The sequence below is a fragment of the Chanos chanos genome, chromosome 6, assembly GCF_902362185.1.
Source record: "Chanos chanos chromosome 6, fChaCha1.1, whole genome shotgun sequence".
In the NCBI taxonomy this organism is placed as follows: domain Eukaryota; kingdom Metazoa; phylum Chordata; class Actinopteri; order Gonorynchiformes; family Chanidae; genus Chanos; species Chanos chanos.
Window position 1 is genome coordinate 14,459,552 of NC_044500.1, and position 72,089 is coordinate 14,531,640.

The following is a 72,089-nucleotide window of genomic DNA, read 5'->3' on the forward strand; positions in this document are numbered from 1 at the left end:
ACCACAGTCTTGGTAGTGTTGGATGGATTTTTTAAATCCTGTCGATTAATTCCGTTTGTTTCTTTCCCCTCCTCTCTCCAGATCGTGGATGCCCTTTTCACCCATGTTTTTCGCTATTTTGGCCTTCTGGAGGACATTTTATCTGACTGTGACTCTCAATCTTTCCGTAATTGCTTTCCAGACTTGCGATGTAAATTGGGAGCCACGGTAAGCCTCATGTCCGGATATCACCTGGAATCGAACGGCTAGGAAGAGCGGACCGTTCAGGACCTGGGGAGGTTTCTTAGGAACTACTGTCATCAGCGACAACATGACTGGGTGTTCATTATTACCTCGGGCTGAGTATGCACAAAACTCATTCATCAACTTGGTTAACTCCCTCTCAGTGTGCTTGGGTACCAGCCTTCCCTGTGCCCTTGGACCCTGAGTCAGATCGAGGCACCTGCTGTGGACGATTGGTTTCATCAAGCGGAGAGGGTTTGGCAGATGGCTAATGTTCACCTCCAGAGAGCCGTTCGCTGACAGAGTATGGCTATCCACTCGGGATCTCAAACTCTGTCTGCCTTGCTGAAAAGTCAGTCCTTGGTTTGCTTCAAAGTCCTCTGGAGGGTCAGTCCAGTTACATACACCCTACAGTTACCTTACAACTATGGAATTTTACCATCTTTTCATGTTTCCCTGCTCAGGCTGGTGATTCCTGGTCCATTGGCTGATGTGGTGCCTTGGGATGCGCCACCTACAGTGCTAGAAATTGACGGCGCTCCTGCTTACTTAGTGCACACTCTCCACGATATCCAGACGTTGCCAGGGCAGCATTCAGTACCTAGTGGACTGGGTGGGGTACAGTCCCGAGGAGTGATGCTGGGTCCCTTCCTCAGACATCTTGGATTCCATTGGAATCACCCAGATCGTCCCACGCCTCGCCCTTGGCGTCGTCCCTGTGGCTTGTGACGCTCCATGGTTGGATTCCAAAATTTTTTACATGGTACTGTTGTGGCAGGTGACTTAGTTGGCTAACCAGCTAACCTACAGGTGATTCAAAGGATCATATTAGGATTTGTGTTATTGGTGTAGAAAAAATTAGTGGCTGTTAAAAAAAAAATTACACTAACATATTATTAATGCGTTATTAATGCGTTAACTTTGACATCCCTAGCTACAAATCTTTGTCAGAGATATCTTGAGATCATGCCGGACTTTAGATTTGCTTAGCATTATGGAATGGAGATAAAGGGTATGAGGATATCTATTCATTAAACGTCTAACTAAAAATTTCACTGTCTGTTCAATAACAGGAATACTAAAAACAGGAGTCTAGCTCAGAATACATCTGGGCCTTGTTGAAAGGGTTTTAGGTGTGTAAACACACAATGTGTGATCTGACTCTTTATGTGATTGTAACATAATCCTTCATTGCTATAACAGTATCTCAATTGTTTGTTGGTTTATTTATGTTACTTCAACACTCCTGTTTTCACATGCATATAAATGGCTCACAGCTAGCTAGGTAGTTAGTAGGCTATTTTCATGTGTAGTTACTGGGCAGGTTATAAATATAATGCATAAAACATACAGATACTGACTAGGGCTGGGTGGTATGGCCTAAAATTGATATCACGGTACAAGTTAAAACGTGGACGGTAACAGTATATATCACGGTATGTTCATTTTTCTTAAAATTTCAATATAAGTGCTAATGAAAGGGGTAAAGCTTAGCTATGGGAACTGCATGACAGCTATTACTGTACTCTTAACTGTATTAGTAAAACATATTTCACATGGTACAGAAGTATTTTAAGAACACAGAAGTACACAGTGATGGCAGGTGTTATGTTGGTCCACTGCTGACTTTGGAAAATGCCTTGAATAATCGATAGATTAATCAACAGAAAAATTGTTGTTAATTGTATCCCTAGCAGCAATTACGTAGTGATACTTAAGAAATACCTTTGTTATAACGGATTGAAATGTTTTAGAAATCAAAGAGGTAAATTCATAAAAATAAAACAATGATGTGTTGGTTTAAAATATTGATGTCAATGCAGTTTCAACTGTGACGTGATCGATTACGTCAACTAATTGCAGCAGCCCAACTGTCTAGGCTTCCACATAGTGAAACACCTCACGAATTTCACCCTACCACTTTTCGCTGTGGGGGCGTGGTTGTGAAGACAGCAATCAAGTTGTTTGGCTATCCTGTTAGTAGCAGTTAAGTTTGAATGCTTAAATGAAGGTCTACAGTGGTCTATTTGGTCCGACCAGAGCCACTGAGAGAATTTTTTCTACTGCTCTGGCCCCGACTATGTTCACGTGACATGTAAACAACCCATGTTGATGTAGACACAAATGATACATACATTACATTAAACGAGTGCAAGCTTAAATATAAAAAACACTTTGGATACGGCACAGCAGATTTAATTCCTTACAGTAATATCAGCATGGTTATAATGGTTATAGGAGTGTGATTAATTCGCTTCACACAGGTCAGACTGAAAATTGCACAGCCTAGATTGATGAACTTGCAAAAACTTGATCTACTAAGAAATAAGAACTTAACTTTACATGCTACAGTTAATTTGTTTAGATAGATGTTGAAAAATCTGGAATAGACTGAGATGAAGACATTTGAAACAATCATGACTCATTTTAAAAAATGACTGTATAAAGGCTTATGGAATTTTCATAATAAAAGCACAAAGGTCCAGAACTGATTATTTATTGAATAAAGCTGCTACAGGAATTAGCACAATATATATGAGGATATGTAGCAAGGCAAGTAGGAAGCTGAACGAATCTCATTTGACTCCAGTAACAGTGGTTCAAAAGAGCTAAATGGGGGCTTTTTTGTGGAGTTGATATGTCAGGGGCAAAACTATTATTGAAAACGACAAAAAAGGCAAACATTTTCACTTCCACCACAAATCCCTTTGAAGATAATGTCCTTAATATTGTCTGCTTGAGAAATGTCTATATCTTTATATTCAATTTTTATGAGGTAAAATAGGCTACTCCCCATTGAAATAGGCCTGTTAGGAATCAGTGTGTAATCGTCTAGTCTTGTTACACTGTCTGGCATCAAACACAGCTGAAACCACCTTTGGAAGACCAAACAAGGTATGATGTTTTAAAACAAGGAAAAACTTTTCATCTCTCAGTCCATAAATGAGTGGACTGAGACAGCGTGGAACAATAATAAAGACAACAAAATTGGCATATCTTACATCAACAAACAGCATAAAATCAATCTGCAAAACTGCTAATTCCACATATGGGCTTAAAAGCTGAACTAAACAGAGGAAGAGCTGAAAGGCATGAAGAGCCACTGTTCTGAGACTCTTGTATGTTGATTTCTTATTGTCTGAAGAGGCAGCTCTTGCAGCCATCATAATTTTAATATAGGTGAACACAATGATGACAAACATGAAGAAAAAATACATCTGTAGAAGAACTGCTCTTAACTGAGCCTGCCAGGCAAATGTTAGGAGCACCTCTACACTGCACAGTACATAAGACAGTAGTATGTGAGATGGGTTAACAGCTAGAAATCCAAAAATGCCTATAAGCGACGTCATAGAACTGACAGTCCAGATGACCAGAAGACCAATTTTTCTGTTTCTGGAGTTGGAGATGTCAGCATGTCTCAGTGGCATGCAGATGGCTACATAGCGCTCTAGGCACATGGCCACCAGTGTCAAAGGAGTGCAATCATTAAGCCAGTTCATAAGCGTGCAAAGTATACAACATGGAATCATTGGAATAGGGTACTCATAATAAATCCCAAGTAAAGCCAAGTCACTTATCACCAAAAGGCCAGAATCACTGAAAAGTGTCTGTGCAAACAAAATATATCGAGTATCCTCTCTGAAAATTTCCTTTTTTAAGAAGGTAAAAATCATCAGAGAATTCACATACAGGAAAATCCCAACCAATATTTGCACAAACAGCACTCTATCACCATAAGGTCTGATGTAAAATCCAGAATCAGTGCTCACATTGCTATTATTAACTGTGTTCATCATTTTCTTTTTAAGTTATATTTTTTACATTTCAAAGCAAAAAACTAAACTAGAAAATGTACTGTCATGAATACAAACCTTAGAAGACAAAAATTGTTATTTTGTTGATAATTTAAATTCATTAGGTTGTAAGAAAATTCATTAATTTAAACGTGACATAAATTTGACAGCAGAACAGACCTTGAGATAAAATGAACCACGTTTAACAAAGCAAAGTCAGGATATGCATACTCCTACCCTGAGTTATTCTGCTGCGACTTCTGTAAGACGGTGCTCATTTATTTATACTGTTTTGAAAGATTTTAATGTGGGTGGACTTAAATTTTAGTGTTGTTGTTCCCATGTAGCAACAGTTGCTATCATCTGGCCTGCTAAAAAAAAAGCGAGACTGTGCCTATGTTGGTAAAGGGGAATTGACAATTGCTCATAAATGACACTCCCTTTGTTAATTATGATGTGATTCAGAAATAAAAACATGCTGTTTGTGAACTTGCTGCTTCATTAATAGCCTTCTTAGTGCACAATGTGAACAAAAGACATACGTTGTATAGGTTGCATATATAATTTGTACAGGTTGGTGTTCTTCCTACTAGCCTCTAGGCCTGCTGCACCTCCGGTGTCCACTTTGTTAGCCACAGGGTCATCAGCTGGGGACCACTGCTAATAGATATTTTGCCCCTTGTACTGGAACATGTCCTGGTGGTGGTGTAATGAACAGGGATGTCTCCCTGACACCCCCTGCAGATAACCTTCTTCAGGAGTTGCTTGCTCCACATGCCTTGTCCTGTCTTCTCAACTAGAGCCAAAAGCTTGTCTTCTTCACCTCCTCTGATACTTCCCTGGTTGTCGTGTGCAGTCAGGCTCCCTGTAGCTCCAGGTTCTTGGGCAGATGTGTGAATGAGTCTCCAACAAAGCCTCTAGCACCCACCTCCACAGGGTAGAGCCTCACGCTCCATCCACAAGCCCTGCAGTCCACGACCAGGTCAATATATTTTGCCCTCTTCCTTTCGTGGGCTGCCTCCAACCCCTCTTCCCATGGCACTGTCACTTCAACCAGCAGTGCTGATTTTCGAGCTGTGGTCCACAGCACCATGTCTGCCTGCAGTGTGGTGCTGCAGATTTCCCTAGGAAAATGGTGCTGCCTGCCCAGGTCCACCTCCATTCTCCACCGCACCCCTGGGGTCAGGAGCTTAGGTGCTGGTCTCCTGTTGTTGTTAGCTGCAGGCTCCCCCTGCCTGAGAAAGTTGGTCCCTGCTGCGACTCTCATTGTTTGTCCCTTGCCTTCTTTTCTCCGCCACCTCTGCCAGCTTCCTGAGCACTAGGTCATGTCAGCATCTACACCGACCCTGTGTCAGTGCTGATTTGCAAACTGACAGAGCGTGCTGGAGAGAGGCATTATTGGTCTGGCAGAAGTCACAGGTTTGCTCTGTCCCTAACCACTGATAGAGATTGCTAGGGCAGGGCAGGGTGTCGTTGTTTGCCCTGATGAGAAAGCTGAGTCAAGCCTGTGACAGTCTCTGGAAGTCTTCCCAATTGATTGCTCGACTCGTGACACCCTCCCACGCCCCTGCTGCCCCTGTGCCACAGCCTTCACTCTGTACTCCTCCTGCTCCATCCTGGTAACCTCAGAGATGACAAGGTCCTTCCTCTCCTTCTTGCTTTATCTGGACCATAGACTGGGTGGGTCCCCCCATCCGAGGCCTGCCCATCCTGTCTGGACCCTGCCAACCATCTGCTGATGTTGCAGTCCACTCACCACCTTCTGCACTCCTTTCCCAGCCCTCTATTTCCTTCCAGTCACTGCTTGGGCGTACATATCCTTCATGGCCTTGTCGGAGGAGTCCCTTAACTCCATCACCAGCCTGGCCTTCCCTTGCCTGTACCCGAGGGCGATAGATTTCAGGGGTAGATGGAGTGAATTCCACCCGTACAGGCTTGCTGCTGAAAAGCACTGTGGGAGCCCTAGCCATTTGCGCATGAAGGAGTTGGCTTTTAAATAAAAACATCGAATAGGATATACGCCTGAACAGTTGCTCAGATTAGCCTGTATGAAGATGAACTTGTTAAAAATGAATGTTCGTGTCAGCATTGCTGTCACTCAGGTATGTTCAGAATTTAGACATGTTCAAAATCATCAGTATCATTATAGCTTAGGTGAGGTCAGCGCAAGTTTTCCCCGATGTGTTAAACAGTTTGTTCTGATACTGACTGAAACGATAAACTCACACAAGCACCTTTTGAGCTGTATTAACACTGATACGTCCCTATATGAGAAATACAGAAATACGTCTATCATTTTTCTGTATTGCGAGCAATCTCCGAAAAATGGTCGAGTAGTTTCCAGTGAACATCGAATAATAATTTTGCTGCACAGCGCTCCATAGCACTTCTAATGGCGAACAATATGCAGGGTCCAAAATTAGTACCCGCCACTTGCGAAATGCGAGTAAAATTCCTGGTTGACGAATAAAATAAATGAGGTAAGTCACCATTGGTGGGTTGTTGAAATAGGCCTACTTCGCTTCAAACTTTCACCACTACAACACATATGCCACCGTCACTATAGCTCGACGCAAGAGATGTTGAAATTGCAGTCGGAGTAGGTTATGTATGATATGCAGCACTGCCAGCACACGACCATAAGAGGCCCTGTCCACACTAACCTGTGTAGGGCCTACCCTGTCCGTAGCCTAATACCCACAATTCTTTGCAACACTTCACGAACTGTCTCCACCCAGCTCCTCACCTTTCAGAGTAACGGTATTGGACACAGTAGAGCTGTAAAAACTATGACGCCCTTAAAACCCAGGCCGAGAATGAAATTCTTTCTCTCTGGTGGTGGATAACACTGGTTAAAGAGATACCGTTACTTTGCAAAGACAATCCAAGAACAACCACGTGAGCCATCGGTGTAAACTTCTGGCCAAAGTTGAAACGTACCCTTTTCAGGTAGTTGTTATAATCAGATTTAAACCGGTAACAAAAACTGCAGCCCACGCAGTTTATCAGAAAGGAAAGGCGACCGGATCCCTTTTCGTTCTTCAAGACGTCAACAAGCAACCTTTTCTAAATCCTCGGACGACCAGCAGGCTTCGAAGATTTTCAGCTGACGAGCTGGGATAAAAGGACTGTTTTCCCTGGACCTGTGCTACGCGCTGTTCACCGGATAACAGGAGACGCACCTCCGATCGCCAAGCAAGAGCGATCCCAAGTAAGGCTGGCATCTGGGCAGTGTTAGTTCTATTTGTGTTTAGAGAAGTGAAGAAAGTGTTTTTATTTGAATTCATTTGTGGTTTAAATATCTGCATTGTGATTCACTTTGATTCGGTCTTAGACCGTATGTTGTAGCTGTTCTATTGTGTAGTATCCTTATTAGATAGACCGTGCATGCGTTCTTTCTCTTTCATATCTCTAACTCTCTTCGCTGCACCACACACACCTCAACATTGGGATTTCAGGCATAGCTTAGGTTTGAACTGTGGTTTGGGTTTAGGGCCTAGTCAAGACTAAATCTTGATCCTTTGTCCCTCTCCCGTGCACATGCTCTTGTTACCCATCCCCCCTCTTCGTTGGGGCCTAGCACAAACGCTCACACACGACACTCCTCCACCACGCCTATTTCTAGCTGTGCGCCTGCGCGCAGTTTCTCTCCCTTGCTCCTCCTTCCCTTCCTGTGCGCCCGCGTACAACTCTCCCTTTTTCTCCTCCCTCCTTTTCTGTGCGCCTGCATGCAGACTCTCTCTCTCGCTCCTCCTTGGTCTGTAGTGTGCAGCTGCACACTTACTCACACACATCCCCACTCTCACGCACGTTTTCCCACACACACACACACCTTTGTCCCTTTCCCAACATTGTCTACTCATACATTCACCCAGTTCCACACAGTAAACCTGCACATAGTCTTACCATTTACTATGCGTTTGAACCTTGATGGTTATTCTGCTGCTGATTGTTGATTGTATCCATTCGGTGTTTAGTGGTTAAATAGTGCAGATTACTCTAATAAATTGTATCTTGTCAGTAAACTGTGCCTTGTTTGTTTTGTCACAACGACCATTGAATGCCAACCTCTGACAACCAAGAATTCCTATTGCCTTCAACAATTTGGTTATTTCATGTGTGTCATTTGTTTAGTAGTAATTGTAGTATATTTATATTGCAATACTTGCTAGTGTTGTGACATAGTGTTATAACTATTGTATTCCATTAAGATTAATATTTAATTAATAGATTAAATACCAACTGTAAATGATAAATTTTATGAGACTGATTTATTAAACCTATTGTACCTACACCTGAGTAAATTTAAAGACACATTATTATTTCTCCGTTTAGCCTGTCCGAAACAGCTGACACCAAAAACGACACTTTTTGAAAACGCTCTCTGAGGCGCATAAATTTGTAATGTGGACAGGGAAAATGGAGAGTTTCAGAAACGCTCTGCTCTGTCTATCAAATTTGCAAACACTAAGGCATTTCAGAGTTTTGGTGTGGCCGTAGAACATTTGGAAAATGGCAAAAAAAAAAAGATTTTTACATAAAATCTGCGTTTTCAGATTTACCTGGCTTAATGTGGACATAGCCTAATTGTCAGGGTTGCTGCATGAACTATTTTCTGTTGCGCCCCTGCTGGTCATGTCTGGTGTTAGCTGTCATTTGTTTTTGGTTTTGTCATGTGCTTTTGTTTATTTTGGTTTTCCATGTGCTCTGGCCCCGCCCCTCACTTATTGTGTCATTGTGCTCACCTGTCTCTTGTTGAAGTTGTAATTAGTCTGTCTATTTAAACCCTGCCTGTTCTACCCTTTGTTTGTCAGTTCGTACTGCTTTCCCCAGTGTGTCGTACCAGCCTTTTCATATTCTGATTGCCTTCTGTGTTTGACCTCTGCCTGTTTTTTTTTTTTTTTTTTTTTTTTTTTTTTTTTTTTTTTTTAACTATTTTTGCCTGCCTGCCTTGCCCTGTACCTGTTTTTGAACCTTTTGCCTGTCTCTGGATTTTGCCTTTGTCTGCCGTTTTGGATTGTTTGCCTCCCTCTGACTGCTCTTTGGTACGACCTCTGCTTGTTTTTTGGATTCTGCTTTCTGCCAAGTGTATTGAAAGACTTCTGCCTGGCACAATAAACATCTTATTCATTCATCAGCAAGTCTGCAACTGAGTCCCCTGTTTTCCCTGACACTAATTTTGAGCATTTTGAGTATATGGAGATGCTGGTGCCACTTCATGTGGCTGTGGAGGCCAATGCATGAGCCACACACTGGCCCACAGTTCGGGGCAAGGGAGTTTGGACATTTGGGTGATGCCGGCTACCCGCTGGTGTCGTTCGGCATGCTTTTTGAATGCCACAGGTTCAAGATGGGGTGGGCTTAATGTTGCAGTGCTTCAGGAAGTCTTTGGTATAGTCCTTATAGCGCCTCTTTTGTCCGCCAGCAGCCCGTTTTGCATCGTCGAGTTGCCCATAGAGGGCTTGGTGGGAAGGCAGTGGTCAGGCATGCGGATAGTATGCCCTATTCAGCGAAGATGTTGTTTAGCCACTGCTGCTTCCGTGCAGATGGAGTTGGTAATGGAGGAGGATCTCAGCTATAGGGGATTCGATCTTCCTAAGATAGGCCAAGGATTTTTTGAAGGCATCAAATGTAGAAGGCCTCAAAATTTGTGATATTCTGTCTGTATGGGGTCCATGTTTCTGCTCCACAGAGTGCAGTGGAGGCACATGCCACATTGTGTATGGCAACCTTGGTACTGACCTTCAGGTTTTTGTTTCCAAAAACCCTTCTGCGGCGTTGACCAAAGGCTGACGCTTCGTTAATGTGGCTGTTTATTTCAGTGTCAAGGGAGCAGTCTGAGGAGAGAGTGTGGAGCCAAGATAGGTGAACTGGTGAACTACTTTGAGTAGGACACCATTGATTTGGAAGCTGGGGGTGAAGGAGGTTGGATAGTAAATTGAGCCATGACTTCAGTTTTTTTGACTGTTGATCTGGAGACCAAAGGACTGGTATACTGGAGAGGGCTCAGCGGACAGCCTTGCCTAGTCCCTCTATGTACAGGGAAATAATGAGAAATAATCTTATTGGTACGTAACAGGACCTGGGGTGTATCATATAAGACCCTTATCTATGAACGAAAGTGGGTTCAAAAGTGAACCTCTCCAAAGTTGTAAAGAGATATTCATACTCAATCCAGTCGAATGCCCTGTGTGCATCTAAGGAGAGCAGAACCTCTGCTGTGGGTGGAGTTTCAGGAGAATAGAGAACATTGAACAGCCTGCTTAAGTTACTAATCTGCCGCCCTGTAACGAAACCAGTCTGATCTGGGTGTATCACTGTATGCATAATCGACTCCAGTCTACTAGCTAGAACCTTGGTTAAGATCTTACAGTCGCAGCAGAGCAAACTAACCAGCTGATATGACTCATACTTCAGAGGGTCTTTTCCTTTTTCGAGAAGGACTGAAATCATGAGTCATTGTGGGGGGGAGTGACTCCCGCCCCAGTGCTTCAACATACATGTCCTTTAGAAGAGGGGTTAGTTTACTTGAGAATTTTTCAAAAAAACTTAATAGGGAAGCCATCTGGCCCTAGGTCTTTACTGCTTTTCATCTTTTTAATCGCCTGGTCAATTTCAGCTATTGAGATACTGCTGTCAAGATCTGTCTTATCTTGTGGGCCTAGGGTTGGCATCTCAAGACCATCAAATAACTGAGCCATCTGTGCGCCATTGCAATTTTCAGAGGTATAGAGGTCCTCATAAACTTTCCTGAATTGATTATTAATGCCTTTTTGATCAGTAATTATGCCATCTGGAGTGTGGATCTCAGCTATGAATCCAATCTCTGCAGATTGTCTTAACTGGTGGCATAGTAATTTACTGGCTTGTTCCCCATGCTCAGAGAATTCTTGACGAGATTTGAGATGAAGCTCAGCTTCCCTAGTCAAAAGGGTGCCAAATTCCGTCGCCAAAGCCATTCTCTCCCTATATAGGTCAGCAGAAGGAGCTGCTGAGTGCCTGTGATCAACATCATTAATCAAAGAGGTCAGTTCATTAAGGCGTGCTAACTGCCTTTTGTTCATACTGGCATTATAGGATATTATCTGTCCACGCAAGTATGCTTTCATCGCTTCCCAGAGGTTACTATGGCTCGTATCTGGCGACTGGTTCATTTATAGAAAGAAATCAGTTTGAGTAGATAGGAAGCTAACATCATCCGACCGAAGACGTGGATTAAGTTGCTAGATGTGTTTTGGAGGCTCATTATTTGGAAAGCAAAGTGCCAATGTCACTGGGCTATGGTCAGACAGGATGATGCCCTCATATTCACTAGGCCTCAGCAAGGGGTTGAGTTTCTTATCCAGCAGAAAATAGTCTATCCTGGAATATGATTGTTGTGCTGCAGAAACAAAAGAATACTGTCTAGACACTGGATTTCTATAGTCTCCGCTGATTTGCTTTGTGTTCTGGAGTGATCCAGAGTGGGGTTTAGAACACAGTTTAAGTCTCCCCCAAGAATCAGTTGGTGACTATTCAACTCTGGAAGTAGAGAAAAAAAATTGCTGAAAAATTTTGTATTATCCCAGCTGGGGGCATAAACGCATGCAAGTACCACTGTTAAATTATACAGATGTCCTTGAACAATGATAAAATGACCATCTTTATCAGAAATTACCTTTGACTGCACAAATTGCACATCCCTATGAATGAGAATGGCTGTGCCCCAGCACTTAGCATTAAGTCTTGAATGAAAAATCTGGGAAAAGCCCCCCCTACTAAGTCTAGTGGGGTCCTTATTAAGCAAGTGGGTTTCAGTTAAGAATGCTATGTCTGTTTGCAGCTTTAATAAGTGTGAGAACACCTGTTTACGTTTTACTGGATGGTTAAGCCCCTTGATATTCCAGTTAGCAAATTTAGTATTTGCCTGTCCTGATCTAGTAGTATTAGGAGCCGCCATAATCTGGGATATATGATGACATAATAACAGCCTGACAAGAAATGGCATGGTCATGAAGGAGGAACACTTCTCTGTAATATTGTGAAGTTAAAGTCAGTGTTGGTAGACATGAAGAAAACATACAATTCACAAAACTCCATTGCATGCCCCTCCCCATTTGAGAGGCTGCATAACCCCCCAGTCGCACGCTGTTGCATAACATATCAAAGCTTACCTTTTGAGACTGAGCCTCACTAGAACTATATGAACTTCAAAACAAAAAGGTTGCAGCTAAACTCAACCGTAATCAAACATAACGCACTCTTTAAATTTCCAAACTAGGGCCTAAGTTATGTCCCACTTCATGTAGGCAACATCAGCCACAATATACAGGTAATTACCGTGGACACTATTAGCATCAGACAGGAGGATAGCCATCCTGCCAGGAAATTAGTAAACCTACCAACTATGTGTTAACTGAGCACTACCAACCCAAGATGAAAAATTAAATATATTTACCATTCTGCTGGCAGTCACTGAGAAAAGTCTGGCCTATCTGAGATGACGAAGGTGGCAGTCCAAATAACTTTAGACCAATACCGCCGTATCTCAATGTGGAACATCACAGAAAGCATGTAGTCATGCTTTGGGTTTCAGGTTCTTTATAATGAAGTGCTTGGCCTGTTTGGGATTCTTAAAGTGTGTAAACTCACCATCCGGTATAGTTATCCTCAGCTCCACTTAGTACCACAGGCCATAACGAACCCCCTTGCAGGTCCTCAGCAAGCCCCGCACCTCGTTGAACTCAGCCCTCCGCTTGGCGACGGCCTGAGTGTAATGTGGTTGGATGCGGATCTTATTGCTGCTTCCAGTTGTCAGCTGTTTCATTTGCCTGGCTTTTCTTAGAATTGCCTCCTTCATTATCGTCTGGCCTTTCGCGCAGCAGTGTTTACCAAGTAAAAGGAGCTTATCGGGACCGAGTGTTTCCTTCAGGCACTGAGATATAAAGTCAGTCAACTGCTTTCCGTCCTCTCGCCCCTCTTTTATCTCGGTAATGCGTAGGTTGCAATGGCGCGACTGTGCCTCCAAATCCGCGTTTCATGCCTTCAGAGTGGTGAGTTCCCTCTGCACGTTAGCCATGTCCCATTCCAGAGCCGCGGTCAAATCAGAGTGGCTGTCGGCTGCTGATTCGAGGGCAACCACCCGTTTATCCAGAGTCTTGCTTTTTGCGTTTGCGTTATCATTAGCAAGTTTAATTTCTGCTCGGAGCTGGTTGACCTGGTTCCAAATTTCGGCAGATTGTACCTCCGCTTTAGTGAGTAGTTCAGTCCTCAGCTTGGCAATAGCACAGAGGATAGCATCCTGCCCGGGTCTCAGGTCAGGTGCAGCATTAGCATCTGGGTTAGCCCTGGAGTTAGCACGAGTGTCAGGCATTGTTCAAGAATTTTTCGATATTTCTCATCGGCGTAAAATCAAAATTTCAAGCCTAGTGCACAGTCCTAACGTCGCTGATGAGTGTTGCAAATAATTATAACATTAAGTAACTGTTTCCATACAAAATGACAGTTTTAGTGCGGAGCTCAGTAAAAATGTGTCCTCACATGGCACCGCTCTCCTCACCCCTCTCTCAATCCTACCTATTAAGATGAACAAATCTTAATGGTCATACAAGTTAATAGTATGGTCAATTTAAGCCCTAAGCCAGACATTGTGAAATGTCTGTCATAATAATCCAAAGACTCTTTACCCTCCATAGTGCCTCAAATGACCGTTAATATTTCTTTCCATTTATCAAAATAATGGGTCTTCTCATTCTGGCACCTTGCCATCTCTAAACAAAATATGTACTGTTAATCTGTCCATCTTTTTTCCTAGAGACAGATTTACTATGACCTGCATGCTTCGACCTATAATTGTCCTGTGTCCTCTACATCATGGATTCCCAACCAGTGGGTCATAGCCAGATAGTGGGTCGCGGATCATTCTACAGGGGGTCGCGAGACTTTCTCTGTAAAAAGCACAAATTGCCCATTGCTCCAGAAGTAAAGAACTGGGTATTGCTGGTGCAGTGCATAAGTGTACTTCACAAAAAGCTCATTGCAATATTTGGGCAACACAGTGACCTCTATTGTCAAATCGTATTTTCGAATGTTGTATATTTAATCATTAGGCCTATTGCCGTAACTTTGTAACGCCATTTTTAGCTGTCCTATCGCAATAATTTATCACTGCCATGAGCGGCTCTTATTGGACAAGGTCCTACTTTCTTTTCGTAATGTTACAAACATACACACTAGCCCTGCTTGCTATGCCAGACATATCTTACCTTACTGTACGCAGCCATGGTTAGCTTGAGAAAATGCATCTGTCTTTTAAAAGAAATATGCAGAAGATTCGGTGAACTCCTTCCACTTCAAAGGCAGCAAAATGTAAACAACGCAAGTGCAACCTGGACTATATTAATTATGGATTTACTATGTCGGACAAAAAACCACAGTGTGTTGAGTGTGGTGAGGTCTTAGCAAAGGAGTCCATGAGGCCATCCAAACTTGAACGTCACCTACATCCAATGTGTGTCTGTGGATTACTTTGTAAGAAAGTGAGACCTACCGTAATTTCCGGACTATAAGCCGCTACTTTTTTCCCACGCTTTGAACCTCGCGGCTTAAACAATGAAGCGGCTAATTTATGGATTTTTCCCGGTTTCACAAGCTTCATGCCGCCAAAAAAACTGGAGCTCACGTAACATTAGACCAATGAAATTCCCGAACGGGTTATGGTGAACCAATGAAACTCTTTACATTAAATCGATAGTGCGCTCCCACTGAATCATTCTGATTAAGGTAGTCATTTTTGTCATGTACACGCCCTTATCATGGGAAAGACACGGACAAAATGCATATGATGCAGCTTTCAAGTTGAAAGCGATCGATCTGGCTGCTGGAAAAGGAAATGGAGCTGCTGCGCGGGAGTTTGGCCTTAATGAGTCGATGATAAGACGTTGGAAACAGCAGCGTGAGGAACTGACTCAGTGCAAAAAGACAACAAAAGCTTTCAGAGGGAAGAAAAGCAGATGGCACGAACTAGAAAAATGAGCTCGAAGACTGGGTCAACGCACAGAGAGCAGACGGCCGAGGTGTTTCAACTGTGCAGATCCGACTGAAAACCAAAACAATCACCACCGCAATGAAGTTTTAGGATTTTAGAGGTGGACCATCGTGGTGTCTCAGATGTATGAGACGTAAAGGCCTGTCCATCAGGGCACGGACGACTCTGTGTCAGCAGCTCCCTCCCGACTACGAGGAAAAAGTTTAAAACTTCTGCAAATTCACTCATGCAAACATAGCGGAGCTTTCCATCGGCCCGCACGACATCATAAATATTCTTGGTAGGCTACTGTTTTGTTACGAGCCGTGTTACAGGCACGGTCTTTCGTTAAAGCCTGTGTAAAGTTCATTTGTTTCAATGTAGGCACCTGCGGCTTATAGACATGTGCGGCGTATTTATGTTCAAAATAAATATTTTTTTAAAATTCAGTGGGTGCGGCTTATATTTAGGTGCGCTTAATAGTCCGGAAATTACGGTACTTAAAAAACAGCAAAGTAGTGTTGTGTTGCTCATGACAGCTTCCAAAAGCACCCTGAAGGTAAGTTATTTGGCAGCTGGCCACATCACCCATGCTAAGAATAGTTTAATATTGCTGAAGAGCTAGTTATCCCATGTGCAGTTGACATGTGCCATGAGGTACTCGGGGAAAGTGCAGTGAGAAAAATAAAAGAAGTCCCACTCTCCAACGACACTGTCTCCAGACGGATTATAGACATGAGTGAGAACATTGAAAAACAACTTTTGGATAGGGTGTGTGCAAGCAACACATGAGGATCTACTGATGTGCAATGAGCTCCCAACATGGACGACAGCAGATGAGTGTTTCCATTGACTCTGTGGCTATTCCACACAGAATGGGCTGGACTAGAAGAATTGCGTAGACATTTGCACAGATGACGTGGCTTCAATTACTGGTAAATATTGTAGAGTTGTGGGGAAAATTTTGGACAGAGCGTCCAAGGCCAGTGGCAACTCTAGCAGACGCCAGGCTTCCTAAGAATTAAATGACTTGAGACATGAAAATCTCTATAACAACACGTGAAATAAATTTTAATGAAACTTTTCATGTGACTATGCTCCAATTTTGATTATGTAACCCACCTTATATTTTTACGGTAACTACGGTCACAGGAAAGCTTTTTAATGTTATATCTTTGTACGTTTCTCGCTTTACAGTAGGCCTAGGTGTACATTTCATGCCACCGAGGGGAAGCCAGGCTTGGTCGATGCCCACTTGGCTTCCTTTCACATTTTTTTTGGAGAAAAATTAGCCAATCACGGTTGAGTGTTGTACTGCTCTGACTGGACTGTGAAAGAGAAAAAGTGCCCAGTGGGTGTGTAGAGACCCACAAATGTTTGGTTTCCATGAAAGCATTCAGTAAATTGTCAGTGGTGGGCGAGGGAATCCAACCTGCTGCTGTCTTCCACACAATCAGATCAGAAATGCAAATGTCTGACATAAGCAGCTAATAAACTGAATTTCACCAGAGAGTCAGTGGTAGTGAGGGGAAGTTTGGATCTTTTTACTGACTCGGATCTTTGAATCTCATTCAGTAAAATGAACAAATCTTTATTCAAGTCACTTGTTCATTTTGCTCATTGGAAAAAGTGTGGCGATGTAGCTGTCATCTAAGTGATGACAGAAAGAGCACAGTTCTCAAACACTAAGAGCAACATGGTTTGCTTAACTTGGTAAAGTATAATACGCAAGTTCACTTTTGTTATTCAGTTGAAATGACTCTCACTCGCTCACTCACTCATCATCTAAGCCGCTTAACCTAATTAGGGTCGCGGGGGTGCTGGAGCCTATCCTAGCGCTCATAGGGCGAAAGGCAGGGAAACACCCTGGACAGGTCGCCAGTCCATCACAGGGCAAGTTGAAATGACTACCTTAATTCAAATGTCAAATTAAATCAAAGTGTTTGTTGTCATATGCACAGTAAAAACAAGCTTTCCTGTACATTGAAATTCTTAGTTTGCCTTCCACTTTGAACGCTATTTATCAAATAAACGCTTATCAATAAAAAATATGATTCTATTCATTCTATGATAGCTGCTCACTTTATCCTACCTGGTCATTGAGGACCCATAGTGTATAAAGTCGTTCCAACAGAAAGGCAAATTAAACATCCATTCAGGATCTACATTACACACAGCTAGCTAGCTATGGAAATGTTCTGGTTTATCAGCTAACATTAGCAAGCTCTCCTCACCAGTAATAACAGCACTGGTCATGTTACTGCTGTAACCACATGAATAAAGAATGAGACACTCACTCACCCGAAGACCTGTAGTTATGAGTCATGAATGAATCAGTCGTTCCTACACTGAGAATATGCAGCGGTCATGTGACAAGTGACTGAGAGACTCGCTGACCCGAAGACCCGTAGTTATGAATCGTGAACAAATCAGTTGTTACTACACTGAGAATGCGTGGCGGTTATGTAATAAGTGAATGAGAGATTCAGACCTGAAGACCCATAGTTATAAGTTGAACGAATCAGTTGTTCCTACACTGAGAATATGCTGCGGTCATGTGACAAGTGAACGGAAGGACCTGGAAGACCTGTTTATGAACAGACCTGAGCCTGTAGTGACAAACCAGATAAAAGAGATGAATGGCACATATGCTTGGCCCTGGGAAAAATGAGTCATTCACTGAGAGGACTCGTTACTCCCGAGTCACACAAAAGATTAGTTCAAAATGAACGAATCGTTCATGAGCGACACATCACTAGTGAGTAGTTGGTCAGAGATCATCATAGTACTATGACATGGATGTTGTCTTGAATTTTTTGTTGCAATACAATTTGTGAAGTTGCCATTTGAGCAATAAGTATTAAAGAGAAAGCAGGCTGATGGCACACATATTGCAGTCGTGCTAAAAAACAGCGATAAAGTAAGAACTTTTTCTACCCAACACTATGCTAACACGACATGGTTAACTGCTAGCACGACACTCACTGTGAAATGTATCACTGTAGCCTAATATTTACACCACACTATTGATTGGTGCATGTCGTTACCATGGCAAGTATTGTTGGGCTTCCTCTATCTAAATCCCCACATGCCACTACTGCCTGAAGCGACATGGATTCACTGCTTTTTACACCATGAAAGCCTCGCAGCTAAAGAAATGTCAGTGCCCTTAAGTGAGGTGATGGATGTTGCAGTCTCGTAGCTAAAGAAATGTCAGTGCCCTTAAGTGAGGTGATGGATGTTGCAGTCTCGTAGCTAAAGAAATGTCAGTGCCCTTAAGTGAGGTGATGGACGTTGCAGTCTCACAGCTAAAGAAAGATCAGTGCCCTTAAGTGAGGTGATGGATGTTGCAGTCTCGTAGCTAAAGAAAGGTTAGTGCCCTTAAGTGAGGTGATGGACGTTGCTGTTAAAGCAATTAATCTAGTAAAGAACAGTGCTCTCAATTCCCGCTTGTTTTCAATTTTGTGTGACCAACTGGAGTCAGACCACTGCCAGTTGTTAAATCATAGTGAAATTAGTTGGCTGTCACGAGGAAAAGCTCTTAATCATCTTTTCGAAATGGATGAGCAGGTGCACACATTTCTGGAGGAGAAACGGTCTCCCCAGCAAAGCATTATAAAGATGCTGAATTTCTTGTGAAACTGGCATACATGTCAGATATCTTTGACCAGCTAAACCAGCTAAAATGTATCCTTTCAGGGGAGAAACAGCTGTGCTTTCTTGAAGCCTGACAAAATTGAAGCATTCAAATGGAACTTGGTATTGTGGAAGAAGAGAGTGCAGGACAACATTTTTGCCACAATTCCTAACCTCAGAGATGCTCTGCAGGAATTCCCTCACATCAGCACCGACATACAGAGAATTGTCTGGGAGCACCTGACCAGATTAGCACAGAAATTCTCGGATTATTTTCCCAACAACTGAAGGGCTGGGTATGCGTGGATTCACGAGCTCCCTCTCTGGATTCAAGCCAGACACGAATATCCAGAACTCGCAGATCGTGCAACAAAGTTTCTCTTGCCATTTAGCACCACCTATCTTTGTGAGTCCGGATTTTCAATATTGACTGCAACGAAGATGCAGAGCAGGAATAGACTGACAACAGCAGGCTTATGTGCGACACTATGAGTCGCCCTTTCCCCAATTCCACCACGTCTGGATATCATCATTTCAGAGTGGTGGTCTCAAGTATCACATTAACATGAATAAAAAAAAAAAAAAACTGTTTGCCTCATAGTAGGCCTAATGATTGAAAATGTTTGTGCGTTTTCGTTAATTAATTATAATAAGTATATACTGTAGCCTAGGTTTAGAGAGGCATTTCAGTTGTTTATTTCTTTATTTCCCCACTTAGTGGGTCGTGGATGACTGGCATACAAAAAAAGTGGGTCGCAGAAGATAAAAGGTTGAGAAACCCTGCTCTACATGGTTAGAAGCACTTTTACTGGTTCTACCCACTTGGGTCTTAAACATTTTGTGTCTTTCTTTTTTGCTTGGGTCTTTAACTTAAGAGTTTTGTCACCTATTTCTTCAATCTGTCGACTGGTTGTTTTTGTGTTTTTGCAATAAATGTGTCTAAAACTCTCAAATAAGCCATCGTATACCACCGCCCCCTATGCCCATTGGTGGTGAATCCCATCGAGGCAAATGCATGGCTCATATAGCCATCTAGATTTTTCAAGACTTTGGAGCTGTGTGTCCTATCTGGGAAATTTCTCAGCTGTGAATATTGCTTCCATCCATCTGGTAAACAGGTTCACAATGACTAAAATGTGAGTATATCCTGAACTAGCAATTGGTCCTGTGACATTGATTTTAAGATGGGCCCATGATTCCCAAGGATGCAGTGCATGTTCACAAGGGATCTTAAACCCCCACATGACTTGTCCACATTCTCCATCAAGTTGATAGAATACTACAGAGTAAAGGCAAGACCTCTGAGGGTAGTGAAGAGCAGAGTACAGTAGAGTGGTGGAGTAGAAATTACACCCACCTTTCCATCTCTTTTTGTTAAAAAGTTTTGTATTATACTTGAAAAATGCAAAGAAGGTATGGTTAGATGGCCAAACCTCCCACTCTCCATAGTTGGTGAAATTAATTTCGTTAAAATGATTGTGTCCCTATCCTGATTAGAAAATCATTTTTTTAATCTCTGGATGAAAGCATGACAACTTTTATTTGGAACGGTAAGCAACATAGAATTAAAAGAAAAGCCCTTCTAAGACACAGAAAGCTTGCTGGCCTTGCCATACCCAATTTTATTTATTATTACTGGGTCTGTAACTTTCAGAATGTTGCTCTGGATTGAAGAATGCCCACCTGGCAGGTGTGAGGCATGGGTGCAAATGGAGTACACGTATAGCCCATTCCACCTAGGTCCTGTATTATGTGCCTTACCCTGTAGTTCTTATTTCAGTCAGAATCTGGTCACAATTAAGAAGGCATTTCAGCTAGCATACAACATCAGTTCATTCCCCTATTAAGGACAATGACGATTTCCCACTTTCTCTCTTGGATTCAACCTTTGGGATTTGGCTCACAATAGGTATTAAATCTATCTCCAATTTATATCTTGATGGTAAGTTTAGATCATTTGCACATCTTTGAGAAGTTTGACCTGCCAAAATCTCTCTCTCTCAAAATATCTCCAAATTATACATTTTTTGCAAAAAAAAAAGAAAAAAAAAAAAGACTGCTTCCCTACCAAACCTGCCTACAAACAATATAATTGATAATCTGCTCTCCCTATCTCCACATCGCAGAGGCTTAATCTTAGTTCTCTATAGCAATATATACAACGTCTCCCCTCCCTCATTGCAAGATGTTAGGAAGCTTTGAGATGATGACCTTGGAGAGGAAATGACAGAGGATCAATGGGAAGCAGTGCTTGATTTGGCACACACTTCATCCCCTTGTGGCAGGCATACCTTGATTCAGCTCAAAAGTCTTCCGAGAGCACATTTGACCAGGTCAAGGCTGGCAAAGATTTTTCTCAAGGTTCATGCCCTCATTGTAAAGTCAAGCAGCAGATTACATACACATGTTTTGGTTCTTTCCTCCTCTTAAAACATCTTGGGCAGACATTTTTCATGCCTATACCAAGATGTTTAAAAAAGACATCCCCCCAATCATATATGTGCCATATTTGGTTTCACTCAAGAAACACATTCTTTTAAAGGCAGGGCCGATGTTCCCGTGATATTCACCTCTTTACTTGCTAGACACCTTATTCTCCTCTTCTGGAAGGAACAAAAACTACCTACCTTCACTAGATGGAGTAGAGACACTGTGCTTTTTCTGAAATTTGAGAAAACAAGATATACCCTTAAAGGTTCCATACAAAACCTCAGGAGAACATGGGCTCCTATGAGAGCTTACAAATCTCACTAAATGAAGTGGACTAGAATGACGAAGTCATAAGACAGCAGAGCACCACCCACACACTTTTTTTCTTTTCTTTTTTCCCCTCTTTTTTTCTCCTTTGTGTTTAGGCTATGTAATCGTATTATACTATTGTACTGCATTGTAATAATTGTAAAATTATATAATTGTATTATACTACATTGTATGCATTACTGTTTAGACAAGTTGGGGTGGTTGTAAGGGCTGGACTTGGTGGGATGCAGGACAAGGGGCTGAGGGAGGGGATAGAGAGAGATGGGAAGTAGGGCGAGTGGTTGGGCTATGTTCTACTTGTAACTGTTTCAATAATTTTGTATTTTCATACAACTGTGCCTGAAATTTTTCCTGTGAACAAATGTCTTGGGTTTTCCAAAAAATCAATAAAAATTGTTAAATGTAGAAAGGCATCATCAAGGCCATGACTTATTATATAGCTCAAAAAGTCTCAATAATGCCTTCTGCATTAGTAGATCCAAGTTCCACCAAGTCTAAAGAAAAATAGTTGGCTCAGAATTATTAACTGAGCACCTTAGGTACACAACCAGGCAAGACTTCTTGCTGAAAGCAGTGCTCTCATCAATGAGAATGGTGAGTTTTGGCCTTGAAGACTTCACGTGATATCTGCACATGTGAGTGCGGTACTCTGCCAACGTTGAGACCATTTGACTTTTGCAAGTCAAGAGGTTCTGGATGGCCTATTATGTTTTGCAATATAATAAGCTGCTCTGAATATGGATTTTTTTGAGGTTAACTCCTCTTGTGCCTTAAGTAAACTTGAATCTAACTCATTGCCTCATCTCTTTTCAAGTATTGCAACTACCTGTCTGTGACTCTAAGGACTTGTGTTAATGTAACTTCTATTGAGGCTGTATTTGTAATTCATGTCATTGCTGATTGTTCATGAGGGGGGTGCATAAATGAGTGGACTTAAACAACGTGGGGCGATAATAAACACAACAAAACTGGCATATCTTACATCAAGAAACAGCCTAATCTGCAAAACTGCTAATTCCACATATGGGCTTAAAAGCTGAACCAAACAGAGGAAGAGCTGAAAGGCATGAAGAGCCACTGTTCTGAGACTCTTGTATGCTGATTTCTTATTGTCCAAAGAAGCAGCTCTTGCAGCCATCATAATTTTAATATAAGTGAACACAATAATGGCAAACAAACAGATGAAATATAATTGTGGAAGAACTGCTCTTAACTGAGCCTGCCAGGTAAATGTGAGGAGCACCTCTACACTGCACACTACATAAGACAACATAATATGAGATGGGTTAACAGCTAGAAATCCAAACAGATTAACAAATGATATCACAGAACTGATAGTCCACTAGTGTCAAAGGAGTACAGTCGTTAAGCCAGTTCATAAGCATGCAAAGTATACAACATGGAATCATTGGAATAAGAATATTGTAATAAATCCCAAGTAAAGCCAAGTCAGTTATCACCATGAGGACAGAATCACTGAAAAGTGTCTCTGCAAACAAAACATACCGAGTATCTTCCCTGAAAATTTCTTTTTTTAGGAAGGTAAAAATCATGAGAGAATTCACATACAGGAAAATCCCAACAAGTATCTGAACAAGCAGTACTTTCTGGCTGAAGGGTTGGAATAAATAAAAGACAACATTAATGCTCATAATGCTCGTATTAACTGTGCTCTGCATTTTAAAGCAAAAAAAAAAAAAAGATTAGAAGAACAAAAAAACTGTATAGAGCTTTGCATTTCGCAGTGTCATGACAGAAAAAGGTGGGTTGATAGCAAAATGTAAGCTATTCCCTCTCATTCATTTACACAGAGCATAAAATAAAATGAATTGTGTTTAATAAGGCAAAGGCAGCATGTGCACAGGCTGACACACAGTTATTCCATAGTGACGTTTGTAATAAGACTGTTGTCTATTTATACTGTTTTGAAAGATCATAAGGTGGGTGGAGTTTTTTTGCCCTGTGTTGCAACAGTTGCCATCAACTGGTATGGTAAGCAAAATGAGAATGGGCCTACGCTTGTAAAGTAGAGTTCTCAATGTTCATAAATGATGAATCTTTGGCCACTACAGTGTGATCAAAAAACAAGATAGTGGCACTGTTACAAGACCATTTATACTTTCGATAAGCTTCTTGCCTCATCACTGGCCTTCAGAGTGCACGGATTTTGCCAGAGGAATGGGGCATAATGGTTAAGTAAAATGTTCTCATGCTTGTTAGAAATGTTTGGGTGCCACTGTCATAGTAGAGATATGTGTCCTACATCTGTTTTTGACCAGTTCTTCTTCCTCTCTCACCCAGTAAAAGTCACTGAAGGTCAAGCACTTGTGTAGTTTTAGGTAGAGTTACATTTCACCCTTCCTGACGATGCTATGCAGCTTGTAGTGTGAAGTACATGCTTTGGACGGTCTGAAGTACACACATACTGGAAACCTATTATATATTCCAATTTATGTTCTTTTATATTTGCTTGTACGCACTCTTATGTATGTACTCTTATTCTCTCTCTCTCTCTCTTTGTGCAGAGCAAACCTCTGTGCAGTGTAATTCTACCATCAGTGCTGTTTCTGTCTCCATAAGTTCTGTTCATGCCAATATTTGTATAAAGCTGTGTCACACATTGTAGTATTGGAGAGAGCTTTATCCCTTGTTTTCTACTGACTTTGCACTTTGTATACACCAGGGGTGGAGCCGAATCCGAATATGGTGTATGGCAAAGCACAAATAGTGCGTTTTTACGAATATTTATTTCGTATGAATATTTTGAAAATTATCTGCTTTTGGGAAGATAAAAGAAAACATGTCAATTAGCTGGTGTTCCTCATTACGATGGAGTATTACGGCCACAGTGTGGATTAGGAATTCAATGTTAATCACTTTAAAACTTTTTTTTCAGTGATTTATGATTATACATGTTTATTGCTGGGTGTCAGGATTTTAACCACAGAGCTGGGGGGGGGGGGGGGGGGCGGGGGGGGGGGGGGGGGGGGGGGGGTTGGAGGCACACCTGAAAGGAGAGCATACAAGGCACTTATGCTCGAGCATGTGAGACACACGCAGAAGATGAGGGAGGAAAAGGAGAACATTAGTGGAGCACCAGAACTTAACAAAATAAATCAAGAATATAGTGTGTAGGTGCATTAACGTAGCAACATGAGTGACTGTGGAGGTCGCAGGAGGAGAAAGGCCACACAGGGCAAGCAGGGCCAGGGACAGCAGGGCACAGAGACAAAGTCAGGCCGCAGACCTAGGGATGGAGCCACATCCATGCAGCCAGGCACAGACATCAACCACTCACACAAACAGAGGAGAACGGGTTAGTTACAGAAAGCAACATGGTCAAGACAAAAAGCAGAGGGGAGGGAGAAGAAGAGAGAACTGTGAGAGGCATCGAAGCTGGCAGAGACTAAACTAAACTATGTCAGGAGAGCCTACGGCAGAGACTGAGCCTCCCTCAATAATAAATTGGGCACATGTCACACCGCTACTCATTGACCTCCACTGGCTACGGGTGGCCACCCAAATCAAATTCAATTCACAAATGCTTGCTTACAGAGCAACTTTCGGGTCTGCACCCATCTACCTGCACTCGCTAATACAGGCTTATGCTCCTTCTCGTCCACTGCGTTCCTCCAGGGAACATCGTCTGGCATTGCCATCCCTACACACAAGGCGATTTCAGTCCAGACTGTTTCCGTTTATGGTTCCCAAATAGTAGAACAAGCTACCAAATGTTATCAGAGCAGGGGCGTCCCTTTCTGTCTTCAAGAACCTCATGAAGAGCAACTCCCCTCCTAACACCTAACACCTGTAATACCCTAACATGCCTTACTTGCACCTACTGTGTTCTTCTCTACCTACTCTCCTGCCTCTGTCTTGAAAGAAAACTCATACTTATTGCTTGCACTTTTAAACAATTGTAATACTTAGTGCTTACTCATAGGTCTCTCACTGTACTAGAGCTTGAGCTGTTTCCCCACATGTAAGTCACTGTGGATAAAAGCATCAGCTAAATAAATGTAATGTAATGTAATGTAACCAAGCAAAGTGTAGAACAAGGAATCACTGGGATAGGGTGACTGTAGTAATCGCAAACTACAGCTAAATCAGTCAAAACCACGAGAAGAGAATCACTGAAAAGTGTCAGCTCAAACAAAATAGAGTGTCCTGCCTGAAAACTTCCTTTTTTAGGAAGGTAGAAATCATTAGAAAATTCACATACGGGCAAATCCCAACCAGTATCTGTACAATCAACAATTTCTCATTTAAAGGTCTTGAAGTAAAATCCTGAGTTAATGTTAATATTGCTGTTATTAATTATACTCTGCATTTTTGAAAAATGTCTTTAATGTACACATTTTACAGATTTACACATTTCAAAAATGAAACAGCACAATATTGTGCATTTAAAAATGAGTAGAAAAAGTGTTGTTTACTCCTATTATTGTAAACAAAACCTGAAACAGGAATTGCATTCAACAAAGGAAAGAGACTGACTGATTTACTCTGCAGTACCATTTGGAATAAGGTACTCATATATTTATACTATGTCGAAGGACTGAAATCTGTGGGGTTTTTTTGACTTATGCAGCAACAGTTGCCATCAAACAGTGAAGTTAACAAAAAAAAGAATGTGTAGTCATACTATATTCTGTACTGAAAAACAATAAGAGCAGCTCTGCTTGATCAGCCTGTTGCCTTATTAGGCAATTCTTTTAATGTGCATATTCTGAGAGCATCCTGTTCCATCTTATGTATAAGATACTCTAGCATGTTGATAGCTGCAAACTGTGGAACACATGCAAGTGAACTAAACTCACTGTCATGTCCTTGAAACCAGATTGTTTCAATTTGATATAAAAATCATTCTCTTTAGTGAAAAAAAAGAAGACTAAAACTCTGAATGTATGAGGGAAAGTCCCCTATCTGGAAGAGAGTTGCTAAGTTTCCGAAGAATCAACCAATTTAGACTTTATAAATCAGTCTTTATTTCATGTGGCATGGGAGAAGCACACCTCAATGGAGCACAGTTCTCACTGAAGTTGAGAAATGCAGGGCTTCTCATACAGTAAGACAAACAAGTCCAAGGACATGTGTTGGAGTTTACAAGATAACTTTCCTCATGGAGCACAGGATACTTGGTGTTCACTCCCCAGGTGTTACAGAGACACAGTTCACTCAGAGGTCTTGTCTTCCACGTAATAAATTCTCATTGTTCTAACACACAGATACATATCGCAGCATATAGTAATTTAGCAAGCACAGGTCCCTATAGTAATACTTCATCATGAAAATAAGACAGAAGGCACAGGTTCTTTCCAAAAGTTAGAATCATAATGCAAAACAATATTTTTCCCACAAACGTTTGATCAGAGAATTGTTGGAGGCATCCATCAGCTTCAATGAGACCATGTGTCTCAAGGGACATTTCTCCTTAAAAGATAAAATTAATTTTATAAGAGTGAAAAATAAGTTGAGTGAGGGACATATTTTCTTGCTTCATTGAATAATAGGCTGATATGCCTTTAAACCCACGGATGGATGAATATATGCATATCTGTGGAATATGAAAAGTCCAGGACTTAAGCTCTACCTTTGAGCACTGATCAAATCGGTCACAGAACAACGTAGATTCAAAAACTGAAAAGATACTGCACAATTCATTTATTGAGAATCTTTTATTTTTCTTTCATCATGATTGAGCATAAAATTTGAAGGCATGACAAAAGGAAGAATAAAATATGCTTGAATCAGGAGGTGTATACAGACAGTGCTTAATGAGAGGTTGCAGGTTAGGAACAAAGGATAAAGAACACTGCAGACAGACATTAATGAAGGCCAGATCCATCACATATTCCTTTGAGGAAAATTTGGTGATTAACATTTGTTAAAGAAAATACTTTTTTCCGTTATGTTAGTGTTTGGAACATTACCATATTCCATAACACGTTTTAAGTATGTAACATTTGCAGTGGCCTTGTTTTGATACATTTCAGTCTACGCTGGCTGACATGAAACGCACCTGAAATAATCTTTGGAAGACCAAACAAGGCATGGTCTTTTAAAACAAGGAAAAACTTTTCATCTCTAATTCCATAAATTAGTGGACTTAGGCAGCGTGGGGCAATAACAAACATTATGAAATTAGAGTATCTTACATTGATAAACAACATAAAATCAATTTGCATAACTGTCATTTCTATATACGGGGTTAGAAATTGAACCAAACATAGGAAGAGTTGACAGGCATGAAGAAGTACTGTTCTGAGACTCTTGTATGTAGATTTCTTATTGTCTGAAGAAGCAGCTCTTGCAGCCATCATAATTTTAATATAGGTGAACACAATGATGACAAACATGCAGATGAAGTATAACTGTGAAAGAACAGCTCTTAACTGACTCTGCCAGGTAAATGTTAGCATTATCTCTTCACTGCAAACTACAGAAGACTGCATAGTGCTTGATGGGTTGACAGCTATGAACCCAAGAAGAATAAGCAAGGGTTTTACAGAACCGATAATCCAGATGATCAGAAGTCCAATTTTTCTGTTTCTGGAGTTGGAGATGTCAGCATGTCTCAGTGGCATGCAGATGGCCACATAGCGCTCTAGACACATGGCCACCAGTGTCAAAGGAGTGCAGTCGTTAAGCCAGTTCATGAGTGTGCAAAATATGCAACATGTAATCATTGGGATAGGGTAACCGTAGTAACTCCAAACTACAGCTAAATCAGTCAAAACCATAAGAAGAGAGTCACTGAAGAGAGTTTGTGCAAACAAAATATACCGAGTATCCTCTCTGAAAACCTCCTTCTTTAGGAAGGTAAAAATCATTATGAAGTTCACATATAGAAAGATCCCAACTAGTACCTGTACAAGCAATATTTTCTCATTTAAAGGTCTTGAGAAGTAAAGTCCTGAATTAATGCTCACATTGCTGTTTTTAGTTGTGCTCTGCATTTTTGTCCTTAACAGATTTTCACATTTCAAAAACTAAAAAGCATAATGCATGTAGTTAAAAAAAGAGAAGATAAAGATGAGAACAATAAAACATTATTTGTTTACTCCCAATGATGTGAACAGAACTTGAAATATAACAAATTATATTCAGCAAAGGAAAGAGCATGTGCACACACTAAGACTGTTCTACTCTGCAGTGACATCTGTAATAAGGTGCTTATTTATTTATACTATGTCAAATGACTTAAGTGTGGGTGGTGTTTTTTTTTTTTGGCCTCTGCCCAATAGTTGCCATCAAACAGTGAAGTTAACAAAAAAAGAATTTCAGTAATGAATATAGCATGACTGCACAAACAATAAGATCAGCATTAGTTGATCAGATTTATAATTATAAATATTATTGATAATATTTTCAAAAACTTAAATGTGTTTATGTGTTTAAAAGGTGTTTTTCTTTCTTTCTTTTTTTTTTTTTCGCTCCATGTAGCAACAGTTGCCATCAATCGGTGCAGTTAACAACAACAACAACAACAACAAAGCAAATATTCTGTCATTATGTATTACAGTGTGATTGAAAAACAATAACAGCAGCACTGACTGATCAGTTTGTTGCCTTCAAAATGCGTAGTGTTTGCATAATACCTGAGTCGTAATGGTAAATGAAACACATTTTTTTTTTTTAAGAAATGTTAAGCAACTGTCTGCCCTATGAAAGTTAATATACACTTCATTGATGTCCGTAGGGAAATTCTCCTTTGCATTTATCCCATCCTTACATGTTACTAGTAGGGCTATGTATTGGCTATGCACGAATCTGTTAATACAATATGTATCCCGATAAAGAGGTTATGATTCAAAGAGGTTATGATTCAATACATTGTGGTATATTGTGATACTGTAAGCAAGGCGATATATTTTTTAAATCTAATTTTAGATCCACTCATTTAACGTTACCCGTCTGCTGTTCCGTTAGCTGTACAACAGAATGGCGTCTTGCTAAGTGTGCTCTCAGATTTGCTGTGTTCCCCGAGTATTTGATTTTGGTATGACACATTTTGCAAACGGCATGGCTCTTGTCAATCTGCTTAGTGCTTTCTTTATTGTGGAAGCCAAAATTGGCCCACACTTCAGCTCCGTACAGTGCGGGAGCTGGTCTAACTCTTTCAGATTCAGCCATCGGTGGTAACATTAGCATTGGCAAAGCATTAGGTTTTGTAATGCTAAAGTTAGCAATACGCTCTTGTGCTTCTTCCTGTCTCAGTTTATGGGCTGTGCCCGAAATGGCATACTACATACTACTCGTATACTGATCTTGACGTAAAAGTAGTAAGTAGTATGCAGTACATGAAAAATAAAAATTTTGCTGTACAGGACAGTTATCCGGATGATGTACTACTCCGGTTCGAGCCCCGTGGTAAACACAACAGACCGGTAACACCATGAAGCAACGCGGTGATTTCCAACTGTAAAAAAATTTAAAAAACATGGCGGACAGTGACAGAAGCGGCTTCAACTGCAGCTGCAGTTCCTAATATAAATGTATCAGTTGCATATTTTGGTGTAATAAGTCTTCATACGCTTTCCTATAGGGCTACTTTTGATAGATGTAGTAGGCGTGTGTTGTTCGATTTTAACAGAACAGATAGCCCAACCGATAGCAAACGTGTAGTACAATACACGAAAGTTCTCATAATTGCCTACCATACTGTATACTAGCGTGTGGAGTAGTGTGCAGTACACAGTGTATAATAGGCCATTTCGGACACAGCCACGTTGTTAGGTTAGAGTGGAAGAGTCAAATGGCTGAAGATACATTACAACACTGCTATCTAGCGGTTGGGTGTGTAAACACAACACAAAATGAACCAGAGTCTGCCATGAATCTTTGCATGTAAATTATTAACTAAAAATTGATAGTGTTTTTGAGAATCGATACAGTATCACAGAACATAGTATCACGATACTCGATATTATTGAGATTTTCTTACACCCCTACTAGCAGTAGGTAGCTGTCAGTAAACACCTGGGGACCAACTTCAAATTTGGCCCATTGTCTTGGTAGTGTAGCACAGTAAGTCATCAGAAGAGTTTTACATTTGCTGCCTATACAATGCATGCAGTAAGTTTGTCTCTTTATTGTCACCAGCAAGTTCAATGCTGCGCCGTAGGTGGCAGTGTTGTGCTGGATACTGCTCTGATTGGTAGCCATGGAGTATCCAGTGAACTGTCAGAATACTGGGATTCTCCGTGATAGTGTAACACAGAGCACATGTGAAGCCATTGTCCACCTAATATGAGTTTATGTGTGTAATTTTTCAGGCATTCAACAATCAACTAAATATGGGGCACCAGTTCAACCACCGGTCTTGTGTCTGAGTCCGCTACATATTTTGGTGAGCCAGCCAGGAGGAGCTGTAAGAACCGAGACGTCCAGCTTCCTTTAAGAGACGAACCTAAACAGAGAGAAAGAGAGAATCATGGAGCAGTTACAGGATGAGGTCAGCAGAACATTGTTAGCACTTGGGAAACCAGAACTCATTTCAGTGTGCCGGTACCTAAAGTGAATTGAGCCAGCACCCAGACAGTTCCAGAGCTAAGCTAGACGTCCCCTCATAAGGCTGGCAGGGAAAACTTCAGAGGACATTGAAAATGGAAAAAGAGGATCCTGAATTGTTTTCACAATACCTGAAAGATCTCCTGTCCCTCATTGTCCACTTTCATTCTAAAAGTGCGACCGAACCAAATGTTGTGCAGGAAGAACAGGAAGAACAGACTGAGCGTTAAATGTCAAAAGAGAGATATGCTCAAGTCCAGAGGGAGCAGACAGGGGCCTGTGGATGGCTAGAGGTGGAGATTGAGGCATTAGGTGAGAAAGTCAAAGCTACTACCACCGAGGTGGGAGACCAGGCAGCTCTTCCGTTAATTTCAACACCTGTTCAAGAGATGACTTTGAGGAGGGAGTTCAGGATTTCTGGACAGATTGGGGAAGCGGGACAAAGAGAGAAACTGTCTTAAACCAGATTGAGTCGGGGCAGAGAAAAGGGCACTCTGAACCAGAAATAATTGAAGCAGTGATTTGAGCTGTCAGCCCTAACCTGCATCTTAGGAATATGTTAGAAATCAAGCCAGATCTCACGCTACCCAGCTTAAAGACAATACTAAGGGGTCACTACAAAGTATATTCATCCTGAGATCTCTTACATAGGTTGATGAATATCTCACAGGACCCAAAAGAGTCAGTTCTAAATTTCCTGTTCAGGGCAATAGAGCTCAGGGAAAAACTATGGATGTCAGGCGAGGACAATGAAGGAGAAAAGCTTAGTCCAGACCTAATTAAGAGAAAATTCCTACGCTCATTAGAAACTGGACTGATAAGTGATGCTGTGAAGTTTCAACTTAAGCCTTACCTGAGCGATTTGAGACTCACAGATGAAGTACCCATAGAGCGGGCAAATGAAGCTGCAAACCTAGGACAAGAGAGACAGCAAAAACTGAAAAAGACAGTGCTGGGAAAGTCCCTTGAGATCAGTGAATTCCAAACAAAGTTCTATGGTAACATACTCATTCACATCTCAGAGGAGAACCAGAGTCAAAGCATGCAATTTGAGGTTCAGCTGAGAAAGGAGAGGCTCCCAGCAAGCACAAAAAGGTCAGGCATGTTACATTGAGCCAGACACAAGTACCAGCAAGCTGATTGAGGATCTCAAAGCTGAGGTGCTAGAGAGGAAAAAGATGGTTCTGGAGACTGTCAGAGCAAACAAGCAACAACAGCTGTTGGTTACAACAGCAGCCACGTACTGCAGGAGACAGGTATTGGTGAAACATGTAGACACTGCTATAGATGTGGCTAAGATGGACATCTCTCTCGTGGTTGCAGACAGAGAAGAGAACAAGAGGGAAATGGGGGCTGCTGGGTTGGGACCACCAGTAGTCCTGCACCAAGGGTTCCCATGCAGTGCACATGCGCCGTCCACTGAGGGTTCACATCAACCCACATGCCATACCCACTGTGATCATCTGTCCTCAGCCCCTCCTCATCACAAAAGCCCTGCTGTAACCAGCAGCACTGCCAATTACCTTCCCCCTCGGCACCAAGCCAAGTTCTTGAACCTCATCGGAAAGAGATGCCTTGTCAGATGCCAGCTGGATGATGTTGCTGTTAAAGTGCTGTGGGATACAGGGGCACAAGCAAGTCTCATCAATGAGGAATGGGAAAAAAAATTCACTTACCCCATCATGCAGTGTTCCCCCGTGAGGAGTTGTTAGGGCCAGGTACTCTGATCGGGTAAGCTGCAAATCAGACAGAGATCCCTTTTTAGGCCAGGTGGAAGTTGAATTTAGATTCACCATCATCAGAGCCCCTGTTAACCCTGTTTCTTGTATCCAGTGACCCAAACGTAGCAGAGCAGCCCATTATTGGGTTCAGTGTTATTGAGGCAATACTAGGGGGGTGGGATAAAGGACAGTCAAAACCAGAGCTGATCCAGAGTGAGCAGAGCTTTCTTAGTGACCTTTGGAGCAGCAAGGTCAATGTTGAAGCTAATGCAGGCAGACACAAACTGTGAGGTAGGCACAATCCACACAGGGTAAAGGAGAGTTCACTTGGCAGCAGAGCAAGTAACTACTGTACACGTCAGGGCCAGCACAGGAACACAGTTCAGGGACCAGAGTTTGCCATTTGTCCCATGTGAGCTGCCTGCTGTACCTGAGGGTGTGACTGTAGAGCAGGGGTTAGTTACAGTAACAACAGAACAACCTATGTATGTCCCTGTCCCTATTATGAATATGACCAAGCATGAGATCGCTCGGAATCCACAGATGGTCCTGGGTCACCTCCAAATGATAAACACCATATACAGTGAAATCACAAGAGGTGGACCTTGCTGACAAGGACGATGAAAAGGACAAACCCATACAAATCCAAGAAAAAATTAGAACATAGGGAAAACACACCGACCAAGTCAGTGGGATCCTGTGGTCAACGTAGATCACCTTAGTGAGTCACAACAACAGATTGTTTAAACAGTTACTATGAGAAGAGTGTAATGCTTTTGCTTATGATGATGATGATGATGATGATGACATTGGGTGTATTCCATCCTTAAAGCTACACAAAGACATGACTCCTGTCATGAAAACATATGTCAGTGCCAAAACCGTTACACCACGAGATAAAAGAATACACAAGATCTACTCAGCCGTGGCTTGATTACCAAATCAAGATCGCCATACCCTTCTCCAATCGTATGCATTAGGAAGAAAGATGGAAGTCTGAAGTTGTGGTGCAATTATAGGAAACTAAGCAAAAAATCTGTCCCGGATTGCCATCCAATCCCCAGAATGCAATATATACTTGATTCACTCACTGGCAGTTCATGGTTCTTGGTACTAGACTAGGGGAAAGCCTACCATTAAGGCTTCTTAGATGAGGAAAGCCAACCCTTAACAGCCTTTATAACACTATGGGACATGTACCACTGGGTCAGTATCCCCTTTGGACTGAGTTCGGCACCAGCCAAGTTCCAAAGAAATATGGAAGAGTGTCTGACAGGCCTTAGAGATGTCATTTGTCAACCCTTCCTTGATGACAATCTTGTCCACAGTCCTAGTTTTGAGGATCATGTTAAGCACATTAGAACTGTCTTGCAAAGATACCAAAAACACAGGGTCAAGCTGAGTCCACGTAAGCTGAGTCAAACTGAGTCCACGCATTAAAGGAAAAAACACCGGCTACAGTCGGAGATCTAAGGAAAATGCTCAGGTTTCTCTTTTACTACAGAGCATACATACCTAACTTCTCCAGACTCGCAAAATCACTCTATCAGCTGCTGTTATCCTCTCCTGATAAGGCATCCCTGCTGAAGTAAAGAAAGGCAAAAGAAAGGTTAAAGGTGAAGTATAAAGGTAATCAAACACCTCTATTAGCTGGACACAAAGTCACCAAGAAACATTGAATGCTCTCATTGATAAGTTAGTTGAACTGCCTATCCTTGGTTATCCTGATCTGACACAGCCATTCATACTCCATTGTGATGCATCCCAGGAGGGACTGGGAGCAGTACTCTATCAGAGGCAAAATGGTAGAATGCTTGTTATAGGTTATGGCTCTAGAACCCTAACCCCTCCTGAGAAAAATTATCACATGCACTCAGGAAAGTTAGAATTTTTAGCACTCAAATTGGCCATCTGTAAGCGATTCCAAAATTATCTGCATCATGCTCCTCATTTCACAGTATATACAGATAAAAACCCACTAATGTATGTCCTTTCTATGGCCAAACTAAATGCAACAGGTCACCACTGGGTTGCTCAACTTGCAGATTTTGATTTCTCAATCAAGTAGCGCACTGGCAGACAATGCTGATGCCGGCAGCCTCTCCAGAATGCCGCTGGACACGGACCATTTTATGCGACAGTGCACTGAGAACAGCTAAGATGTTATGCGTCCATTCAAGCAGTGGCAGCACAGAGAGATATATCCCCTCTCTGGGTCAGTACAGTGCCTATGAATGCATTGAGCTTGGTGAGTGATGCACCTTCACCTACCTTGGGTGAGCCCTTAACACCATAACAAATCAGGGACAGTCAGGAGAAAGATCCAGGCATAGGGCAGGTCCTGTGGTTCAAAAGAAACAGTCAGCAGCCCACTGGAAGATATCTCAGGTCAGAACATTCAGATGTTAGAACACTCATTCGTCAGTGGAGTAAACTATTTCAACACTGATAGAATCCTTGTTAGGAAATCTGTGTACAGAGACCAGCTGATTCTCCCCGGAGAATATCACCAGACAGTGTTCATAGAGCTACACAAGGAAATGGGGCATCCTGGAGTGGACAGAACGCTAGGCCTGATTAGAGAGAGGTTCTGTTGGCCCAGAATGCAGAGTGACACAGAGCAGTTTGTGATGCATGTCTGTGAGTGTCTAAAGAGAAAGCGACCACACAGGATAACCAGAGCACCCCATGTCACCATTGTAACTACACACTCTTTCGAATTAGTATCCATGGACTTTCTGCACCTGGAAACCTGTAAGCAAGGGTTTGAGTATATACTGGTAGTGATGGATCACTACACATGCTTTGCTCAGGCATACACCACAAGGAGTAATTCAGGGAAGACTGTGGTGGATAAGTTCTCTAATGATTTTACCCTCAGGTTTGGATTTCCAGAGAAAATTCACCACGACATGGGGAAGGAATTTGAGAATCAGTTAATGGACCAATTAAAGAAATGCTGTGACGTACATGGCTCACACACAACCTGCTATCATCTGCAAGGAAATGGGCAGGCAGAGCAGTTTAACCGGACACTCTTGTCGATGCTCCGCACCCTGACTGAGGCAGAGAAAAATTCTCTGGCCAAGATGGTCAATGCTTGTAACTGCATATGCAGTAAGGCCAGTGGATTTTCCTGGTATTACCTGCTCTTTGGGCGTTCTCCCTGTCTGCCTGTAGTCCTGGGGCCGGCTGCATAAACATAGCCATTAACTTAAGACCGTGACTAACAGTCTGAACTGAAGGAATGGCTGTTGGGAGCTACTCCAATTAAACTTGCGTGCCAGGTTCGCAAGAACTAGCCCACCACAGGTGATCGGTCAGAATCACTGCATCCAAGTCAGGGTGGATTCCTTTATTGTGAGGGTTTCACTACCACACAATTCTCAAATAGGGGAGTATCTACTCTAATGCAAAATATAGCGATAAAAGGTGTGGTTTCCTATAAAAGGGCACAAACACACAAACAGACTAAACATTAGGGAATTGACATGGGGTAATACTCAAAGTGACCAACATTGCGTATAAATATTATAAAGTAATAAACGGAACATTTCTACTGGTGCAATCAAATAACGAGTAATGCAAATAAATACCACATAAAATACACGCTCAAACTATTATTTACATAACTCGATACACTCAGTGGGTAAATGTATAAATGAGTATTCTAGTCGTCCAGACCAACCACCTCACATACCCGAGCACTAACGGTAGATTATTCGTGGTATGAAAGAGAATGAGGTTCGCCAGCGTGTTACAATATTCATAACAAATGCACTAGCGGCTTACATCGCCGTTCTTATCATTTAGCCGATACGGCTCGGGCATGGGGTGATTAGTGAGAACAACCACAAGAGAACAACAGACTTAACTTCAAACGTTTGCATAGCGAACAAATAATACAAGGGGTACTTCAGAACAGCATACATAATATTTAACCTTATTACATCGTTGGATGACTTACTTCAAATGTACGCACACCATAGGGGAACACTGGTATGAACAGGACGACTAGAAAACTGCAAACTCATCCTAACACAACAAGTCTATTAACCTCTGACGTCACCATGACCTATTAGGGGTATGCAAATGGCTTGTACCAAACGATAAATGGGGCATACCATTAACGTATGGGGGTAAAGGCCTTTATAACAGCCGCCCCCAGATTTCTGAAGGAAATCTGTACAATCATAAAGGCAACGTTATATAACTTGTGTTCAGTCCAGTACAGTCTAGTCCGGCAGGGCAGGAAGACGGACAAGGCGAGCCACAGGGCGGGTGAAGGAGCGATCCCCCACCTTGACTTGAACAGTTCTTACTTTGCCATCAGTTCCTGGGAGTGTCTGAGTAACTCTCCCCACTGGCCACAATGCCCGTGGTAGTTGAGGATCGACTACCATCACTATGGTGCCAACCTGGATGTTTGGTGTGTCTGCGTACCACTTCTGTTGTGCTTGCAGACTGGGAAGATAGGATCTTATGAAGTGCTTCCAGAAGTGGTCTGCAAGCAGTTGACTATGTCTCCATCTTCTTCTGCTGAGAAGCTCCGACTGTGGATACACTACTTGCGGCAGGGAAGCATCGGGCCGCCCCATAAGCAAGGTGTTTGGTGTAACAGGGTCAGGATCAGCAACGTCTGACGACACATATCCTAAGGGCTTTGAGTTGAGGATCTCCTCGACTTCAGTCAATACAGTCCTCAGGACCTCTTCGGTGACAGTTTGGGCTCCGAGTGTGACTTGGAGAGCTTGTTTTAGGGACCTGACCTCTCTCTCCCAGCAGCCACCAAAGTGCGGTGCGTTTGGTGGGTTGAAGGAGAATCTGATTTGTTGGGGGGCGAGCTGGGTTTGGAGCTCTGGCTGGAGGGACGCAAAGGCTTCTTTTAGTTCTCGTTCCCCTCCCCGAAAGTTAGTGCCTTGGTCTGAGAGGAGTTCAAATGGCTTACCCCTGCGTGCCACAAATCTCCGTAGTGCCATAAGGAAAGAGTCAGTGTCGATACTGGTGAGAAGGTCGAGGTGCACCGCTCTTGTCGTCAGGCATTTAAAGATTATGCCCCATCTCTTCTCATTTCTCCGACCTACTTTGATCGTGTAAGGACCAAAACAATCTACCCCTGTGGAGTAGAAGGCCGGCTTGTGCAGGCGTAGTCTGGCAGGGGGCAGGTCGGCCATTTCTGGGACCCCAGGTTTGGCCCGCCATTTCCTACAGTCAGGGCACTGTCGTTGGTGGCGTCTGACAGCCTCTCGTCCCCGGAGAATCCAGTATTTTCGCCGTACTTCAGCAAACACACGCTCTGCACCTGGATGGTGTAGCTGCTCATCAAACGCCTGAATGATTAGCTGGGTGATTTTGTGCTTGGGGTCAAGTACAACTGGGTGAATGGTCTCTGCTTCAAGGGAGGGGCTGTGACGTAGGCGGCCACCCACTCGTATCAGCTGTGTCGTGCTGTCCAGTACTGGGGACAGGGTGTGGAGACGACTACTGCTTGGCAATGGCTTACCCTCCCTTAGATGTTGGAGGTCGGCTGGAAAGCAGTCCTGCTGCGCTCGCTGTAGAAGGACGCTCTCTGCCTCTCTGTAATCGTCTGCGGTGGGTGATGTGCTTGCCGCCCCATGTAGGGACTTAGCAGTGGCTTCCATCAGGTCTCCGTAGGCTTTAAACTGACTTACATCGGGCACTGGTGGGCTTGAGAGAACTGTTGTGAGACCACAAAGGGCTGCCCTTTTCAATTCTTCACCGGCTGTAGGGGTAGGCTGTATGTGTGGTGATTCTGGCCACCGGTCTTGACTCATATGGAGGAAAGGCGGACCTTGACACCAGCGACTCTGTGCTGTTAGTTCTGAGAGTGGCTTCCCACGTGTGATATCATCGGCGGGGTTACGGGCTGAGTCCACATAGCGCCATGATTCTCTGTCTGTGAGGTCCTGTATCTCAGCAACTCGTGTGCCCACGAACACCTTGAATCTACAGGAGTCGGACTGTAGCCAACTGAGCACAGTGGTGGAGTCTGTCCAGAATGCGAAGTGGCGAACGGGAAGGGTTAGCTCCTCCCTCAGCACTCTGGCCAACTGTGCCCCTGTCAGTGCTGCGCACAGCTCCAGGCGAGGGATGGACTGCTGTTTCTTTGGGGCTACACGAGAGCGGGCTGTGAGAAATGAAACCTCCACTTTGCCACTGGGACTCTCAGTTCTGAGGTATGCCACCGAGCCATACGCACGCTCTGAGGCGTCGCAAAATACATGGACTTCCCTCTGACTGCTTGGGGTGTCCATTTCAGGGCTGGTGTAGCACCTGGGTAGGGTGATCTTCTTTAAGGCGGGGAGCTCGCTCCTCCACGCCTGCCACAAGTGCAACAGGTCTTCTGGCAGGGATGGGTCATCCCAGTCTCTCCTTTTATCCCACAATTGTTGCACTATTACCTTGGCTCTGGTAGTGTAGGGCATCAAGAATCCAAGGGGATCGTACTGACTGGCGAGTACTCTGTATATTGTGCGCATGGTGGTCTCTGTAGGTTCAAGGGCACGATGCTTGTAAGACAGCATGTCTGACGGGCAATGCCAGTTCAGACCAAGGGCAGATTCTTGCGTGTTGGGCTGGCCCTGCACAATCCACAGTTCTGCGCTGTCCGACCGAGCCTCTGTTGGTAGATGAGAGATGACTGTGGGCCGATTACTTGCCCACTGCCGCAGTTCAAAGCCCCCTTGTGCTAAGATATTCCGCAAGTGGTCAACGAATGCCTTCGCATCATCCTCTGAGGTCAGACTAAGTAGACAGTTGTCTACATAAAATCCTTTTAGCACTGCCTCCCTGATGGCATCACCCAGCTGGCTGTGGTCTATGATGTGCCTTTGGAGAGCGTACGTAGCACAGCAGGGGCTGCTGGTCGTACCAAATGGAAGTACTCTCCATTCATATACACTGGGCGGTTCCTCTCGTTTCAAGTCCCTCCACAGGAAGCGGAGGAGTGGCCTGTCCTGTGGGAGCAGTCTCACCTGGTGAAACATGCCGCGGATATCACTGCTGATGGCCACAGGATGTTCTCTAAATCTCAGCAGCACGGCAAGGAGGGGAGGTCCCAGTGTTGGCCCAGGGAGCAGGCGTTGGTTCAGGTTCTCACCTTTAAATTGGAAGGAACAGTTAAAGACTACACGATTTTTACCATTATGCTGGACCATGTGGTGGGGAATGTACCAGCTTATAGGTGTATCCTCAGTGCCCGGCTCTAATTTCACCACATAGCCTGCTCTCTCCAGTCTTTGAATTTCTGCCTTGTAGGCTGCTGCTTGCTCGGGGTCCTTGGCTAACCTCTTCTCTGTACTGCGCAGCTGAGGGAGCACGGCTTCCTTTGGGGCCTGTAGCTGTGGCATGTTCTGTGCCCGCAGGAGGGGTGTGGCGTAGCGATGGACTCCGTCCACTTCAACTCTCTTGGTCTGGGTCTCAAGGAGATGTATGGCCTCTTTATCCTGCTGTGAACGGGTGCTGGCTTTCTCGCTGCGCCAGGGCAGTACATCCATTTGCCATAGCCTCTCTACCTGGCTTTAGAGATCCACCGGTGGGGGCAAAGTGGCTATGAAGTAGCACTGCTGTTCACGAAGGTACTGCCTCAATCCATGTGCTGGGCCTTGCAGTGTCCAGCCGAGGCGGGTCCTAATGGCTGCAGGGCCCCCTGGTGGTCCCAGGCGCACCGGTTCCACTGGTGTGATTAGGTGGGGATGATCTGAGCCAATGAGTAGGACTGGGCGCGCCCCGTTAAAGGGCAGCAGAGGCAGGTCTCGCAGGTGCCTGTATCTCCGTTGGAGGACCTCCACTGGGTGGGTGTGATCAGCTAGGCCCAGGTGCTTGGCCGTAAAAGCTCTCCTAATGTGGAATACTCTCCGTGGTTCAGCTGCTGAGGAGACGGTGAAGGAGACTACAGCCCCATGTAGAACCTGAGGCTCTTGTCTAACGGTTCTTATGGGCAGTTGCTCAGGCTCACCTTGTAGGCCTAGTTGTTGGGCTGCAGGATGGAGAAGGATGGTGCGTTCAGAGCCATCATCTAGGATAGCGAATGTCTCCATAGCTCTATCTCCGTTCCTCAGTATCACTTTGCACACTTTCAGCAATACATGGTGCCCTTCTGGAGGCCTGTCAATATATAAGACTTCCTCTGTGGCATTGAGTAAGAAGGCCTTTGAGGGTTCTGTCTTTAATGACTGTTGTTGCACCTCTCCCTTCTCTGTTCTCTCTTGGGTCCTCTCATTTATGTCGTGTAGAGCAAGCAGGTGTCTACTGTTACATGTTTTACAGCCCATTTTGAGGTTGCATTCAGCCGCTCTGTGACCTCTCCCACAGCGCCAGCACCTGTTGTTCGTCTTGATCCAGGTTTGTTTCTGTGTGGGACTGAGCAGTTTGAAGTTAGAGCAGTTGTTCAGTGAATGTTTGTGATTGTCACAGTAGGGGCAGTATTTCTTTACCGTCTGTATGGAACTTGGAGTGTGAGCCTGGTCACTGGGGGATGAGGTCTCTGTATTTAGAAGGATTGTGGAGGGCTTAGCTGGAGGTTTCCAGCCCTTCAGCTGCTCCTTTGGTTTAGGCTCTCTCCATGCCTTGGTGTCGAACCGAGAGTTGTCCTCTTGGACCTGGATCTCATATTCTAGCCAGTCGGCCAAGTCAAGGAGAGTAGGTATGGGCACTCTGTGTGGGTGTATGAATCTTCGAAAGCTAGAGCGCAGATCATGAGGTAGCTTGCTAAGCAGCCTGGACACATGTGAGCCACATTCTAGCTTGACTCTGCCTTTCCTTCCCAGTTGCTCCAACATGCTCACCAAGGAACGAACACGCAGGGCAAACATTCTGAAGGCTTTCCCATCACCGCTAACAATGCTGGGGCCATCCATCAGCTCGGCTATACGCTGTAAAGCCAACTGGTGTGGCTGTCCGTATTGCTGATTGAGTGCGGCCATTGTGTCAGTGAAGGGATGTCTGGAATGGCTGTACGAGTCCGCAATCAGCAGGGCTTCTTCAGACTTAAGGTGATCGACAAGAATCTGATATTTAAATCTCTCTGATGCATCATGGGGGAGGAGATTCTCCAGGGCAATTCGCAGGCGAGAGAACTCTCTTGGGTTAGGGTGGATCATATCCGGAATGGTAGGCGTGGGTCCCCTATAGGTCCGCTCCTGCCCACCTACTGGGCTTGGCGTTCGGTGCTGGGAGTGACGGTGCTCAGGGGCGAAATCACGCCTCTCAAATGGATAGCCACGTTCTGCTGGGTAACGCCCTTCTGGTGAACGGTCCTCCTCTGCAGAGTGACGCCTCTCTGATGGGTAGTCAGCCTCGTGTGCCCGGGAATGGCGCTGCTGGAATGACTGCGGTGGCACAGAGTAGCGCTCTGCTGAATAGTCTCTGTCAGTTGTGTATTCATACCTGCGGAATGATGAGCGAAGGTCATGGCGTTCCCTGCCCTGAGGATAGTCATGTTCTGGTGGAGCAACCTGCTGGTCCTCTTCCACCAGTACTGCCCGCTGCCGCTGTCGTTGGGCTTGGTTAGATAGTCCAGGAGGGGGATGTGAGCTAGGTTGCTGTAGTTGCTGTACAACAGCTCCCAGGTGCTCCACCTGCCTCCGTAACTGCTCTGTCTGGTTAACGCTCTGGCGATTGAGTTGCGCTAACTTGACCTCATTTTGCATACTCTGCAGGCGAAGTGACTCATTCTGTAGTTTCAACTCCTCCATAGCGATGAGCAAGGCCTCTTGATCCACCTTTAGTTTCCTATTCTCCCTATGTAGATCGTCCCCCCTGGGTGACCCTGAATCCCTTACAAGCCACTGTGTAGAGTGGTCGCCCTCCTGACTGATTGGGGATACTGAGCGCTCACGAGCTGTCCTGTCTTCCTCCTCCTCCACCTCACTCCGTGGGCGAGATGGAGCGTGTTGAGATGTGGGTAGTGGCAAACTGTCCATTTTTCTAAAACCAGTAAGGTCGTAGTCCTTTAAGTGTGAGGGGAGGAATGCTGGCCTCCTGACACGCACACTGGGTACCTCTTCTGATGACTTGGACATACAAATCTGTAGTGAGCTCTCGATCCGGCTCGAAGGACCATGAACTGAAGGAATGGCTGTTGGGAGCTACTCCAATTAAACTTGTGTGCCGGGTTCGCAAGAACTAGCCCACCACAGGTGATCGGTCAGAATCACTGCATCCAAGTCAGGGTGGATTCCTTTATTGTGAGGGTTTCACTACCACACAATTCTCAAATAGGGGAGTATCTACTCCAATGCAAAATATAGCGATAAAAGGTGTGGTTTCCTATAAAAGGGCACAAACACACAAACAGACTAAACATTAGGGAATTGACATGGGGTAATACTCAAAGTGACCACAAGGTGGCACTCCAACATTGCGTATAAATATTATAAAGTAATAAACGGAACATTTCTACTGGTGCAATCAAATAACGAGTAATGCAAATAAATACCACATAAAATACACGCTCAAACTATTATTTACATAACTCGATACACTCAGTGGGTAAATGTATAAATGAGTATTCTAGTCGTCCAGACCAACCACCTCACATACCCGAGCACTAACGGTAGATTATTCGTGGTATGAAAGAGAATGAGGTTCGCCAGCGTGTTACAATATTCATAACAAATGCACTAGCGGCTTACATCGCCGTTCTTATCATTTAGCCGATACGGCTCGGGCATGGGGTGATTAGTGAGAACAACCACAAGAGAACAACAGACTTAACTTCAAACGTTTGCATAGCGAACAAATAATACAAGGGGTACTTCAGAACAGCATACATAATATTTAACCTTATTACATCGTTGGATGACTTACTTCAAATGTACGCACACCATAGGGGAACACTGGTATGAACAGGACGACTAGAAAACTGCAAACTCATCCTAACACAACAAGTCTATTAACCTCTGACGTCACCATGACCTATTAGGGGTATGCAAATGGCTTGTACCAAACGATAAATGGGGCATACCATTAACGTATGGGGGTAAAGGCCTTTATAACACAGTCAGTCAGACTAACTAAAGACGCCTAAGTAAGACTGTTGCATAAAACATACTCACAGCTGTCTTTGGTAAAACAGACTAATTTGCATTGCATTGCGGGAAAAGTAAGACCCTGATCAAGTCTGAACAAAATGGCCGACAGCAGGTGCTCGGCACAGTTTTCTTTGGCAGAAAATATCTGTATTGTAATGAACAAATTCAGCAATTACAACGAAAATAATAATAATAAAAAACCCCACAAGGCGTGGAACACAATAACTAAAAAAGATAACGGTTTAAATCCGTCAGTGGCCCGAACCATTAAAACATAGCCTACAGAAACGAGGTAAAAACATGGTACAAGAGGCAAAGAAGGAGATATATAAGCATAAAAATCCAGCCACAAGAGGAGGTCCAAGTACATAATTGAAGAGAGCAACTTCATAAGAGCAACTTGATGGCCGAGCGATTTGATGACCGCCCTCAATGCTCTCTTCTCAGCCACTGGGTGAAGGCTTTTAAAAAACTCGACTTTGTTGCATTTTTACTGGTTTTGACGCAGCGCTATTAAATAGATTAGAAACTATGTCACAACGGCATAAGCGGCTCATGAACCGGGCGGGTAAAAGAATGCATCCATTTATTCTTGTTTCTGACAGTTAAAAACCAAACGACCAACGAAAATACGAGACATTATCTCAATGCGGATGTGGGACAAAGGGTACAGGAGGTTTTGTTGTTGTTGTTGTTCCTCACTTTTTTGTTTGGAATGTTTCTCTTCAGTATGAGGACGCGCCCCGTTTTCACACCACCCACTCAGAATCTAAGGTTGAGTCCTGTCCAGTCAGTTTTCTGTGCGTGCATGGCATAGAGTGACAGTAACCAATAGCATTGTGTGGAACTGCAGTGTGAAATTTGGTTTGGGGAAGGGCTTACCTGTATGTAGGAGAAGCAAGTCACCGAGGGATTACAGAAGTTGTACTCCGTATCCTGTTGATAGTGCACATTTTGAAGATGGCTTGCAAAAGAACATTTGAGTTTTTAAACAGACAGCAGAGTGAAGAGCCTATTCATGCGCTGGGAATATCCAGTTATTCCAACACCATGTCCAAGTGAAAACAAACAACTGGTGTCCCCGTTAAATGCATGTTTTACGAAGATGTCTGAACAGCAGTAAACATTCATGGAGGATGTTATTCAGTAGTCGGACATCAAAGAGGGGCAAGAGGAGTCTGCCCAAGAAAACAAAAAAGAAAACGAGCGGGAAATAACTCTGTTTCGGTAAGTTTATTTCTGTAGCCTGCTGGCTTTTGTCTTTGACTGGCGCTCATTCTGATATGTTCACATTTCTTTATCTGCTTTATCCCTTAATGTGGTTGAATTTAACTATTGTACTAATTTTGCTTCTACAGGGAAGCTATGCAGAGAATGCATAATGCTGAAAACAACACGCACAGATATGATCCACATACAAGTTAAAACAAGGTGTTTTGTTGGTAGGTGTGACGGAGCCGTCTTAGGCAAGGAGGCAGCAGGAGTCAAGATTGTGCTTTGTGGCCAAACACCCGGTGAATTTATTTTTGTGCCAATAATAAACAGAGGAAAAAATGAAAAAAAACCCCAAAAAACAAACAAACCAAAACAATAACGTATTTGCACTATTTACACTATTTACACCATTCTTGCCGGGAAAACAAACAAGACATAAATTCTGCCAGACTTTTCAATAATTCTTTCTCTCACTAAACACTCCTACAAACTTCCACAACAACCAACCAACAACATCCCACCCCGTCTAAAACAAAATGGAGGGCTTTTATAGTTTAAAACAGGATATGATGTACGCGGACCTCCTGTGGAGTTTGTGGGACTCTTCTTTTAAAATACGTGAGGCTGTGACGTACCAGTTTCTTTGACGTCACTGCCGCAAATCTCACCTCCAGGAAACATCACACAGGTAAGCGACAGCTCATACAATTAACAATCAATAATCAACATTTACACATAGACAACATAACCTAACGTAGCATTTTTAACGGTAATCGGAGGATAATGGAATATGCGAATGGATTCGTTGGCCAACTTAATCGGAAATGATATGGAATGCTATAGAATGCTAACGTTAGTCTCTTTCTCTATTATTTACAGATCAATAAATGAAGACGTTGGACATCACACGCACACAACAAAATCACAATAACAACAATCAATAAATATTTAGCTTGAACTCAGTCCATGTTGTGGTGAATGTGTATGTTTGTACGGTGAATGTATATGAACAGTTCATGCCTGCAAACAGTCCATACGTGACGGAGAGTTGATCCGTCACAGTAGGCTATATCATCGTGATTGTTTCATAGTAGTACCTGAAATTCTAAATGAACCATTAATCAATCTTCCTTTCTTCTCCACTTTTTTTTCTCTCTCTAGCATCCTGCAAGACCTGTTGAGACTATTCGAAAGAGTTACAGGATGAACCAAGAAGGGAATCTAGAGAACAAAGAGGGGGGCAGGATCGCCGGTCAAATGAGGCAAAGGAAGAGAAGAGGAAGTCAAAACATAATCATTTCCCCAGTAGTTTTTCTCCATTTGCTATTTTCAGTGATCTAATTTTTGTTTTCACTGTGCTTCGCAGTTGCAGAAGGCCAGAGCTAGTGTTCTTTAAACTGAGGAAGAGGCTGCCATATGGAGGACCGCATCAGTAGATATAATTTCTGAAGAGGAGGACGCCATCTTGGATGGAAGGCCAGCGTGGGTCCTCCAGCGTAGCACAGAGTTGTCTGCATTGTGTTGGGTGCTACAGAATAGACTGGACAAAGACCAGAAATATGTAGTGAATCACCATGCACGAGCTGGTGCGGATAGATTCACAATGGAGACGACAGAGGCTGGGTTGTTCTCGGGAATGCTCAACATTTAGTGTTTCATTTATGTTCCCAAAAAGCGTTTATATTATACTATATACTACCTATATACTATATTATACTCACTCACTCACTATCTACGCCGCTTATCCTGATTAGGGAGCCTATCCCAGCGCTCATAGGGCAAAAGGCGGGGAAACACCCTGGACAGGTTGCCAGTCCAGCGCAGGGCAAACACACTCACATACCTAGGGGCAATTTTAGTGTCTCCAATTCACCTAACCTGCATGTCTTTGGACTGTGGGAGGAAACTGGAGCTCCCGGAGGAAACCCACGCAGACACAGGGAGAGCATACAAACTCCACACAGAAAGGACCCTGGCCGTCCGGCCGGGAATCAAATCTGAGACCTTCTTGCTGTGAGGCGACAGCGCTACCCACTGTGCCACTGTGCTGCCCCTTCTATTATACTGTATTTTCTTTATTAATTTATTATGAAATTTGTGTAATTCAATTTTGTTTGACAGACTATCTATACACAAAACAACACCACCAGTAATAATATTAATAATATAAACCATATGAAATCATGTCTGAGGACACGCAAAGGACCAATGGGGAAGGGTTTTAGAGGAGGGGCAAGACATTGCTCCACCAATCCAAAGTAAGACTTTTGACCCATTGCAGGATACCTGGTGGCCCAAGGTGTGAAGTGCAAATAGGCGTTTCCGCACCGGTGGAATTTTTCCATAGTTCTTAGAACTGTTGGAGAAAGTACTCCCTTTTTTGCATGTTTGCACCGCAGGAACTTAGAGTGATCATAGTTCTTTGAACGTCGTTTTGAGAGGCTTTTTTAGCTCCTACTTCAGGGTAGGTACTTTCGCAGCGCAATAGGAACCTTGTGACGTATGTGTACAGCCATTGGTCCAGACGCAGGTATACGATGATTGCAACTGCCATTTTAAAGATCTGTGCAAAATATAAAGTCTTACAATGTCTTACATTTAGTTTTTGATATTCATGTCTAAAAATGTCTTAAAATGTCTGGAATTGTAGGAGGGGAGACATGGTTTTCATGTTTTATTTACCGGTATTTTATATCCCCCAGCAATGACCATTTCTGCAATGTCCAATGTATATTTGTACATTCAAGAGGTAGCGTACACTCCGCTTCAGTAGGTACTTGTGTGTCCGCTTGTGTGGCTGTAATCCACATTTTAACCTAAAATAAGAATGTGTTTATCCAGTTTACGATTTGAGGGCTGCGGCGGGGAAAAAGGAGCAAGCGTCAGGCACAAGCTAAGCTATGCTAGCACGTGAAAAGTACTATGCCCATCGAGTCATTGACTGCTACTGCGGTGGTAAATGCAGGAGGACATTTTTTTTTTCCATGGGACAGGGTCTATCGCCATACAGTTTTATTTTTGTTAATGAGAAGCCATTTATATGTTATCTAATGTGCACTCTATTTCTGTCATTCAGATTCAGTAAAACTCATAATTATGTATACTGTAGTCTAGTTTGTCGATTTCTTTTGCTGCAGTAATAGTATTTTTTTCCTTTTAGAGGTATTTAAAAGGTCTTAAAAGTCATTAAATTTGTACTTAAAAATGTGCAGCTATCCTGGTTAGTCATAAACAACAGCTGTTAGCTACTATACCGTCGGCCGGTTTACGTCACTTCAGCGTTCCTACTGGCGGTGCGAATGCAAACAGAAAAAAAGCCCTAGAACGTATGTAGTTCTAGGGGAAGCTCCCCAGGGGGTAGTTCCTATCAAATGAGACCCTAGAACTGTTCATCCGAAAGCACGTATTGTTCCCCTGCAAGCACCCCCAAGGGATTATTCACCATGGCAACTAAAGGCTCTAGACAGACCCCAAACCTGGTACATATTAAGGAGTATTCCAGGCCGTGTAACAGAGCTGCAAACTGCCGGATACAGCCAATTATCTGTGGAGTATCCGGGGATATACATTATTTCAATGAACTGCTATTTATCATTTTTTGACTGCTTACACTGTGACATTCAGTAAGCATGATAATGAACAACTTATGCAAGATTACTGACTAAGAGTACTCTATATCCTAACTTGAAGCCAAATTGCAAAAATCTTGCTATGCCCAACATCCTGTGAGAGTGCAGGAAAAAAATCAAGGCCTGCAAACCGTTGATGTAACAGAAGGTGGTGTTCTCATCTGTAGCTAAAACCCATCAGTGAGAAGATCAGACTATATCAGACTCGATCAGGTTACATATTACCCAGACAACCAAATGCTAGCAACAATTATTATTATTTTCTTTTTCTGTTTTAATTTTTTAAACCAGTTGAGTCTTTATAAGTCACTGCTTTAAATTTACTGCAGACTGTTAGTGATAAAATCAATGTAGTCTTCAGATCACTTTAGTTTGTTATAAAAATCAGTATCATTGGTGAAACAATACAGAAAACTAAAAATCTAAATGTATGACGGAAGGTCTCCTATCTGGAAGAGAGCTGTTAAGTCTCCAAAGAGTCAACCAATGTAGATTTTATAAATCAGTCTTTATTTCGTGTGGCATGGGAGAAGCACACCTCAGAGATGGAGCACAGTTCTCACTGAGGTTACGGAGCGCAGAGCTTTTCACAGAGTAAGACAAACAAGTCCAAGGACATGTGTGGGAGTTTACAAGATAACTTTCCTCATGGAGCACAAGATGCTTTGTGTTCACTCCCCCAGGTGTTACAGACACACAGTTCACTCAGAGGTCTTGTCTTCCACGTAATAAATTCTCATTGTTCTAACACACAGATACATATCGCAGCATATAATAATTTAGCAAGCACAGGTCCCTACTACAGTAATACTTTGTCATGACAATAAGTCAGAAGGCACAGGTTCCTTCCAAAGTTAGAATCATAATGCAAAACAATATTTTTCCCACAAACGTTTGATCAGAGAATTGTTGGAGGCATCCATCAGCTTCAATGAGACCATGTGTCTCAGAGGGACATTTCTCCTTGAAAGGTAAACTTAATGAAAAATGAGTGAAGAGTAAAAGAGTGAAGAGTGAAAAATAAGTTCAGTGAGGGACATATTTTCTTGCTTCATTGAATAATAGGCTGATATGCCTTTAAACCCACGGATGGATGAATACATGCATATCAATGGAATATGAAAAGTCCAGGACTTCAGCTTTACCTTTGAGCACTGATCAAATCGGTCACAGAACAACGTAGATTCAAAAACTGAAAAGATACTGCACAATTCATTTATTGAGAATCTTTTATTTTTCTTTCATCGTGATTGAGCATAAAATTTGAAGGCAAGACAAAAGGAGGAATGAAATATGCTTGAATCAGGAGGTGTACACAGACAGTGCTTAATGAGAGGTTGCAGTTTAGGAACAAAGGATAAAGAACACTGCAGACAGACATTAGTGAAGGCCAGATCCATCACATATTCCTTTGAGGAAAATTTGGTGATTAACATTTGTTAAAGAAAATACTTTTTCCATTATGTTAGTGTTTGGAACATTAAGATATTCCATAACACATTTCAAGTATATAACATTTGCAGTGGCCTTGTTTTGATACATTTCAGTCTACGCTGGCTGACATGAAACGCGCCTGAAATAATCTTTGGAAGACCAAACAAGGCATGGTCTTTTAAAACAAGGAAAAACTTTTCATTTCTAATTCCATAAATTAGTGGACTTAGGCAGCGTGGGGCAATAACAAACATTATGAAATTAGAGTATCTTACATTGATAAACAGCATAAAATCAATCTGCATAACTGTCATTTCTATATATGGGGTTAGAAATTGAACCAAACACAGGAAGAGTTGACAGGCATGAAGAAGTACTGTTCTGAGACTCTTGTATGTAGATTTCTTATTGTCTGAAGAAGCAGCTCTTGCAGCCATCATAATTTTAATATAGGTGAACACAATGATGACAAACATGCAGATGAAGTATAACTGTAAAAGAACAACTCTTAACTGACTCTGCCAGGTAAATGTTAGCATTATCTCTACACTGCAAAGTACAGAAGACTGCATCGTGCTTGATGGGTTGACAGCTATAAACCCAATAAGAGTAAGCAAGGGCATTAAAGAACTGATAGTCCAGATGATCAGAAGTCCAATTTTTCTGTTTCTGGAATTGGAGATGTCAGCATGTCTCAGTGCAGATAGCTACATAGCGCTCTAGACACATGGCCACCAGTGTCAAAGGAGTACAGTCGTAAAGCCAGTTCATGAGTGTGCAAAGTATACAACATGGAATCATTGGGATAGGGTAACTGTAGTAACTCCAAACTACAGCTAAATCAGTCAAAAGCATGAGAAGAGAGTCATTGAAGAGAGTTTGTGCAAACAAAATATACCGAGTATCCTCTCTGAAAACCTCCTTCTTTAGGAAGGTAAAAATCATCAGGAAATTCACATATAGGAAAATCCCAACTAGTACCTGTACAAGCAATATTTTCTCATTTAAAGGTCTTGAGAAGTAAAATCCTGAGTTGATGCTCACATTGCTGTTATTAATTATGCTCTGCATTTTTTTGAAAAAAAAATTCATTTCAAAAACTGAAAAGCATAATGCATGTAGTTGAAAAAAATGTGAAGGTAAAAATGAGAACAATAAAACATTATTTGCTAACTCACAATGATGTAAATTGTATTCAACACAGAGAAGAGCATGTGCACACACAAAGACTGATCTATTCTGAAGTGATGTTTGCAATAAGGTTCTCATTTATTTATACCATGTCATGACTTGTGGGTGTTTTTTTTTTTTGCCTATGTGCAACAGTTGCCATCAAACAGTGAAGTTAACAAAAAAAGAATGTGCAGTCATACTACATTCTGTACTGAAAAACAATAAGAGCAGCACTAGTTGCTCAGACTTATAATTATAAAAATTCTTCATAATCATCATCATATCATATCATTTTCTGCTGCTGACTGGGTCGCGGTGGCAGCAGGCTGAGGAGGGTAGCCCAGACATCCCTTTCCCCGGCTACATCCACCAGCTCCTCCTGGGGGATCCCAAGGCGTTCCCAGGCCAACCGAGATATATAATTCTCCCAACATGTCGTGGGTCTTCCCCGAGGTCTCCTCCCAGTTGGTCATGCCCAGAACCCCTCCACAGGGAGGCGCCCAGGAGGCAGCCTGACTAGGTGCCCGAACCAGCTCAACTGGCTCCTTTCAATGCGGAGGAGCAGTGGCTCTACTCCAAGCTCCTCCCGGGTGTCCGAGCTCCTCACCCTATCCCTAAGAGTGCGCCCAGCCACCCTGCAGAGGAAGCTCATTTCCGCCGCTTGTATCTGCGATCTCATTCTTTCGGTCACTACCCAGAGCTCGTGACCATAGGTGAGGGTTGGAACAAGGATTGACTGGTAAATTGAGAGCCTTGCCTTCTGACTCAGCTCCTTCTTCACCACGACGGTCCGGTACAACGACCGCATGACTGCCGCCGCTGCCCCGATCCGCCTGTCCATCTCCCGCTCCATTTTACGCTCACTCGTGAACAAGACCCCGAGATACTTGAATTCCTCCACTTGAGGCAGAAACTCAGTCCCAACTCGGAGGGGGCAAGCCACCTTTTTTCCGGCATAGGACCATGGCCTCGGACTTGGAGGTGCTGATCCTCATCCCGACCGCTTCACACTTGGCTGCAAACCGCCCCAACGCGTGCTGAAGGTCACAGTTTGATGAGGCCAACAGAACCGCATCATCTGCAAAAATCAGAGACGCAATCCGGAGGCCACCGTACTGGACATCCTCCTCACCCCGACTGCGCCTTGAGATCCTGTCCATGAAAATTAAGAACAAGATCGGAGACAAGGTACAGCCCTGGCGGAGTCCAACACTCACTGGGAATGGGGTTGACTTTGTGCCGAGAATGCGGACACAGCTCTCACTACGGTTATACAGGGACTGAATGGCTTGCAGCAGCAAACCTGGCACCCCATACTCCCGCAGTACCCCCCACAGGACACCCCGGGGAACATGATCATAAGCCTTCTCCAGGTCCACAAAACACATGTAGACCGGATTGGCAAATTCCCATGATCCCTCCAGTATCTGTGAAAGGGTGAACAGCTGGTCCGTTGTTCCACGGCCAGGACGGAATCCACATTGTTCCTCTTGGATCCGAGGTTCAACAATCGGCCGCAGTCTCCTTTCCAGTACTATAGTGTATTATAGTGTAATTGAAAAACAATATCAGCAGCATTGATTGATCAGTTTGTTGTCTTATCAGTTGTATTCGAAACGTAAGGTGTTTGCATAATACCGGAGTTGTAAGAGTAAATAAAACGGTTCTCATGTTTTTTTTAGAAATGTTAAGCATCACTGTCTAACAGTGCAGAAGTCTGCTCCATGAAAGTTAACACACACTTCATTGATGTCCGTAGGGAAATTCTCCTTTGCATTTATCCCATCCTAATTTCTTACTAGCGTAGGTAGCTGCCAGAAAACACTTGTGGACCAACTTCAAATTTGGGCCAGTGTCTTGGTAGGAGTATCTGATGCCTTCTGTTCATGTCTTTGACTGTGGAAGGAAACCCACACAAACAAGGGGGTAGCGCACAACCTCCATGCAGACAGCAAACATAACCATGACTACAAACTCAGAAGCTCATTCTAGCAAGGTCCTGGTGATAAATAAAAACTGTCTGATGTATCTAAGAGTTATAATGAGCCCATATGTCTAAAAGAGTTCACTTCTCATTTAACGATCAAACATATTTGAATGAAAGTGAAAAAGAAGTGCTTAATTTCTTGTTTGCAGCACATAGTATCAAGTCACATAGTCAGTTGAATACACACAATATCACTGCGTGAAAAGCGGTGTATTCGGAAATATCCGGACAAAGTATACTTCCGTTAAACCTGCTGTTTGCCGGAGGTATTCGGATGCATGGAGAACTTTGTTATGCGGACCTGAAAACTCCCGCAAACGTCCGAATACAGCTGTTAGACGAAGGTTTTCGGGCATCCGCATGACCACAGTCGTTAGCTGATGGCTTGGCCTTTCAAATGCTAATAACAGTCAGTGGTCTAGGTGGGACTGGGTACAGAGGCCTGCCCCCCTTCCTCGCTGTAACTTGCTATCGGTTAACCTATATGTAATATTTAGGCTACATTTTGATAACCACACAAACTTGTTAGGTGTTGCATGGTGTATAACACAGCAGTGGTAGGCCCATGTAGCCTTTAATGCCATTGCTCTGTTGTGCAGCTAAATTACAATGGACTCTTCAAATGGAGCATACCAAAACACACTGAAAACATCATTTTAAAAAAGTCTAAATGAGTGGTTCATTAATTACATATTTAATGGTTATGCAACTGTCCTTTACTTGGGGTCAAAGGTATAGGGTGACGAGATATAAACAGACCAAATGGAGGACAAGTAGTAAGTTTGTGTGGGACAATGTGGGACATGTTACTAATGTTGAGACATAACGTAAAACCATCAAAGGCAACTGTACTTAAGCAAAGCAGCAGGCATCATACAGCTCAAGTCTTTCAACTTAAATCCCTGACCAAATCCAACTATAAGAATAAATAAGGCTCAAAATAAAATAATTTCAATGCAAATCTTTATATCAAGCCAAAATCTCTATTGGGTGAGTAGCATGGTCAGAAAGGATAAAAGAACTTTTAAAAAAGGCTGACAGCGTTTACCTTCATATCTGTAAAGATTTACTAAGTTTGTTTTTTGTGACGTACAAAGAAATTCGTCGGCCCCACAGCAGCACAGTTTTGACGGCCGCCACAGCCTCTTAATGACCACACTCAATGCTCTCCTCTCAGCCTTTTGGTGAAAGCAAGGCTTTTTAAAAAACTTGGCTATGTTGCATTTTTACTGCTTTTGACATAGCGCTATTAGATAGATTAGAAACTATGCTGCAACGGCATAAGCGGCTCATGTGCCGGGCAGGTAAAAGAATGGATCCATTATCTCACGGGACATTATCTCAATGCGGATGCGGGACAAAGGGTACAGGAGGTTTTGTTGTTGTTGTTGTTCCTCGCTTGTTTGTTTGGAATGTTTCTCCTCAGTACGAGGACGCGCCCCGTTTTCAAACCACCCACTCCGAATCTAAAGTTGAGTCCTGTCCGGTCAGTTTTCTGTGCGTGCATGGCGTAGAGTGACAGTAACCAATAGCATTATGTGCAACTGCAGCGTGAAATTTGCTTTGGAGAAGGGGTTACCTGTACGTAGGAGAAGCAAGTCACTGAATGATTACAGAAGTTGTACTCCGTATTCTGTCGATAGTGTGCATTTTGAAGATGGCTTGCAAAAGAACACTTGAGTTTTCGAACGGACAGCGGAGTGGAGAGGCTACTCGTGCGCCGGGAATATCCAATTTTTCCAGCGCAGAGTCCGAACGAAAACAAACAACTGGTGTCCCCATTAAATGCATTTTTAAGAAGATGTCTGAACAGCAGTAAACGTTCATTGAGAATGTTATTCGGTGGTTGGACAGGATGGAGGCCCATCAAAGAGGGGCAAGAGGAGTCTGCCCAAGAAAAAAAATAGAAGACGAGCGGAAAATAACTCTGTTTCGGTAAGTTTATTTGTATAGCCTTCTTGCTTTTGTCTTTGACTGCCGCACATTCTGATACGTTCACATTTCTTTGTCTGCTTTATCCCTTAATGTGGTTGAATTTAACTATTGTACTAATTTTGCTTCTACAGGAAGCTGTGCGGAGAATGCATAATACTGAAAACAACACGCAAAGATATGATCCACGGACAAGGTAAGACAACGTGTTTTGTTGGCAGACTATATCGTCGCGATTGTTTCATAGCAGTGCCTGGAATTCTAAACAAACTTTTAATCAATCTTCCTTTCTTCTCCACTTTTCTTTCTCTATAGCATCCTGCAAGACCTGTTGAGACTATTCGAAAGAGTTACAGGATGAACCAAGAAGGGAATCTAGAGAACAAAGAGGGGGGCAGGATCGCCACTCGAACGAGGCAAAGGAGGAGAAGAGCAAGTCAAAACATCATTTCCCCAGCAGTTCTTAGACTCTTTCTCCATTTGCTATTTTCAGTGATCTAATTTCTGTTTTCACTGTGTTTTGCAGCTGCACAAGGCCAGAGCTAGTGCTCCTTAAACTGAGGAAGAGGCTGCCATATGGAGGACCGCATCAGTAGATATAATTTCTGAAGAGGAGGACGCCATCTTGGATGGAAGGCCAGCGTGGGTCCTCCCGCCTAGAATAGAGTTGTCTGCACTGTGTTGGGTGCTACAGAATAGACTGGACAAAGACCAAAAATATGTAGTGAATCAACATGCACGAGCTGTTGCGGATAGATTCACAATGGAGACCACGGAAGCTGGGTTGTTCTTGGGAATGCTCAACATTTAGAGTTTCATTTATGCTCCCAAAAAGCATTTGTACTATATACTATGATGTTACAGTATATTCTGTTCTAATGTATTCTATTCTGTTATATGTTGTACATTGAGATATGTATAGAATTGTCAATTTATATGCCTTATAATTTATATTATACTGTATTTTCTTTATTTATAATAAAATTTGTGTATTTCATTTTTGTTTGCAAGACTTTCTATACAATCTACCTATGAACATAAAACAACACCACCACCAATAATAAAAATAATAATAATAACAATAATAATATTAAAAATATAAACCATATGAAAACATGTCTGGGGACCCGCAATGGACCAATGGGGAAGGGTTTTAGAGGAGGGGCAAGACATTGCTCCTCCAATCCAAAGTAAGACTTTTGACCAATTGCAGGATACCTGGTGGCCCAAGGTGTGAAGTGCAAATGTTCCCTTGCAAGCACCCCCAAGGGATTATTCACCATGGCAACTAAGGGCTCTAGGCAGACCCCCAAACCTGGTACATATTCAGGAGTATTCCATGCCACGTAACAGAGCTGCAAACTGCCAGATCCAGCCAATTATCTGTAGAGTATCCGGGAATATACAGGAGTATTCCAGTCCGGATACACCTCTTTTCACGCAGTGTATGCTTTTAGACTGAGGGATATAGAAGTGGATTAAAGCACAACAAAGGAAAAAAAATTCAACTCTAAAAGTTTACCTACTAGCATGATCAAATCAATGACAGAATAAAGTTGATTTTGAAAATAAGGTCTCAAAATGCCATGAAATTTAGCTGATCATTCCCTAGTAAAAACATACTGTGAGATTTGCGAATTTAGAATACATTATTTTCCTTTGGTCATGGTTATATATGCAGCTTTGCATTGATAAACCAGCTGGTATAAAATATGTTGTTTATGGAATGATAAGCTGTACACAAATAATACTTGAATAATGGCTGAAGTTGAGTAACAAAAAAAGCAGAATTTAATTATTAATATTTCCTTAAAAAGACACTTTTTCATTATAGTTAATGCTTGTAGGGAGCAATAAGATATGCCTTAACTGATTTTAAAATTGTACAATTTGCAGTGGTCTTATCTTGACATGTTTTAGTGTACACTGATTAGCATCAAAAAATGCTGAAATCAGTTTTGGAAGTCCAAACAATATGTTTTGTTTTAAAACAAGAACAAATTTTTCATCTCTTAGTCCATAAATTAGTGGACTTAGACATCGTGGAGCAATAACAAACACTATGAAATTAGAGTATCTTACATTGACAAACAGCATAAAATCAATCTGCATAACTGTCATTTCTATATACGGGGTTAAAAATTGAACCAAACATAGGAAGAGTTGACAGGCATGAAGAAGTACTGTTCTGAGACTCTTGTATGTAGATTTCTTATTGTCTGAAGAGGCAGCTCTTGCAGCCATCATAATTTTGATATAGGTGAACACAATGATGACAAACATGCAGATGAAGTACATCTGTAAAAGAGCTGCTCTTAACTGAGCCTGCCACGTTGATACTAACAGCATTTCTACAGTGCACACTACAGAAGACAGTATAACGCTATGTGGGACCAGAGCTATAAACCCAACGAGAGTAAGCAAGGGTATTACAGAACTGACAGACCAAATGATGAGAAGACCAATCAGTCTGTTTCTGGTGTTAGAGATATCAGCATGTCTCAGTGGCATGCAGATAGCCACATAGCGCTCTAGACACATGGCCACCAGTGTCAAAGGAGTACAAACATTAAGCCAGCTCATAACTGTGGAAAATATACAACATGGAATCACTGGGATAGGGAGCTTATAATAACTCCCGAGTAAAGCCAAGTCAGTTATCACCATAAGGACAGTATCGTTGAAGAGAGTTTGTGCAAACAAAATGTATCGAGTATCCTCTCTGAAAACTTCCTTTTTCAGAAAGGTAAAAAACATTGACAAATTGACATACAGAAAAATCCCAACTAGTACCTGTACAAGCATCATTTTTTTATCATTTAAGAGTCTTGAGGAGGAAAATCCCAAATTAATGCTCACATTGCTGTTATTAATTGTGCTCTGCATTTTTGTAAAAAGGTCAATTATAGAGTTTCACATTCCAAGATTAAAAAAGGAAAAAAATGAAAGCAATTCACTCACATTCATGTAAACAGGTGTTGAAGTAAATTAAATCACATCAAGAAACAAACGAACTTAGATACAAATATTGTCTGTATAACCATTGGGCTATGTCCCCCTTTTATACTATTTTGAAATAGCTGAAAGTGGGTGGTCTTAGGTTTGCCCTTGTGACAACTGTTGTGGTTGACAGGAGTGGTAAAAAGCATGTGTTGGTAATGTGGCTTTTAGAATGCACAAAGTATCCTCGTTAATAATTCAAAGGACTTATTTAGATTACTGCTGAAAAGACAACTCTTCAATAAGTATGGTTCTAGAATTAAGGTGGCATCCATGCACTGTTCACAGATCAAGTTTTGACACAACTAAAGTTCACAGAAACTACACATGTACACAAATTGCAGCTTTGCAAAATGGATGTTTCACAGTTAGAAAAAAAAATCATCAAAGACTTATCCATGACCATTTTCATTGTCCTAGACAGGACTGAAAGCGCTGTGTATTTAATTTTGAGAAAATGATGATCCTGTCCTGTCATTTTTTCATATGGTAAATTTTAACTTTTGTCTTGCTGTCAAGTATTTGCAATATGAACTTCCTAATAAGCTAAATCATAAAGTGAACTAAAGTGAATTGCTGCAGACTAATTGCACAATACTGTGTAGAAAACTAGGCCTGCGGGAAACAGAGTATTTTGTTATATTACAGTCTTTGAGTATGTATTGAGATATCAGCAGATCTTCATCTCCACAGCGATTTTCATGATAAACAGTAAAGAACTGTTTGTTCTAAGAAATGGCAGTATCGCTTCCAGAACACTAAAAGCAATTGTCGGGCGGACACTGTGCAGCTTTCAGAAAGAAAAGGACATTTGTTAACCTTAAGTGTTCTTTAGTAATTAAAGTTGCAGTCGCGTAAACTCTCTCCCTCTTTTTCACCCTTCCCTATCTATTTCTATCACTCTCACTCTGCCTCTCTATCCCTATCCCCTTTGATCCCAGTTCTTTCTTCATGGCCAATGCCTCCCTGCGTGCAGAACCAATGCATATCAAAGCACAAACCACTCGCTGTAACACCTAACAGATGCCAGGCTTGATGTTTCAGCGCAGCAACCCCCAGACCGTTTGCTCAAATGCTGATAATGTTTAATCGTGAGGGAGACTAGATCACCTCGGCAGGTTAGTTTCCCTGTGAGAATGGAATTCAGACCATGTCACAGGCCCCATCTGCATTGCTCCACTCGGGCACAAACTATGTTTTGTTTTGTAGAACAAAAGAAAAATAAAACTAACCATACGACATTATCAGTTAAATACGCATATCGAGTCATAACTGTTTGTATAGTCATAAATGCACGGTAAAACTTAAAAATAGCCAGGAGCCAAGTCATGAGCAGCTAATTGTATGACCATCGGTGTAACTGTGCTGTTTTTAATGGTAAAGAAACCATATTTGGTCTTGTTCGGGAGCATAAAATGCGGTAGATTCGAGTACGCAGACGTAATTTTAGTATTCTTTAATGGGAAAAAGTTATGTAAAATTATTTTAACCGAGCTCAAATTAATACTTCCCAAATTCCTTTCAGGCAGAGACACCCCCAAAAGGATGGCAGCACCCCCCGTCTGCAAATCAGATAAAATGCCAAACTCTCTGTTATCCTACAGTTCAGTTCAGCTGCGCTAAGGTTCAGCTCCAGTTGAGCTCCGGTTGTATCAGCCATGATGTAAGTCCGTCCGTTCTGTCCTGCTCGTCTACACGAAGAATCGGTCCAGGCTCCCCGCTACGGAAGATCCGCGACGCTAAAAGACTTTCTTGGCACCGACATGAAGTCTCGCTCACGGTCTCCTTCTGCCAGCCTCGGTAACTATGGTCTCTCATACCTGAACGTGGCTGGGCCTGCTCTTCTTCTTCCTCATCCCTTTTCTCTCCCTTCCTCACAACCCCTTTTTGTGTGCAAGTAACTCCACTAAGACATCACTCAGATACTTCTTTTGGTTAAGCGTGCCTCTTCGTGATCACCTTTAAATCTCATTGAAACGTTAGCATCTGTTGCCAGATTTAGGCATCACAGACCAAGTTCACTCTACAGTTTTACAAATACCTACACTAAGTTAATTTAGTCAGTCAGCTAACCTTGGTTTACTGTGGGGTTTTGGTGGTGGCTATAAATTAAATAAAATATTTGGGATGTTTTACTGTCAAAATGTCAAGACTGAGAGATGCAGATGCGTTAAATTAGCTCGCTAACGCAACTGATAACTTAGCATTTCATGTTAGCATTAGATGACAGGATAGCGTTGGCTAGGACGAGTTCAGGGGAAGGGAGAGGTATGCATATATTTCGGAGACAACTTAAAATCTGATCAAAGATCAAATACACGCTATTTTCATGAATTACAGTCCTCAGTGCAGGATTCTTTCTTCCGACGACAAAGTTAGCATTTTGCTTTTATGCTAGCAAATTTATCCTACTAAGTTACTGATGGAGCTCGGATATTGTGCTATGAAGTCATTATAAAATGGTACCGATCACATATTATTGACACTGTTGTATTATTTTGGTAATTGCACACTTTTACAGTCACTGAAATTGCTGACTTTATTTTTTTGCTCCTCTGTTTTCTGTTTTAGATACCCTGACTTCAGACCAGGTGGGTGGGGATGGACGACAGGCAACGCAGAAGTGAAGTCGCAAAGAATTAAAATAAACTTGTTTTAATAAACTTGTTTTTTAACTGATGTAAAGTTGTCCATTGTCATTTACATATAGATCAAACCTAATGTTTAATAATATAGGGCTATAAATATATTTAATAACATCCTGGCTGTAGATAAAGCAGGACATATTTTTTCACAATATTTTAAAGTAGTAATAGTAATTTGCTATGGTTTAATTTCGGTTGAAATACCATTGAAGTCCCGATCATCTTTAGTTATGATTTCAACGTTGTCTCAATATAAACCGAGGGTGCAAAAGTGATGAAAAATCAACATCGGAGTTCGACATTGATTCAATTAATTTAACGTTGACAGCGGAATGTTGATTTAACATAATTTCAATGATTGTTAGCTATCTGGGGAGTAATGCCTCATGCTCGCGAAGTTGTTCATTCATACATACTTTAGGTAATGAGGATATTGTTATTGTCTACCGTTAGCTGTTCGTCTTCTTGTTAGTAGTTTAGATGTTGTTGTATGTGTGTGTAGCAGATGTGCCTCAATTCCACCTGATTTCCAATTTATTTAACATTAGATTCATTCTGTACCGCTTGAATTTGATCGTTGTAATAAACGTGTACGTCCTTATTGGTACTCTTTGAGTACGTGATAAATTATTTCCTAGTTACTGAATGGGGTGAGCCAGGAACTTAGTTAGCTAGAAGTATTGAATTCGAAGAGTATTATTATACCTGCTACTTTAATGCTGTTATTTATATGTACGGCTAATGAAGAGGTATTCAGAATAATTTCTAGGTTCAGTGTTCAGAGCGCTGCACTATAAATAGTGTTTTTCAGAATATCTGTAATTTCACTGGGTTCAGCTTCCAAAATAAGGTTATGGTTACAGCTAATTAGTGACTTAAGTGATATTAGTATTAAGTGTAATATTCACAGTGAACCATTAACCAGATTTTCCGCATACCATTGGCACGACAATGCAACCTGAGGAGCACCAAGTATTAAAATGGGATGCTTTTTATTGTTGGAAATGTTGTAATTTAGAATTGTTTTCTTCATTTACTTATTGTGTGTTGGTGAGTAGGTGAGTAGGTAGGGGCCACAAGTGAAATCATGGGCTCCTTAACATTTTGGTTTGCCATTTGGAACGCCATTTGATATAATGTATGTTTCGTAGTAGACAGTAAGAAATCGGTAAACCCAAAGTGGATTTATGGATGTTTGCCGGGGCATAGGAAATTTGTTGTTCATCACTTGATAGCTGACATGAAATTGTCCTTTTGACAAGTTCGTCAGTGGGGAAAAATGTTTTGCTTAGAGGAGTACATGCCCCCATCACGCCGACTGATGAGTAGAGAGAAGCGTAGAGGGGGGGAGAGAAAGAATGTGTGTGAGAGAGAGAGAAGCACACAGTGCGAAAGAGAATTAGTTTGATAATGCTTCTACATAACACCACCACCACCACCGTCAACAATAATTATAATAAAAATGATAATAACAGATTTTTGTCAGACGCGCTGTTTGAATCGGTGCGGTAGTACTGTAAACCTTTAGCCTGGTGCACTGATTCATATTAGTAAACACCCCCAGTTACTCATGTCTGTATAAGTGTTTCATCCTAGGATGAGGGTGATCATTCAGAATGGATTTTAAATGATCAACATTTACCTGATTTCTCTTACTGTACGTTCACACTGAGAGCAGCGAGAGCGTCAAAATTCACTCAAGCCGCCCTGCCAACAACGCTATCGAACACTGTGGACGCTCTGACGTTGATGAAATAGGTGGGTACCAGTTCGTTCGGAATGCTTGGGCTGTGTCCGAAATGGCATACTAGCGTACTGCATACTACATACTAGCCTAGTATACACTGCGTACTGCGCACTACTCCACACGCTAGTATGCAGTATGGTACAATTACGAGACATCTCGTGTAGTGCACTACACTACATTGCCACTGTCGCCGTCCGCCATGTTTTTTGAAAATTTTCAGAAAGTTAGAGGTTACCGCGTTGCATCATGGGATGCAGTAGTCAGCGAAGTGAGCTCGGGATGGAAATTTTCGCCAGAGTAGTACATCATCCGGGTAACTGTAGTGTGCTGCAAAATTTTTATTTGTCACTACTGCATACTACTTACTACTTTTACGTCACAATTAGTATGCGAGTAGTATGTAGTATGCCATTTCGGACACAGCCTCAGTGTGAGAGTACAGTTCGGGGTTGGGTAGACCTAAGCCATGTGCACCTCACATCATAATAAAGCCCCCAGAACCACTCACCATAGGAAACAAGCATTTAGGTCTGCAGGTTCCTTTCGGCATGCATCACATTTCAACTCATCATTTTGCTAAAAACAGGGTGAAAGATTTGTCTTCTATTGACTATTTAGCTGACAGCTGCTTGTGCTCTTTGCACCAGTTCACTTAAAATGTGCAGTCATGTGTGAACTAATGGGTTTAGGAAGGGTAGTCTGAACACAGTATCCATCCTTGTGTTATGTTTTGCATTTCTTTATATTTCTTTATGATGATATGATGATGAACATTGATATTTGTGACATTCCTAAACCATTTTTGTTAAAGCATTCTTTTACAGGAAGTATCTCTCATTTCCATTAAAATGTCATTAGTAACTAATTGATTCAGATGTGCCACTTTCAGTGAAAGAAATACCTGTACTTACCACAAAAGAAATGCTCAGCTTATATGGTCTGATTCTTTCTCAAAACGCAAACAACACTCTTCCACAGGAAGGACAGATCACTTTAAAGTCACATGGGGAACAACAGCACTGCATAGTGAAAACTTTGCACATTGTTATTGATAATTACATTTTTTTATTTTTAAATAAATAATTTAAAAATGTACAGGATTTCTTGTGAGAGCTTAGGGGATAACAGAGTTTTTGTTGCGTTTTGGCCTTTCATCCACATGACAACGGCGTTTCTGTGTCCTGAAAACGCAGACTTTTGAAATTGGGATCCAGTGTGGAATCTTTTGAAAACAAAACCTTTCTGTCGCCATGTAGACAGGCGAATACGGAAACTTTTGAAAAGATGACCACACAGCCCCACTTCATGTGTGGCTATTTACATTTACATGGTGTTTTTTTTGTGGTGTTTATATATTTGAGTGGCAAAGTTACACTGCACTTACTGGTCTGGCATACATACTACAGTGTTTTCACTCATTTGTGCAAATCTGTGTGGATGAGGGTGAGCTCTCAGAACATTGTCTTATGGATGAGAAGCTTTTTAAAACGCAAAAGAAAAACATTGTTTTCAAAACACTCCATTGTCGTGTGGACAGGGCCCTAATCATTTGAAAGTTATCCAGTAGCTTATAAAACACAATATTTTATCTACACTATCTTAGTATATTCTATGAACAAGAACACTAATGAAATTGAGAAGATACTGTTAAAAAGGACAGGTTGGGCAGTAGGCTAATGGCATAGTCGTAGTTACATGTAACAGAAGAAATGTGTTTTGAGAGTGAGGTGTGAGGAAAAAAGAGGGCCAAGAGCTGATATAGACAGGGGACATTTGAGTGACTGAACTCGGCTGCAAAGAGATTGGTGTCGCATACAATTATCTGATCCCTGCTGCACATGCATTATTTTGTTTTAATAATTCAAATTTTTACTGGTAGCAAACTGTAATCTGTGGATGCATGTGATGTTCTTTGGCTTGGAGTGCAGTAAGAGGGAGTCAGTGGGGACTGTCTGAAATTTTGGCCTTGACCCAACATTAATACCATTCGCAGTCTTTTAGTGGCAAACTGTTTTCATTCAAGATGAACCAGTTTGAAGCCATTTTCATTTTTACTGATTTATAATTTGTATATTCTAAGTATTTACAAAAAGATTTGCTCTCTGGCAATACAGATTTGCTCTTTACTATCCTGCACTTTCCTATTAGACAGAATTTTCATTGCATGACTCCTTGTGCTTATTTATTTTTCTTTTTCTGATGAGGTGTGATTCATTTTACAGCAGGCATATTGAACGAGTGCTGAATAAAACTTCTCATCTTTAAGGCCATAAAGAAGTGGACTCACTGCCCTGGTGATTGTGCCAAACACAATGAAATTGAAAAGGCGAACTGTCAAAAACAACTCAAAGTCAATCTCTATAACAAAGGCTTCAGTGTAGGGACATATTGCTTCTACTGAGCACAAGAAAAGCTGAAGGAGATGCAGTGCAAGGGATCGTTGTCCTTTTGATGCTGACTTTTTGGTGCCACCAGAAGCAGCTTGTGCAGCTAATGTAATCATCACAAAACAATAGACTTCAATCGCAAAAGTGAACACTAATGTACAAAAGTAGAAAATACCCCTCATGTTGCGATGCCAGTCCTGTGGTGTCATTATTTCATAGTGGCAAAAAGTGATTTGTGACAAGTACGCCTGTGAAGATGTGGCTGTGAGAATGAAAAGATCCACAAATGGATTGAAGGAGCTTAAGATCCAAATCACAAGGATCAAAATCATTGTCCTGTTGGTGGTAGAAATAGCATCATGTCTGAGTGGCATGCAGATGGCCACATAACGCTCCACACACATAGCGGTGATGGTTAATGGTGTACAGTTTTAGGCCATCTCCATCATAATGCATAATGGGATACAAAACAACAGTGGCGTAAGTGTGAAAGTATACGAAAGAACCACCACAAAATCTGTCAATATAAGAAAAATTAAGTCCACCAGCACAGTTTGTGCAAACAATATGTATCGTGTCTCTGATCGAAATGCTTCTCTCCTACAGAATACAGAAAACAAGAGGAAGTTGATGTAGATAAAGGGCAAAACAGAAATGTGAAACAATGTCATTGAAATGGTCCTTCTCACTGGATCTACATTCACCAACTGCATCTGGTAGTCACTGCTGTTCTCACTATAGTCGCTGTCTTCCTCCATCATGCACAAATCTAAATGAAAAGTACACAAAACAGGAGGAAAAATTTTGTATTTGTATGCAATTCGTTTTTTAAGTCATATGTAGTTTTACAAACTTGTAACTATCAAGTAAATGATTATTAATTACAGCAACAAAATCAACAATCCAGCAATTTATCAGGTTCCTCCTGTGTTCATGCATAGCTCAGTTGTTACCTGTGGCATGGAGTGTATAACCTTCAGAGAGAAAAACCTTAACGCAATCTTAGGCGCAAACATTTATAGTATGTTTGGGGAGGCCGCTTTAAATATTAGGGTGACGAAAATGTGCCTCTAAAGTTACAGCTGGGAACTGGGCTGGAAGTGGGTGTACTGCATGAATGTCAATTATGTCATGATTAAGATTTTTAAAAATGTACATTTAACTATACATTTGGGACAGCTACTTTATTTTTATCAGGGTTTAATGTCTTCCCCCTTGAAGTACTGTCGGCCCTTACTGTAGGTGTGTACTGCAGCCACTGCTGAAACAGGATACATTTGTTAGAAAAGTACAGTACAGTCGGCCTGCCTTATCTGCGGTTTGGCATCTGCAGTTTTGACCAAGCGTGGTTAAAAAAAAAAGAAAAGAAAAAAAAAGTACACACATACATATACATATATATATATATATATATATATATATATATATAAATCCAGAATATTCTTGAAGAAGAACATTTGTGCACATTTTAATTTTTGTGTGTTTAATTTTTCTTTTTCAGATGCTCTATTGTGTGTTATTAATGTATGGTACATTTATGTATGTTGGTGTGTAGTATTACTGTGCAGTAAATTGTATTCTTATTCTGGCATACAGTACGCTAGAATACTGTAGTCAGCATGACTTACATGGGTTTTAGCAGTTCTTAGTGGTACCTATAGGTGGGGTTTCAAGTTATGAACACATATAGGGTGAAATTACATCATTTCATATAAGTGTCCTGAGCATCCACGGTTTTTGCCCATCCGCGGGGGGTCCTGGAACCATATACCCGTGGATAAGGTGGACTGACTGTACTTTATTAGCTTAAGAAAGTTAAGAAAGTACAAAAGTGAATATTCATAGTTAAACGGCCAATTTTGCTATTTTCCTTGAAAGGACGTGGATAATTGAGATGAGTTTTGTTTGAATCTTTGTTTGGAAGTCAACTGAGCTTGGTGGAAGTGAATAACGCAGGAACAAGAGGATGGCAAACAGTGGATACTAACAGAATAACTATGAAAGCTGTGTCCAGTTTTCAGGGATCACAGCACCATCAAAATGTTGTTCAGCAGGTTCATATTAGCATGGAATTTTTTTTTTCCTCTGAAGTCTTTTCAAAGCTCAAAGGTCATGGTATTGGATTTGTGTACCAAGTTGTTTCTATCAACAAAGGTAGCACAATGACACTGTTTTACCTAATAAAAAACATGTAATTCTCCACTGTGTTTTCTGTACAACACAAATAAAATATATCCAATCAAATGCTGGAATAAGGGGCAGTATTTAATAATGAATGAGATTTTAATGGTTCTCACAAGACTTAATTAGTCACACAGAAGCTAAGAAAACTCTAGGGGAACTATTAACAGAGTTCCCAGTTCAAACTTGGACAGTAATGCAAACAACCATGAGTCATGATTAGTGGCCGTTCCTAATGTGCTTAATGAGGTCAATGTATCGTATTGTACTGTATGCTAGGGCAAGCTATAAGCTGCAGTCTCTTATAACGCAGACTATGACAGGGTCACCTTGCCAATATATGCCGATTGTGATATGGATATGTAATTTCTGATATGGATATGTAATTAACCTAAAACAATTAATAGTCATACTATTGATAATCTGAGGCACTCATCCATTTACATGGACAAATTGTCAATAGATAACAGTTAACGTACAGCTGGATTGTGACCAAGAGAAACAAATGGACAGAGAAAATAATGAAGTTCAATTATTATGACCAAAGACAGAAAGTATACGTGTATGTACATGTAAATATGTACAAACACAAACACATGTAATTATGGGAATGTTATGAACCATATCAAGTGGATTATAATAAGCACAAGCTCTCCTAACTGTCCAGAAGAGTCATTCTTGGACATTATAGGAAGGAGCTAACTTCACTACAATCTCAATTTTGACAAAAGTATAGTTTTCTTGAGGTTTAAGTGTGGATTTTCCATCTCTTTTGATAGGAGAAAGTGGGATCATTTGAGGCCAGATGAAGTGGCATAGGTACATCACCTTCGACCTAGGTACAAGCAAAAATTATTGGCCCTCCTCACCACACGCTTCTGGATTCATGCCGATGGTATCATACATGACAAGCTGTCATACACGACATGCATGTACCAGTTCAGCAGTGCACTTGCCATTCAGCCTCTTGAAACATCAGGCACTTTTCAGTGGTTGATGGACATCATCTTATGGCCTCTCCATGAGTGTGCCATTGTCTTCTGTATAGTTCACATTGAAACCTGAGGGGCCCATAGGTAAAAGTGTGCCATATCTTAAAGCTCTTATAGAGGCAGATATTATGAAAAATGAACAGAATTGCACATGGAAGGTTAAGTGAGGATCAGAATCTGGGTTAACCCTTTAGCAGAAGACTTCTAAAACTCACTGAAAAGTAGATAGAAGCTGTCCTACAATGACCCAAAAGTACAACAAAGAAACAGATGGGAGTTCTTCTCTGCCTTTTTGTGTGTTACAGGAGATTTGTGTCTCTAGCTTCTCCCTTTTACAGTCCACACCAAAAAGGACCACTCTGAGAGAGTCAAAAAGGGGGCAGGAGGCTGATCATGCCCTCCAAGATCTGAAGAGGACTCTGTCTTTAGGTGCAGCTTCACTTCTTACAGTGGTGTCCATACTGTTCAACAGGGGCATGATTAGATTTTGTGAAAATACCTGAGGGCCAGCTTGTTGCTTTTAATTTACATATGCATTCTAAAGAATTCAGTTTTCAGTGTAATAATAATAATGTAATAATAATAACAATGAAATGGGCTGTAAACAATAACTTAACAAGCCTTGCCTGCACATCTTCTTAGACTGACTTCTTTGCTTAGTTTTGTAATCTCTCTTCACATTGAAATCTTTCTTCAATCTTTCAATAACAACAGTCTCTTGGCAAATGAGACAGACACAATAATTTCTGCTTTCAGTGAAAAAGTTCTCAGTTTTTCGTCTCTTTTGAAAGCGGCAGCCCTTGCTATCAATTTTCCACTTCTTTGCAGCCTTAGCAAATGACTGGTAGGCTACTGACCGAATAACCTATCGGTTTGTTATTAAGGGACAAGTTTAATTTCTTAATTTCTTCTTCTTCTTAATTTCTATTTTGCAGGTCTACAAACTGTAGTTAGTGCTGCTATTATGTGGTGAGCCACTTGAATAGCACAATTCACATCACCACCACAAGGCCTAATGTTGTACTGTAGCGCTGGCACCGTGGCGAGCCACTCATAGTACATTTTGGGGGAGAGGCCACAGGCCATTTAAAATCTGCCCCTGGGCCGCATTTAGGCCGCAGGCCGGACTTTGGACACCCCTGCTTTGTACTGTTGCCTCAGGGCTTTACAGTTAAAGAGAATCCCATTCCACATAAGGGCTACAAGTTATTGCTGCAATTGAGCATTAATACCACAGCTGAAGAGGAGAGCTTGGTTATTAAATGGGAATGACAATATTTCCTGCTAGGATGGGGGAATCACACCGGGAACTGACTGTGCTCCAGTGAAACTGTTGGTAAAAGTCAAGACCAAAGATTCAAAAATATGTGTCATGTGCTGCTTCTTGTCCTTTTATCCCTTCCAGTTCCAGGTAATTTATCATACTGGAGATGTTCATGGCAGGACCAATGCTGTGTTCTTATGTGACACCTCAACCATCACTGCTCTCTCGGGGAGGGGATAAACCAAAACCGTCTGAAGCCACATGCCCACACTGCAGGACCACTATCAGAAATAGTAACCAGGCAACAGAAGGATTCAGTATTTGAGAGGGTGGTCATTTAAACCATGTAGATATAGATTTTACTTTCAATGTTTAAATATACATGTCCTTTTCCATGACTGCTGAACCAAAGAGGAGCTACAGAGAATCAGGTAGCAGAGCAGAAGGGGACATTTTTCAAAAATCTGAACAACATATGCTTTAACACTGTGCCACATGTGGATAAGATAAAGGTGCATTTCTCAAGTCGAACACTGTATTTGAATGATGTTGCCAGTAAAGCTATGGGGTGGTAGGCACTGGAACAGAAGAGCTACATTGTGTTAGAAGTGTGGGCCGCAAAGTTGGTGACAGTTGTTACCATTTATTGTTAATTTGTCTTTAAGGCACTGTGGAAACTGAAGATATAGTTGTATCTACATTCCAGTGAATGTCTCATGTTCAAGTCCTGTCTTTTTATACAATATGCAAGTTGGTGGCCAATGACTAACTTCATGTGCACTGCCATCGTGGACCATGGACCTGAAGTAGTAGCTGCACTCAAGGATGTGCCGCCAACTGATCGCCATGGAGAATTTCATCCACTGCATTTCATTTCATCCATGAGCAGTGAGCACACTCATCCAGGAGCAGTAGGCAGCCGCAGCACCCGGGGAGTAGTTAGGGGTTAAAGTGCCTTGCGCAAGGAGGGGAAAGTGCTGTTCATTCACTCCCCCGCCCACATTTTTCCTGCTGGTCCAGAGGCTCGATCAAGCGACCTTTCAGTCCCAAGCCTGCTTCTCTAACATTTAGGCCATGGCTGCATACAAAAAGTGTCCCTTTGCTTTTAACTCTTCCAGGGAGAAATTTCTAATGTGAAATTTTTGAAGGAGCAAAAAATTTACTGAGAATGATTGCCAGCCAGGGGCACCGCTAGAAATTAATTAATTTCTAGCGTTATTAATAGTGTTCTATAAGGGCCCCCTGTCAGTGCTGGGCCCTTGGAGTTGACCTTCTACCACCCCACCCCCCCCCCCCACCGCCCCCCTACGCCCCTCTTATGGCGCCCCTATTGCCAGCATAATGCACAGAGAAATACTTATCAGAAATATTTCAGCAAACAAACTGAAAAGTTAACAGAACTACCGGGGGTTATAACAACAGAATTCTACTCTGTTATCACCAGATTCGCCTCCTAGAAATGTAAATTGCACCAGGCATTAAAGTAATTTTACGGTTATCAGAGCACATTGAGAGTCCAGGGCAATAGTAAGTTGAACCAGACTTCATTTTCAAATTTTGTGTATTTCTGTTTATTTGATCTGAAATAGCAAGGAATCATTCAAAAGTAATATTGAAGAAAAGAAGAAAAAAAAAGAAATAGTTTCTCCAAGGTACTTTAAGTCTCTGCTGTTTTCTACATATTTATACACTATAGTTATAGTTATATACCATAGTTAAAGTTGTTACTATAGCCAAATCATAAAACAAACTCATTGATGCGTTTCAACAATCACAAATATTTCATTTAAGCCCTTGTTTCTGCTATTCTTCTGTTATCTTCAATTCTCTACAGGCAGGAAATTGAGAATATAACATAAAATTATGTTAGTAGTAAGCTAAGGGATAGGTAGGAGAAAAATGCATGGTGAACAAAGTGGGGTGGGACAGAAGGGCAACAGGTCATACACACAGACAATATCTGAGTAACTAAAAAAAAGAGAAAATCTCTCACATATACTTTCCTGATAGAGGTTTATCATGTATTATATTTTGTTTGAATGTTCATTGGCAGAGGATATCCAGAAATGTCTATGTATGTCATTTTTTGCCTTGGAGTCCATTTAGAGGAGATTTCAGAGACCATCTGGAACCTCTCCTTTTACACTGCAATCAATGGTTCCACTTGACAAACTAATTTCTGCAACATTGTTAACATTTTTACTCTAGTTCATTCAGAGGTCGCACATAATATGTATTTACAAACCATTTTTTTTACCTCTATGACAATACAAACTGACTCTTTACTATCCTGCAATCTCTTTTAGATCAGATCCTGGGTCAATTTCCAATCATTACTTTCCTTTTAGACAGAACTCTGGGTAATTTCCATTACACATCTCATTGTATTTATTTATCGTTCTTTTTCAGTGGAGACAGGATTCATTTTACAGCACATATAGTAAACAAGTGCTGTACAAAACTTCTCATCTTTAAGGCCATAAAGAAGTGGACTCACTGACCTAGAGACTACACTGAATAAAAGGAAATTGAAAAGGCGAACTGTCACATACAGGTTAATGTCAATCTCTATAACAAAGGCCTCAATATAGGGGCATATTCCTTCTATTGAGCACAAACAAAGCTGAAAGAGATGCAGTGCAAGGGTTCGTTGTCCTTTTGATGCTGACTTTTTGTTGCCACCAGAGGCAGCCTGTGCAGCTATTGTAATCATCACAAAACAATAGACTTCAACTAGGATAATGATCACTAAAACACAAATGTAGACAATACCCCTCATGTTGCGATGCCAATGC

At 42.0% G+C, this 72,089-nt stretch overlaps 4 protein-coding genes and 3 pseudogenes across 4 annotated transcripts in view; all 7 read right to left on the reverse strand.

Moving 5' to 3' along the window:
* Positions 1–3,032: 3,032 nt before the first annotated feature.
* Positions 3,033–4,019, reverse strand: LOC115815101 (odorant receptor 131-2-like). The gene has a single exon (XM_030778067.1). It carries the CDS (start codon positions 4,017–4,019, stop codon positions 3,033–3,035), a length of 987 nt encoding a protein of 328 aa, XP_030633927.1.
* Positions 4,020–22,324: 18,305 nt separating this feature from the next.
* Positions 22,325–23,072, reverse strand: LOC115815103 (odorant receptor 131-2-like; annotated as a pseudogene).
* A 1,878-nt stretch (positions 23,073–24,950) lies between these two features.
* LOC115815104 (odorant receptor 131-2-like) lies at positions 24,951–28,379 on the reverse strand. Its single transcript, XM_030778069.1, has 2 exons — positions 27,443–28,379; positions 24,951–25,081 (listed from the first exon to the last, which is right to left on the reverse strand). Exons 1-2 carry the CDS (start codon positions 28,377–28,379, stop codon positions 24,951–24,953), a joined length of 1,068 nt encoding a protein of 355 aa, XP_030633929.1.
* A 21,675-nt stretch (positions 28,380–50,054) lies between these two features.
* On the reverse strand, positions 50,055–51,057 carry LOC115815105 (odorant receptor 131-2-like; annotated as a pseudogene).
* A 1,176-nt stretch (positions 51,058–52,233) lies between these two features.
* LOC115815106 (odorant receptor 131-2-like) lies at positions 52,234–57,964 on the reverse strand. The gene is made up of 2 exons (XM_030778071.1): positions 57,051–57,964; positions 52,234–52,237 (listed from the first exon to the last, which is right to left on the reverse strand). Exons 1-2 carry the CDS (start codon positions 57,962–57,964, stop codon positions 52,234–52,236), a joined length of 918 nt encoding a protein of 305 aa, XP_030633931.1.
* Positions 57,965–64,652: 6,688 nt separating this feature from the next.
* Positions 64,653–65,615, reverse strand: LOC115815107 (odorant receptor 131-2-like; annotated as a pseudogene).
* Positions 65,616–71,686: 6,071 nt separating this feature from the next.
* The window catches only part of LOC115815108 (odorant receptor 131-2-like), a 963-nt gene continuing 560 nt past the window's right edge, over positions 71,687–72,089 (reverse strand). The window contains exon 1 of the mRNA XM_030778072.1: positions 71,687–72,089. This exon is cut by the window's right edge and continues 560 nt beyond it. Within this exon, the coding sequence (XP_030633932.1) occupies positions 71,687–72,089 (403 nt within the window).

What these genes read in the sequence shown, in the direction of transcription:
- LOC115815101 (XM_030778067.1), bottom strand. Translation starts at nt 4,019, where the DNA reads ATGAACACAGTTAATAATAGCAATGTGAGCACTGATTCTGGATTTTAC.
- LOC115815106 (XM_030778071.1), bottom strand. Translation starts at nt 57,964, where the DNA reads ATGCAGAGCACAATTAATAACAGCAATGTGAGCATTAATTTGGGATTT.
- LOC115815104 (XM_030778069.1), bottom strand. Translation starts at nt 28,379, where the DNA reads ATGCAGAGCACAACTAAAAACAGCAATGTGAGCATTAATTCAGGACTT. An exon ending in TCTTCCAAAGATTATTTCAG is followed by an intron (nt 25,082 to 27,442) that starts GTGCGTTTCATG and finishes CCTTGTGTGTAG; the next exon opens with GGATGGCAATGCCAGACGAT.